This window comes from Struthio camelus, chromosome 1, assembly GCF_040807025.1.
Source record: "Struthio camelus isolate bStrCam1 chromosome 1, bStrCam1.hap1, whole genome shotgun sequence".
Classification (NCBI taxonomy): domain Eukaryota; kingdom Metazoa; phylum Chordata; class Aves; order Struthioniformes; family Struthionidae; genus Struthio; species Struthio camelus.
The window spans coordinates 35,933,012-36,005,100 of NC_090942.1; the positions used below are offsets into that span (position 1 = coordinate 35,933,012).

General features: G+C 39.9%; 1 protein-coding gene across 5 annotated transcripts; it reads right to left on the minus strand.

Annotated features, from left to right (window-relative positions):
* Nucleotides 1–408: 408 nt before the first annotated feature.
* Nucleotides 409–46,301, minus strand: AMIGO2 (adhesion molecule with Ig like domain 2). 5 transcript variants are annotated; one of them, XM_068934070.1, is made up of 5 exons: nucleotides 46,158–46,301; nucleotides 30,049–30,194; nucleotides 29,541–29,652; nucleotides 20,139–20,241; nucleotides 409–5,860 (listed from the first exon to the last, which is right to left on the minus strand). In XM_068934070.1, exon 5 carries the CDS (start codon nucleotides 5,785–5,787, stop codon nucleotides 4,222–4,224), a length of 1,566 nt encoding a protein of 521 aa, XP_068790171.1. In that variant the 5' UTR covers nucleotides 5,788–5,860; nucleotides 20,139–20,241; nucleotides 29,541–29,652; nucleotides 30,049–30,194; nucleotides 46,158–46,301; the 3' UTR covers nucleotides 409–4,221. The 5 variants fall into 5 exon arrangements, with proteins under 5 accessions (XP_068790171.1, XP_009679153.1, XP_009679154.1 ...); XM_009680858.2 differs by lacking the exons at nucleotides 29,541–29,652; nucleotides 30,049–30,194; XM_009680859.2 differs by lacking the exons at nucleotides 20,139–20,241; nucleotides 29,541–29,652; nucleotides 30,049–30,194.
* Between the last annotated feature and the right edge of the window lie 25,788 nt (nucleotides 46,302–72,089).

Genomic DNA, 72,089 nt, shown 5'->3' on the forward strand with positions numbered 1-72,089 from the left:
GACTGAGGGAGGTTATTAAGAACATGCCATAGTAGAGGTACATAAGCACCCTGAAGGACGTTGATTCACTCTGGTAGACAAAAATAATCTTATGCTGTCCCAGGTCAAAGTTTGCAGTTCTAATCACAACTTTGCTCAGAAGGACAAGAGCTATAATAAACCACTGTCTTTTCACTCTGTCATTAGCCAGCCTCAGAAATCTATCTTTTCTAAGAAAAAATGCTAAGGAGATAGATGCATTATTAACCCAGAGCACTATTTGCCCAATAAGCTGGTGGGGGACAACTGGGCTAAAAGGACATGGAACAGTTATAACCAAATCCAGACTAAGGGCTGACTTCAGGAAAGCACTTTGGTACACTCTCAGCTTTCAGCTTTTTTGGTAGCAGTTTTAAGATATTTGAGGGGCAATTGGTCATCATTAGTGAGATGGTCACAATCAGATACTCAACCTTACTGAGCTCTGGAGGAGGCAACAAGCAGTGTTCCCTCTTACTTGCCACTGTAGGTGCTGAGTGGGTAATTTAGGTATAATACAGTGGTGCAGTAGTTATACTCAGGGCAAGCCATACAATTGGTTTCCAACACACCAACTCAGCAACAGTTATGCCTTGTAGACATGTGCGGTGATGGAGACACAAAGAGGTAAGGACATAACCTCCAAGAACCATCTGCTGCTGTTGTCCTTGTTTTTAACCTGCAAATCAGCTGGATGTGATGCAACAGGTTCTTGAGTAAGAGCAAAGCTGCTCACCACAGTTCAAGTTGTGGAGGACCTAGGTTCCAAAGAGCCCCACGAAACAGCTATAGCTCAGAGCCCCATCTATGACCCTTTGTGGCACAGTCTCAGGCATGGAAAAGAAGATAAGGGAGAGTAACACCCACCTGTGGTTGTCTGAATCGCATGCGAAATATCTCATTCTGGATACCTTGAAGAAGCAATGACCCCCTGCATCACCAGAGACTTCTTGCCAGTGGGTTGGTACCTCTGCCGTACTGCAAACCCAGTCTAAGAGTGTGGTTGGCTTGGAGCCAAAGTATTCAGGACCTTGCAAAAGACGAGCCTGCCAACTAAGGCTCCCTGCAAGGGCAGACCTTACTGGAGCTGCGGTGTGGTATCCCAGCCCCCAGCCTGCATCCTTTTGTGTCTGTGAGATTCTCCTGGGGGCTGCATGGCTACAGAGCAGGCTAACACTTCTGACTCCCAGCTCAGAAGACTCGGGAAGTCTTATTTTGCTGTGGGAAAAGAGGAACAATAGGCGTTGGCTTTCCATAGCTGTCCAAGAAGAGGATTGGGATTACAGATTCGTGGTACCATTGCTGTATGATAAATATTATGCAAAGACTTTAAAAATCCTTACTAAAACTGTCCCAAACTCAGAGATTGTGATACATGCAGAGAAAAAGCAGCAAACAAGCCAAAGTTCCTTTAGAAGCTTCAGTTTTGCCACCTTGTTCATAATCACAGTTGCATCACTGAGCACTTTGAAGCAGTCACTGAAATACAACCAATTAATAGTCATAGTAAATCTCTACTGTTTAGAACTGCATTCAGCTTCTCTAGTCATCTAGCTGCATTATCCTGATCCCACAAATCCTTATGCTCCTGCAGTAGGATAACAGCCCTGTGGAAGGAAGGCTATAGGCTCTACCCTTTTTTCCTTTAAGATGACCACACAGTTTTAAAATTCATCCAATGAATTCAGTATGCTGTTTCAGTGTATTGAGTTATAAACAGGCAATGGAGTGTATCTGCTCAGCTGTAGTTTTTAAGGAGATGTGGACATCTGGCTCTCAGCCACACTGACAACAGTTTGTTTTCTTTTTCAGTCCAGTTTGGATTCAACTGTCAGCACTCTTGTAAACACTGAAGTCCAGGTCAATTAAAGTTATGTATTACAACAGACCATAATATTCGCCCAGTGCTGTAGCCAATAAGCACAGCTTTCCCCAGGAATATTCAATTAATCACAGTTCCAATGAAATATACCTGCCTCTCAGTTTCCCATTCTGTCTTACCACTGTTTCAGACCTTTGTCTAAGAGCCACTAAACCCCCCCACCAAAAAATGGAGTACAACCACATATATGGCACAGTAGCAGTTCATGCAGCTTATTTAAATCTTTTAAACTAAAAACCTTCAAGAAGGAGACAATGTCTTAAAGGTCAGGCCTTTCCCTCACTGACACAAGACCCAGCTCTATCACCAGTTTTAGCAAAGACAATTGTTTTCCATCAGACTTTATAGGTAAAGGTGTTGATTTTGTTCTAATGAATGTATGCAGATAGAAAAGGCAGATAGCTTTATGGAAAGTACACTAACCTGCGTGATAGCAGCAGCTGTTTTTAAATGTGTGCAGTTAAATGTACAAATAAAGGACCCAAATGCCTGGTGATCTCGCTCTCCCAAATCTCTATTGTCCTGCGCTTACAAAAAGGATTTCTGTCTTCCATTTCCCTGAATATCTGAATCAAAATCTCCTGCAGTTTTCTAATTCCGCATACTTTGTGCACATTGCAGCGACACTGTTTCCTGATGTAATCTGTTTTCCAGATAGCTCTCTTCCAAATAATTAGCTACATCAGGATTTCTCCATAGCAAATCAATTGTTGATAGCTTTGGCTCAGCCAAATATAAGCTTTAGCATCATGACATGTCTCTCAAAAGAAATCACAAAATTGGCAAGTGACTATTACAGTAAGCCTCTCAAAAATAAATTACCCTCCCCTATATCATGTGGCCCTTTGGCTCTAGTGTTGTTTATCTTTCACCCTTTCAATACATGCTCCAAAGACAGAATGAAGAAAAACATGCTCCAATTAATCTTCAATAAGCTGTAATTCGTAATAAGACTCTTCTGAAGTTGGTACTATTCAATCCGAGGAAGGTTGGCAAAGTCCAGTCCAGGTACAGTGTAAGTAAAACTAAAAAAAAAGGAAACTGATTATAACAATAGGTTCCTTATGTTAATGCAACAATTCATGCAGGCCAGGCCAGTTCAGTCCAGGCCAATGCTTCTGGGGTCAAGAACTTTACACCATTTCAGGTGTAGGAAGCAGCAAGTGGAAAACAAGGGCTAAGACCAGAGAAAAGCTGAGCTTTCTGAATTCACTGTGTGGAGGGTATTCTACATTCTTCAGGAACCGGTCCAAATGCTATTCCTCCTCTTTACATAAAAATCTTTAGAAAATAAATTTCATGAGACTTCTGGAAATATGTGCCATTAAAAGGATCAAATGAAGTATTTCACTTACTTTGTAAAGGTATATCTGAAGAGAAACAAACCTTCCCCTAAGATTAAAGAGGAAGTCCTGGTGGTAATGGGAGGTTTATTCACTATTTCAGAGCACACAGTTCCAAGCGTGCAGTGACCAGCTGAAGTTAAGACAACCGACCTCCAGCAATTAAGTTATTGCAGCTTAATGAGCTAGTGCTGCTTAGTCAAGTCCCCATGACTGACAGCATCCATTCCCAGACCAATACAATTGCAAAGTAAACATGTTACTGTTACTTGTTTTCATTACCTCTCAACACCTGTGAACGAATTTGGTCATCTAACTTTGATTAAGTTTGCATAAGAAGAGTACCATCCCCTTTCACTTAACGTTTTCACGCAGTTACAGGAAAACAATTTATCAGTTTATGGCTATAAATCTTCATGTAGCATTGCTAGGCATTCTAGTGGCAAATCCCTCCCACCCCCATCAGTCCAGGAAAACTCATGACTTTTTTCCCCAGGGATTTTAATGCGAAGACCTTATAGGCCTGTGAAAGGAGTTGTAGCAACGCTGAGGACGTTTCTCAGTACTGAGATGAGTTTGCTTGTATGCTTACTGCAAAGAAGCTGGGTTACCAGAACAACTGAGAGTGTTTTAGGCATCAGCATTCCTTTTGTCTCTAAAGGGTCAGTTGTACGCACTGACAACACCTGTTACCACGCATGACCGAATGCTATGTATAGACCAGAGAGTAAAAGTCAAGGCTAAGGTTGCACTGAAAACATTCACATTAATGCTATGCTGTTTGCTCTTCTCAAGTAAGATAGCACTTGTTGCATGGTCCTGCACTCAGAAAGAGGAGACTGACAATTCAATTCAATGACTGACAATAGATAATTTTTAAAACATTTTTTCCTCTTTTTATTTGTTTTTCCTGATGGTTGCTACAAGCAAAGGAGGTATTCAGAAATTTAATTGCACAATACAAATACAGGCAGCAAACTAAGTTGATGGCATGAAAGGTGTATCTGAGAACACAGAGTTGACAGAGTCAGAGTCAGATTTTGTTCGGGTAGTTTTTAAGATACTCTCAGCAATTATATTGTCATTAGGAAACAGTTTTACTTTCCCATTCTGACTGTGTTTTGGTTCATTTACAGGTTCCAGGAAAACCACCCTTTTACCAGTGCTAGCCTTCTTCTCATCAGCAGGCAGCTCGGAAGGTGGTGTGGAATTCAGTATGGATGAGTGGGCACTGCTTTGGTTCAGCTTCCTTTTTCTCTTCTTTGTCTTACACTGACACGGACATGGGGTCAGATAGAGATAAAGTAGTACTAAAATAATACTGGCTACACAGGCAGCAAGGGTGGTAAAAGCTGTGTTAAATGCTTCATGAGCATGGGATCTGTTCACTGTGAAATTGCTAACATTTATTCTAACCTCTATGGTTTCATTTAGGAGTCTTTTCTTATTTATTGCAATGCAGGAATACAGCCCGGAGTCCTCTAGCTGGGCATCTGTTATCTCCAGGCTCCCATTGTGAAACACCCTAAAGTTGTCAGTCTCCCTGTCTGGCTCCAGCAGTCGATTGTCTGGACTAACCCAAACAAAGTACGTGCCTGCATCGCTGATTCTGCTGTCACAGTGTACAACCAGCCTGTCACCGACCTGCGCATCATGAATAAACCCAAAGGCTTGGAAAGAGCTGTTGATGGTGCTTTCAGAGCAATTCAAAAAGTTGTCGTGCAGTAAAGGCAGTTTATTGTTACCTCTTGGATCTGATCGTAACAAACAGGCGTACTCGTTTTTGAACTCCACCACAGAGCTGAAGTGCCTCTGATACCAAAAGATTAGCATGGAGTACAGCATACAGTCGCAATAAAATGGGTTGCCGTGAAGATAAATTCCACTAAGATGTTTGGCTGGCACTGAACTCAGGCGCTGAATAGGCATCGACTGGATGTGATTAAAGGAAACGTCCAGCAATACAAGTTCTTTCAGTTTATGTTTTCCAACGTACAAGTCCAGCGGAAAGTGTGAGAGTAAGTTATAGCTCAGGTACAGTTTCTGCAATTTGTACAATCCTCCAAAGGCTGAAGACTCTATCTGCGTTATCTGATTGTTGTAAAGCAAGAGCACTTCCAGTGCTCTCAGCTCTTGAAATAAAGGGCTGCCCAGTGTCTTCAGGTTGTTGGATGACAAGTCTAGGTACTTTAAATTTGGGGTTGTGGAAAAACTTCCAGTGATAATGCTGCTAATACTATTATGATTGAGTATTAAAGTGTTCAGTTTCTCAAACAGTACTGGGACCCATTCAGGTTCTAAAAATCCAATTCTGTTATAACTCAGATCCAGTCTTTTCATACATTTGTAAAGATTTGCTGGCACCCTGGAGAGGTTCTTGTTGGTGCAGCTTACGATATCGCTGGCACAAACGCAGGCTGTTGGACATATCCCTGAGGCATTGCCACAAACACTCACAGTAAAAACCAAGAGGCATGCCAGCCCTTTGCAGTTCAGTTTAAAAACTCCAAGTCGAGTAGGAATTGGTCGGCAGTTTAAAGACATTGTGGCTGTCCCTTAGCTGTGTCCCAGTGCTCCTTGCCAGAGATTATACGTGTAGTTAGCTTTGCACTAATCACTGTTAAAAGAAGAATACAGAGGTACAGCATGTTAACATTTAAGATTCATGCCCTGCCTGATTTCTTATGCGTGCCTTTTGAACAAATAAAGCAAATTAATCCTTTCTGTTTCACATCATTAAAATCTAGTTCTTCTCAGGTGACGGTTTAGCATTGTTTTTATATAAACACAAAATTCTGCATTCGTCTTTAAATATTCACATCACAGACATGATTTTTCCTCTCAAAAAACTGTAACCATTCCTCAGTCTTGAACCACGGAATGCAATTTCTAACAGCTCATAGAAAACCACCATCAGCAATGCTCATCTGTGGAGCTTGACTGCACAATGCCATCCCTTACTCATTTCTAGGCCAGCCTAGAAAGGAAACTTCTGATGCAGGAAAAAGAAATGCCTTATCTAAAAATGTTCTTTTCTTATCTAATGGGAAGCAGTTACATTTTCCCAATCAGAAAATGTCACACATTTTCAAGCACAGAATTTTCTCAGACTACTTAAGTCTTTAAATGTCATACGAGTTTTTCTTTCTTTTTTTTTTTTTAATTCAATAACTGATACTGCAAGTAGTAACAGCCTATTTGCAAAGTTATTCAAGATGTCCTTTGGAATATTTTGTATTCTGTTGTTTCTGCTTCTGCCAAAATAACTGTTTAGGACACAATTTTCTATGCATGGTGTCTACCTCAAGCAGAAGTTTTAGGAACTTTCAGTTAGAACGAGTCAGCCATTTCTCAAAACTCAGTAAAGGAAAAATATTTTGCTCATACTTAAATAATAAGAACAAAACCAACCATACACTTCCCTGAGAATATTTTAGTGTCACTATGGGTTGAAACAGAGACTTGAAATTTGGCAGGGTAGTTATTCTGTGCCAAGACATATACTTTTTGCCATCTCCGAGTAAAATGTACACATAATTAGCATAGTAATGAACATTTCTGTTCACTCTTGCTCTCCCTGGATGCCTGTTAAGAGTTTGTCAGTAAATTCCCTGGTGAATCCACATGTATTGATTATCCTCATCCTTTCACAGCTCAAGTATGATATTCAGCTTCCTCATATTAACCTCATACTCATTTCTCCAGTGTTATCCACCCATTGGTACAGTACTCAAGCAGCACAGCCCCAGCAGCTGGGTTGCTGTTCTGTCCAGCAGTTGTGGGCTGCTAATGGGGACTATGTCCAGGAATGGGGAGATGGGAGACTGCAGGGAGGCTACAGGAAGGAGGAGGAGAAGAAGGATGCAAGCTCAAATGGAGGGAAGCAAAATAAAAAGAGAAATTGTGCTGTCTGATGATGGGTGACTGATGAAGAAAGAATGAGTCTGGTACAGAAATCTTAAGAGCGAGATTTAAGGGGTAGAGGAGAATGGGGAGAAGAAGCAGCCAGAGGAGGGAAAAAAGGAATGTAGGAGATGCCTAGGGAAGGAAGGGCAAAATCAGGGAAACAGGATGCTAATAGAGCATCACCATTGTTACTAATGAAGTGACTGAGCATATGATAAAAATGGAAAAGGAGATGGGAAGGTAGTAAAGGACAAGAAGAAAGTTAAGCAGAAGAGAGGCAAGAGTTTCAGGAGACGAACCTTAGAACACAGTTCTCGGGAGATTTTGAATCTGCTACTTATCACTCTAAGATTTTCTGTTCAAGCCAGCCAGGATATGTGTCAGGCAACAAGCTGCACTCCCCTTCAGTTCCATATTCCACTTTCCTCTATCCCTCTGTCAAGCTGGCAGTCTATTATTTTCTGCTGACCACAGACTCCTACTCATAAGTGGTAGAGGATGCACCATGAATCTAAAGAGCTGAACTTGCTAATGAGCCATTTGAAGGATAAAGATAAAGGCAGCAGGAGGGGAAAATTCTTCCACGAATATCTTCATCTATATCTCTGCCTATCTACCTATCTATATATACTTTAAATGTTTGCATTCACAAAAACTGTATGAAGAGGTTTTTGCAAGACTGCCAAGTCAAGTGCTCAGACACCAAAAAGTGCCAGAATTAAGGTCTTTTGTGCCGTTTTAAATTTTATATGCAGTCTTTAGTTACACGATCATTTAACATTTTTTCTACAAAGCCCTTCCTCACACAAAGCACTGGATCAGAGGGGAAAAAAAAGGAACGATTACATCAAAAGGTAAGTAAATGGCAATACTTGAGTACTGGAACATATCCTACCTATTACAGAATTTCTGTGAGAGCTGGCAAATTATGTCAACTGGAGTCTTAGAAGATAAGGAACACATTACAGTCACCAGCTTGATACTTGGAAAATAAGGAACCTCTGTGTATTAAATTTGGGAGGGACTGATCGGAAGAAGTGCTGAGAACTGCAGACCGCTGTGACTATCCATGGGAACTCCGCTCTGGACAGATAAAATTCCAAGTGCTCTGCTTGACACTTTTTGCTACCAGGTCAAAAGTAGTTTGCTTCCCTGTATATAAAAGGAGTATAGCAACATGATCTTAACTATAGAGTCGTTGTAAAAATAAATGAATTGATCAGGATAAAAAGTTAATATCAAGATTCATAAAGTCTTCTAGGCTTTTAGATCCTACTAAAGTGTCTAATTGCCTATGGAATTCAACAGGGAGTTAGGAACCAAAAGGGATTTTGGAAGCGCGTTGCAAAAGGAGCTTCTCAGTGGTGCCCAGTGACAGGACACGGGGCAATGGGCACACACTCAAACGTAGGAAGTTCTGCCTGAACTTAAGGAAAAAATTCCTTACTATGAGGATGATTGAACACTGGAACAGGTTGCCCCAGAGAGGTTGCGGAGTCTCCTTCCCTGGAGATATTTAAAAACTGTCTGGACATGGTCCTGGGCAACCTACTCCAGGTGACCCTGCTTGAGCAGGGTGGTTGGACTAGATGATCTCCAAAGGTCCCTTCCAACCTCAACAATTCTCTGATTCTGTGAATTAAGTTTTTGTTATCCAGTTCTAAGATAGCGCTACACAGGCCATTTACATTGCCTAATCAAAAACAGTTAATTTGGGTATTTTTGCTAGCTAGTTTTTATGGAGACAATTAAGAGAGAAAAGCTACTCTAGAGGGTGAGTTCTTTGAAAGCACTATAGAAATGACTATCAGGAAATAATGTTGTTAACCCAGTATGGATTTGCACAAGGTACACACGCTGAAAGATGAGAAGCAAGTATTTAATAACTGCTCATTTAGTTAGTACAGTATTCTGTGCATTGCATGAAACGTGGTATCTGAAAACTGTCTACCATAAAACTATTTGATTAAAAATTTTATTATAAATATTGAATTATAAAGCATTATAAAGAGGAGCAAAGATAGGTTGCCTTTCCTACTAATGTTTGCATGCTCAATTTTGCAACCTCTGCAACCTAATTTTAAATATCATTGCACTTGCAAAAGATGAATGGCACTTTCAAAATCAGCTCCTGTACTGAATATAACTGCAATCCTAGAGATGCTCCAAATGGGATACACTAGGTCAGTGCCCAGTTTGGGAAGGCACTGACCAGGTTTAATACACTAAATAGCCTTGCATGTTTGTTTCTATCCATACCTACAGTTCTCTCACCAGAAACTCTGAGCCAGTCTGCAATCAAATCCCAAGGACAGATTCATAGTTGGTGTGCATCAGCATAATACCTTTGAGTTCTAAGGAGTAAAAACAGTCTAAGATCTGAAAACATGTTTTTCCATTTCCAAAGTTTGTTAAAGTTGCCAAACAAGAATTGTTTCAGAGAACTTCCCTTGCAAAGCAAGGCAAAGCCATACTAAGGACATCAATGTTACTGTGTCCACACAAGGCTATTTTGAGAGTACCCTGATAAGGAGAAACCTTCCTGGCTATGGCCAGTTTAGCTGGTGAGCGCTTGCTCACTCAAAGCAGCATCCACATTTCTGATAGGCTCTTTGCCCTTTTGGAGAGCAGGATACTCTACAGAGCTCCAGAAAAGTAAAGGATACCAAAACACTGTGGCAGTGCAATTTGCTCCATCCTTTGGGAATACGAAAACTTCTGTACAAATTATACAGGCTATTCTGCATCAAACACAAGCATGCTGAACGTAAATATTAACACGTGATCATTTGAACCTATTCAAAATGATTCAAAACACCATTCTGGGTTTGTATGTGTAGATGTTAAGTAGCCAGAAAGAATAAGGCCTGCTATCAATCTTATATTAATAAGTGGCATATTATTTCATCTTAATAAAATTACTTCACGTCAGAAAAGTATTGTTTTGTGAACTTCGATATTATATATTTTCTCAAAAGAAATATTGCTGTTAAATACTATCAGCTAACATGTGTCAACAGACTCTGGCTATAGTACTTTATTATTTCCGAATGAGCTAGGTAAACAGCTTTCTTGATTTATAGTATAGTGAAAGGCACGATTTGGGGTTTGGTACTTGAATTTTTGAAAAATTGGTATATATGTGATGTTAAAGTGTGATACTTTTTAAGTTCACTGCCAAAAACACAGTACTTCCCAAGATGAATCATCTGTGCAGTAACAGGGCACATGTTCCTTATCTGTTTGAGGAGAAATGCAGGGCATATCCTGCCTATTCCAGGGATTATCCTCTGTTGACAAGAACGGCTCAATTGGCTACAACAGAGCAAGTTGTAGAGCAGTTGAGGATTTGGCTCTTCGTTTTGATCTTTTTAATGTTTTTGGAAGTAATAAGCACCTAGAGCTGCATGGAAAAGGAGGATGCTGGGCAGCTGTGAGCATCCTCACCATCAGTTGTCACTGTAAGAAAGATCAGCTTACGTCCTTCATTAATCATTCCCACTTTCTCCAGGTTATCTCCCCCACTAATGCTACAGTGGTAATCTTGACAACAACTTCTCCTCTAAGTATCTCCAGGCTTATGGCTATTTCTTCCAGGAAAACCTGTATACCCAGCTACTTCTCAGTTCATTTGAGACTTTCCTGAAAAATCCTTATGCACTGTGTCTCCCAATTTAGGCAGTGAATGAGATGGGAGATCTGAAGTCACCTGAGTGCTTTTGCAAACATTACCACTAACTAGTCTTTTCAATATTAAGCAAATTTGATTGAACAGGGCTTTGCAGCAGGAATAACACCTTCCTGTACACTGGTGATACAAATAGTCCCATGCAATTGGAAGCCTGGTTGGCACTTTCTGCGCAGTGAAAATCCAAACACTTGAGCACAAAACCCCTGTACTACAGGAATAGTTAAGGCTATAGAATCAAGAGCTCAGCCAGTAAAAAACACGAGAAATATCGCAGTTCACCCTCCAAAAGGTCCACATCACTTCAACATCTGCTAGCTGTTTCCCTTGCTAGTACCACTTCCTCCCTCCCCGCTCACTCTCCTCACCCTCCATCCCCCCAGTCTCACCAGCCCGCTTGTCACTAGCTCATCGCTCGCCCACCTTTTCACATTCCCATCACCTCCCAGCCCCCGCACAGTTCCTCTCCCCCTTCTTCCAGCCTGGTATTAGATGAATCAAGGCTGTATTAGTTAACTATAATAATACATGAAACTAAATAGAATGGCTAAAGTGTTAACATTGATTCCTTGCAGCCCTTTTTGGATTGTATGTAACAAATCTTTTTATCTTGAACAAGGAAAAAATAATGACTGTTAAAATGGGGTTTTATTAATTTAAAACAACAATATTACACAATTATTATTACTTTTAATCTTAACTTTACGGATCCTGCTTATGTACTTGGATAGAGCCATTAATTACAAATAATCCAGCGGCATCTTAAACAATCAATCTTTGAAAATGTTACTGTTACAAGGAAGATCTGAAACCTGCATTCCTACTGCATGTGGGGGATGCTGTCAGAGGAAATATCCCCTTGGTGGACACCTCAGTCCAATTTCCAAGCTCTGCTCTGCTTTTAACACTCAGAGGGAAAGGCGCTCTCTGAATCCAATCTCCATCCGACAGCTGTGCTCAGCATCTCTGACTGAGCAGATGTGGATTGTCTGGGCATCACAATCCCTGAGATTTAGTGTCATGAAGGAGCAGAGGGCAGACTGCTGTTGAATCACATCTGGGTGATGCCCTGATATACTGGTCTAAATCCTTGAACTGGGCTAAGCTGTGCTTGATGCAGGACCCAACAGTGATGAAAAGGCTTTACATCACTTTTGCAGCAAGCTGATCCTGAGGTCACTCTGGCAAATAAAGTGGTCTCTTTGGACAGCATCTAGCTGTCACGGCCTCAAAATACTGTAGTGGAAAGCCAACTGTAATAGAGTAGCTCAAAGTAGATTCCAGTCTCATTTTCACTGCTAAAAAAACAGTGTTATCTCCTTTGGAATGATCAACCTGCTTTATTGCTCTCCTCTGCTAACAAGGTGAACATTAGCACTTAGTGCCAGTTTGCCTCAGGTTAAAACTAGAGCATTATTGTAGTACTATTGTATTTTTGCAGAAAGACAGCTAACATAAGGTGGTTACTCTGAGACAACTTTTTTTTAAGCTGTGAAGATAAAAGTGTACTTTGACTGAAAATCTGATCCATCAAGATAAAGTAAAATCATTGACCTCAGCAGCACTGGATTAGGGATGAATTTGTCCAAGTAACTTCATCCAGATAAAACTATCTTTTCCCACTCATCCCTCACTAAAGAGAATCTCTCTGAAGACAGATTTTTTATTTTTCTGTACTGATGATAACTTACTTGGCTTGAAGAAACTGAGACACAGATGAGCAACTGTGTGACGTATCACAGAGACTGAGTTAGGCTAACCAACAGCAATCTGTCTACAGCAGTACCATCTACACGAAGTTAATAGTCTGCAGCTCTTATCCCAGAGCACAAAAGAAATACGCTCAGTGAAACAAATGGAAGAAAAGCACAGTGCATCCTTTTTGCCGTGTTACTTTTTAATCCAGCTGCATCCTAGCTTCAGCCTTGCAAATACGACTTCAGTTGCTAAGGAGATCATCAAGCGACGAACTAAAATGCAATTTCCCTATGACAAGCTGTAGCGGCTCAGTCCCCAGTATCATTAACCAGTCTCCAAGCTATGCCAGCTCTTACGGAAGTTTAGTTGCTCAGTGCAGGATCCTCACCGTCTCCGGCTCATCCCGGCGGGCTAAACCCAGGGGAGCCCCTTCGTCTATGCTGCGGGGGCTCCCACGAGCCCCCCGCGGGCCGCCGCGCCGCGGGGCCGCCCGACGGCGCCGCTCCCGACGGCCCCGCACCGCCGCCGCCGCCGCCCCGGGCGGCTCAGCCCGCCGCCGCCTCCAGCGCCGCGGCCGCTCGCGGTGCCCGGTGCCGCCGGGGGCTGCCCCCGCCCTCGCACATCCGCCCCTCGCCTTCCCCCTTCCCCTCCGCCGCGGGCTGCGAGCGCACCGCGGCCGCGCAGCGCTTCTCGCCAGGTGAGGGCCGGGCTGGGCGAGAGCCGGCGGCCGCGCTCGGTACCGACACGGCACCCAGGCGGATCCAGTCCTCGGTCCGCCCAAGCGGAGCTTCGGCCCCGGCGGCGCAGGGCGCCTCGCACCCCGCGCTGCCGCCCCGCCCGGCCCGGCCCCGCCGGGCAGCGTTACCTGGAGCGCCCGGCCGCCGCTTCATGGCCGGGGGGCGCGGGCGGCGCGGTGCCGGCCCCGCCGCCGCCGCCAGCCCCGGCCCCGCATGCTCCGCGCCGCGCCGCGCCGCTCGCAAGCTCGGGGCCGCGGCTCCCCGCCGGCGGGCAAGACCGGGCCCGGCTGGGCCGGTCGTCCCCGGCAGCGGGATGGCGCAGAGCGGCCGGATCCGCGCCCGGCGGTGCAGGAGACGCCGGAGGATGATGAGGACGAGGAGGGCGGGCAAGCGGCTCCCAGCTGTAGCGACAGGGCGCGGGCTGGGGCTTTTATTCCCTGCTCCCTCCTCCCCCTCGCCCCCGCCGTGCAGGACCGAAAGCCGCTTCCCCCCCTGCAAGCGGTCCGCGGGACTTCCGCGGGCGCGGGACGGCGCCGTCGGAGCCCCGGAGGAGGAGCGCCCGGCCGCCCCGCTCCGCCCCCGCTGCTCGCTGCTCGCTGCTCGCTGCTCGCTCCCCGCCTCCCCGGCCCGCGCCCGCGGGCTGCGCCCGGCGCCCGGCTGCAGCCCAGCCGCCGCCCGCGCCGCCCTCACCCGCGTCGGGCCGGGCCGTGCCGTGCCGTGCCCGGCTGCGGCTCTCCAGGCAACTTTCCGCCAAGTGGTGGCCGAGCGCCCCCGCGGAGAGCCGCGCCGCCGCGGGGGTTGGCTTCGGCCCCTTCCGCGCCGATCATCCCCCGAGCCCGAGCCTGCTCTTCAGCTTCCCGCTGCCGGGCTGGGGACTGCCACCGCGGTTGCACTGCAGACGGGGGAGGCAGGGTTCGCTAAAGAGCGCGGCGGAATATATGGCCCCCGTTAAACGCACCGAAACTCTCCACGAGCGGAGAGCGAGAGCCGCAGGGTGTTAGTAACGCAGAGATAAATCTGAAAGGCATTGTGCTGGCTTTGGAAAACAATTCCCCGGTTAATTAAATGATGAAAATCAAGAGAGGCTTCACAGTAAACCGGGCTTTGATGAGAACAAAGGAGGCTATCAAATGATACAAGGGGCTATCTAAAATTAAGTGCCATATACCCAGCTTGTCTTGAGCAGCGGATCTGTGGGAAAGCTGCTTCGAGTGGGAAAGCACGACCAGGTAATGAAGAGGCAAAGCTGTAGTTAGAGACTCAGCACATTCTTCCCACTGTTCCGAGGTGGTTTTAGCAGTCCCCGGTGGTAGTTATCACTAAATTTCCACCATCATTTAAAGTACCCTACATTTAGAGACTGAAACTGAACAGGGACTAGTTTAGCAAACAACAGAGATTTTGGATTTATAGTCATCCATGCATACAGTTTATAGAATAACTTTCAGCAAACAGGCTTGTGCAAGCTGTTGTAAATCATGTTTTTCTTCCAAGGACACATAGCAAACTGATTTTTAATATGACATTTTGTGGCTACATGCAGTGCTCAAGGGATCTTCCTTGTCCTCGAACTCACCCTGCATCAAACTGAAATTCTTCAATTTGGTACAAGGAATTCATTAGAAATGTGATTCAAAATAATTGAAGACCACTGAGCTATGGGTGATATTGCCATTGATTTCAATGACTTTTGGATCACTACCTTATCATAAAAATCCAGTTTGCTCTTTGTTGTTCACATGCTGTGTTTAATTTCTGTATTTCTGTGCATTTGGATGATGCACCAGTGAAATCATTTTAGTCTCCAGGTTACCGATTCAGCACTGATTGGTTTCAGACACTCCAGTGGAATATTCATTTGTTTAAAGATACTTGTTGGCTTCATTTGGACTTTTTCTAAACCGTTAAACATTTCTAGTTGCCTAGATGTATTAAAATACTGGGTGAAATTTAAGTTGATCATATTGCCAACACAATCACAGGAAGATGATATTAACTTTTTAGTTTCCTTCTCCTACTGTCAAAACTGAAAATTTTGACCCTGAATGCTTCCTGAAGTCCTTCTTGTGTAATGAAAATTCTGTCTGCAGTAGCACATGGAGTAGCTGTGTATTTGTGAGTGTTTTTCACATTTTCTTTAAAATAATCTGATTTAAAAATAATAACAATGTTAACCGCAATTTGTTCAGACCTTGATAAATGTGGAGTACTCCTTGGTGCAAAGTAAGTAAGAAGCAAAGATAGTAAGGCTTGAAGCCAATTAATTATTTAGATTCCAATCATAGTATCTCAACATGGAGATAATTACTTTGGGGAGGGAAGGATCCAAAACATAGTGAAATGTGTAATAATTAAGGCAATTAGAATTTTGTTTTCCAATTTTATTTTGCTCATTAATGCTGACTGGGATTTGCTTTTTATGTGGAGATCTCAGGGCCCAGATGCTCAAGGAATCGATGGGAGTTGCAATGGTCCTTACATGATCTGCTCAGCTTACAGATAGAGTCCATCTGTCAATAAGCAGACTTTGTGGAGAAATCATAAGGGATTCGTCAAGCAGTCTGAAGGCAGTTTAGAACTACAGGATTCTTGTAAGTCTGGAAGCAGCCGGTTGTAACCCCAGCAATTCTGCATTCCTGTTTAATATTGACAAGCTAACCCATGGCATGATGCAATCTAATACGTTGTGCTATTTCACACACAAAGATGCTTTAGACACTTGTTACATACTAAGTAACATTATAAGGTTCATTCCAATCAAAAATCTGATTTGGATGAGAAAAATTGGTAATTGCTCTTCTTGTACCAAATAGTACCAATGTGAAAACAGTACCTATCCAGAGTCTTTGTTGATCGTACACGGGCACAAACTGTGTGAGGCTGACAGTGCATTAATTAGGACGTGAAACCTTTCTCTTGCTAAGCTATACAAATGTAAGGTTTCTGGCATCACCAGTAGAGGTGTTTATTACAGAGAATTGCTGATCGCTGTCTCCTTCTTCCAAAAACATCAGGATACTGCCTGTGTTTTCCTGCCCCTCTACCAAGCTATCTATTAGAGCGAAAGCTTTTCAGTGATGGAACTGTTCTTGTTTTCATGTCCTATACAGTGCCAGACAGACTGACTGAGCTTGAGAAGAACTTTTAATATTTCCCCTGTGCTTGAAATAAAAAAAAACCCACAAATCCATAAATGCCTGTAATATCTTCGACCAAAAATCGAATAAATGCTGTTTTTAGTAAAACAGCAAGTTTGTTACACTTATATAAATGATCATTACAGGGCTTGATTTTTCAAAAGCTGTATCTAGATTCACCTTGGTTCCAGGGAGTTTACAGCCCCATTCATGAGCAAGCACCTTTACTCTTGGGCTAGGGACTAATTAGGATGAGTCAAGGGGATACTGAAAGGGGAGGAATGTCCTCTCCTTCTCCTGTTAAACTTGACTTTAAAAAAAACTAGAAAAAGGCACAAGCAAGAACATGGTTTTCTACCATAGCGCTCACATGGGAAGAAGGAGTTCCCGTCTCCAGTTTAAGGTCTAGTTATGCACATTACAGCCATTAGATAACATGCAATAGAAAAGGTTGGAAAGCCTTATTCCTTCTGTGCTCCCTCTCTCTCAGTCCTGAATTAGATTGTTTCAGCGTAGGTCCAGTCTGGCAGTTTGGGTATATCAGGGAACTGGGAGATGTGGGCTGTGTGCGTGAATTCTGAGCAGGTAGAAGAAGGAAGGGAGACAAGCTGCGCAAGGACTTCAAGCACCAATTTGTGAGTATGTAAGGGGAATAATTTATTTTTATTCCCCACTCAAGTTTTAGAAGAAAGTGGTAGGTGATGCTGTGTTTTGAACACAGTCTAAACCAAACAACTTTGACTACACATGGTGGATCAAGCCCCTTAGGGGAGTGATGTGAAGAACACCGGGTCCATGGATCTTAGCAGGGCCTTGACATGAGATACATGCACAGATGCTTGGTCCTATCCAGACTGCGATGCTTTTGGGCATGCCCTGAAGCAGAACATGAGGTATCTGAGGAAATGGAAGGTCAAATACTGCAGTGTCTCAGGGGATGGAGAGAACAGAAGGCAGGTCTGGCGGAGGTGGCAGTGGGAGGCTTGGCTTTCGGGGCTGGCTATGTATATCAGATCATGATCAGGACAGTCGCATGAGAGATATAATTACTCTTTCAACTCCATTTTCTGCCCAGTTTGCAGCTGGGACCTAAACACAGCTGTCTCATCCCACCTGGGTGCTCTATTCACCAGGTTTCTAAGTCTCCAAAGGCTCAATCTATTTTTTCTTTTTCCTGCTGAAAAGTTCTTTTTTACACCCATGATTGAATAGATGCTATTCATTAGACTAAACAGAAAGAAAATAAGACACTGATTCTTTAGCTCAATAACTGGGACTCCTACCTGGAGTATTCAGTCCCTACCAGAGCAAGTGGTTCCTCATCCCCCACCCATAGACCTTCAGAATTCCCTTTTCTTCCTCTCTGTCACTCAGACCTATTCTATTGCTCCTTATTATCGGATTTATAATGCTGCAGATCTAGAGGGGATATTCAAAGAGCCGTGGAGCATCGTCTGCCCAGCAGTGCCAACTTTCCTCATTCTGTCCTCAGAATTGCCACCAGCTGGTGAGTACTGTTGAACAGGGAGTCAGAGAGGCTGATACTGGCCTCAATGAGAGCTGGAGGTTCTCATTAGGGGAGAGTACACTTCACGGTAAAAGCACTGCAGTACTTACATTCATTGATGTTGACCTGACTTTTTGTCTTTTCCCCATTTAGATGCTTCTTCAGAACTGAAATGTCAGTTCGTTGATTGGGCAGATTTGTTGCTGTCACTTTCGGTCCTCTCTGGTGTCTTTGCCTTATCAAAGATTTTATAAGACTGAAGATGGGAAAAAAGTAGCAGACACATATGTCTATGTCTGCTAACTGAACTGGTTTACTTTAGGAGTGTCCTAGTTTTGTGCTGATGCCATCAAGTTTGTATATAACATACAGACCGTACAATTTATATCCTGGTTGATTTCTAAAACACTGAAACAGCTTGAATCTAGGTATTCCTAGTACACAGAGGTGCTTCATATGTGTTATGAAAAGTGAATGAGCATTCTAAGATGCATTCTTACTTTGGTCATCAAAACCTGGACATTTAGAAAACAACAGATATAAGTGTCAGCGGCTCGTGTGTTCCTGTGGATTTTTAGAGTCCTCAAGTCTTAGCATTTCCACATCTCAAATACACGCAGAGACACTGTTAAGTAGTCCTCAAGTCTCTGGAGCACATTTATATGCAAGGAAGGCCTTGTTAAGGACTAGAAGATAATTTATTTTCATTTTCTATTCCAGAAGCGGAACTTGAGAAAATGTTGCAAATTAACAAAAAGTTATTGGTTCACTGAATTTAGCCTTTGATAGTAAAAACATTTGTGAAAGTAATTTGTTATGGCCTTGAGCAGTCTCTTAAAGCGGTATGACAGCTTTTCTATGATAACAGGTAAGTAATCTAACCTTTAAAATGCTTAAAATGCTTTAAAATGTTAGTAATCTAACCTTTAAAAAGTAATCTAACCTTTAAAATCCTTTATGCAAATACATCTTATTGATGGACTTAAAGAGGTGTTTTTGAATGCAGTCAGACATAACTTGTTTCTGAAGACACCACATGTCTCTAGGATAGCCAAAATAAAAGTGGGAAAGCTTTTCTAGAACACCAGATTCATTTTGCAGTATAAAGGGCTGTAGTGATTTACTGCAGTAACTCTAAAATAACATCTAAAGGGAGAATATGCAAGTGGATTTTTTTATTAAAACTTGAATACTATGTGCCTGTGGCAATATATGAAGTATTTGTGAATAATCTCTAAATTTGCAATATGAGGCACAAGGGAAAGGAAGATGTGAAATCTCACCCTCTTGACTTTAATTGTCCATGAATGTAGCCATAGGCTTCTCTGCAATACAGCAGCGATACTTATCAGGACGCATAGTGCAAACCCATTTTGTGCATATGCAGCACTGGCAGGAAAGGCAGGCAGGTTCTCTGTAGTGTCTCACACCGTGTATGTGATTCCGTTGGCTCCTACCTCCTGCTCTCTCTCATACTTTTCATGCATTTTCTGCACATTTTCTCTTGTACTCCAAGACCCCACATGCCAGATGCGATAGATCACAAATGATCAGCCTGATCGACGTGAGCTTACAGCCTGATCTGTCAGGTGGCTATGCCTGAAGTCCGGACTTACAGAGTGGGAGAGAGCACAGGAGGCGGTGCATTGCATAGAGAGCTCCTCCTGTGCAGAAAGAAACGATAATAAAAAAAGGCTTGTCCGGAAGCTCAGTCCCCCACCTGCAGCCTTAGTCTGCATCTCTTTCTCGTCATATGACTGAAGGTACTAGATAGGAGTCTCCATTCTGTGGCCAGGTGCATGGAGGCTCAGAGCGTGTGAAGCAAGATGCTCAGAGGCACTTATGAAGGCACTAAGTCTAATACATCAGTGCTGTAAGTTTGCTCTGGTGGGTGTACTTTTATGAGTGGAAAAGACAGACAATTTTCTGCCCACAAATTCCTGCAAAAGGCTATTACAGTTCTACAACTGCTCATGATAATGTGTTATAGCTGTAAGGTGCCGGAACTACGCTTTGGGAGATGTGAACCAAAGCTATATTTCTACCTTTTGTAAAACAACAAAATTTAGCTCTTAACAATTATTATGACCCACTCTCCCAGCCGGTGTGCTTTTTTAAGCAGAAGTTTTTCTACAGGCACTTAGCAAGCAGTTGCCAAATAACATAGGAAAACTGTGTAGGAAAGAAAGAAAATTGTATATTATTTTGGTGAATGTACTTACTTTGCAAAGGCTTTTATGATCCGTATTAATCCAGGCTGAAACTGTTTTGATTTCACTTGAATTAATACCAGGGATGATCACAACCATCCATTATCATTAGTTCCTTTTGAAAAAAAAAAAAGTTGATATAAGAAAAATATTTCTTGGGAACTGGCACTGTGGCCCTGGATGTGAATGCCGCTTCGCTACTTATTTCTTTTGGCAATGTATGAGCTGGAAACAAAATGACACTTTGGCCCATTATTTATAGCGATGTAACTTGAAATCAGCAAAGGTAGAATTTAGGTAAGGGTAGAATTTAGTTTACATGTGGAATTGCATTCAGTGTTTCGCTCATTCTTTCTGCTGCAGCTGCAAAGCATGGACAGTCAAATCCAGCAATGTTTCATCATAATGGCTGTGTATCGCCTTTTCATTTGCAGCTCCTGTGGGAGTGCTGGTGTGGCCTATCACGCTGAGCATGCCTCAGGCCCGTTTCAGATTTTGCAGAGAACCTTTGTGTTCTTCCTCCTGACCCTTCGGCTTCAGAGGCTGAAATGATCACAGCACAGTTCAGCACAGTTTACTGCCAAGTTTGTGTGAGCTTCCAGCAACTGGAATTCCCAGTCCTGCTCTCTCCGACTGGCATTTGTCTTGCACTGAGGTAGAAGTCTGTACCAGAATCTATTCTGGGCTGTTTCATATTGATGGTTGGCTTAAAATTGCCCTTAAACCTTTTTATTGGTACAAAGAGCAAGGCGCTCTGTTTTTTTTTTTCAGTTGGCTATGTTTTGAGGTGTATGATCTGGCACGAGTCTTGAGACTGAATTCTGCACTAACTTGACAACTTCTATGATTCAATACAGTGGTTAATGCCTGTGGTTTTAGTCTTATTAAGCTGCCCTAATCATGAATGAATGAATACATTTTCATTAAGGAGTAAATTTTAAGAATGTTTTACACATCCTAATCAGTATATTGAGTTGAGGTTATGGTCTCTGTTATTAAGGATTGGTTTCCAATACACCAGTGGTATTTGGATGGTTGGTGGCATCTGAGGGCTTTGGTTTTGAGAAACTGAGAACTGAGAAAAAAATAACATTTTCAGAATTACTTCAGGATATTTAAAAATAGATTGTCCTTTGAACTTCAAATGTATTGGGAAAAAAACTTTGATAATTTAGAACTTCAGACAAATTTTAAAATAGGCAAAAAGAATATTTGGAAAAAATTTTGCCTGGCAAATAAAACAGAGAAGGTTCTTTTAGTCTTGTGAAGAAAAGTTTGCTGCAATTGGAAGCTTCCACAAGCCACTGCCATAGTCTACAGTAACGCTAAGTAAAGCAGAAATGTTTGGGAGCATGGAAGAGCATATATGTGACTCTCTCTACCTCCCAATTCATTTAAATTCCCATTTCAGTGTATCAGAATCCCAGAATCCCAGATTTGCTGGGGCTGGCAGGATTAGAGATTTGCTGGATTAGAGATCATCTAATCCAATCCTATGCTCAAGCATGGTGAGCTAGAAGACTTTGCCCAGGATTGTGTCCAGTCGGGTTTGAACATTTCCAAGGACAGAAACTCCACTACCTCTCTGGGCAACCTGTTCCAGGGTTCAACCACCCTCAAAATGAAGAAGTGCTTTCTTGTGTTCAGGTGGAACTGCCTATATTTCAGTTTGTGCCCATTGCCTCTTATCCTTAGCCTCTTGTCCCTTAATCATCTTAGTGGCCTTTGCTGGACTTGCTCCACAGGTCCGTATCTTGTACTGGACAGCCCATGACTGGACCCAGTACTCCAGATGAGGCCTCACCAGGGCTGAGTAAAGCGGGAGGATTACCTCCCTCGACCTGCTGTGATGCTTTTCCTAGTGCAGCCCCAAAAATCCAAATAGTTCTTTCAACACCTGCACTAATACAACTTTTTTTCTGTGTCTTTCATCATTAGAAGCTCCAGTTGAAGATTTTCACATGACTGGACCATTTATGAGGTGTCCTGTCCATGTGAGATCTCTAGTGAAGCTCTAAATCTCATATTCTCTTTATAGGTTCTTTTTCCCATAGTCAGAGCATTTGCTTGTTACTTCTCCTTTACCTATCTGATTATTTTTATGAAGCTTGTAGGTCCGCCATTATCTCTGAGTCTTCTACTCCTCTGTCAGCCTTGGTTGAAACACAGAGTCATTGAGGAGATAGCTACAGAGAGAGACAGTCTAAGCCTTATATGCTTTAAATACTATGTTCAAAGTAGAACAGCTGAGCACAGGATTACAGTACTCAAATCCTGAAGATGGAAGAGTGGAAGATCCTGTGTACTGTCTCTGCCATTTGTGCCTTTATCCATGGAGGACTGTAGTCAGCTGTGTTAATGGTGATGCACATACAGTATAGTTGATATCTGTAGGCACTTTCACTTAGGAGCCAAAATAGCCTCATTAAGAATAATTTAACTGGAAAGGACAATACAGAGTTACACTGGTAGATATCACTGAGGTTAAAAAGCTAATGGATAACGCTAGTAAATGACACTTTAGATTCTTCTGATCTGCTTAATTCAAAAAGCTGAAAAAATTCAGGACAGGATGGACGTCCCTCCATCCATTATTCGTTCAGGTTAACTCATCCCATTATTATCACTTTTCTTTGGACTCATCCTATTTTCTTCCTTTTTTTGACTATATTTTGGCTGTAAGGCTTTTGATATCCACCTCAAATTTGAGACTACCTAAGACCATGATAACGTCTGAGTTACCATTTTTCGCCCAGGACACGTATATCTCCATCGTTCATGTCAGTATGTAACTAGAGGGAAGAGATTTATAAAGCAGCAAATCTTGATGTGAGAGCAATGTCAGATACTCCTTCAGCTGATTGTTATAAGTTTATTATTATATGCATGCTAAGTTCAAGGAAATAGAAAATGTACTGTCAGTGCATTGTTTTACTGGAATTATTAAGTATTTTAAACAGGAAGCTTACATTCCAAGCAGTGGAAATAAAATGCTGTCTTAACCTGTAGAAGGAATTTTCTCATTCTTTTGCATCTGGAACTAGATCAGCTTTTATCAGATGAAACTTTTATTATTTAATCAACATCCTATGCCCTCACAGATGACCGTGTTTTTCCGGCAGACATCTGACTGCTAGAAGCCTGAAAAACAACACATGGTGAGCTAAAAGAACTGCTGTGCTTTAACCAACCGAGTCTGCTTTCTCTTGCTGTAAGCTCCTGTTCTTTTGGCTACAGAAAGCATCTGCTTTTAATGAACACAAATAAGCCAATAAAATACAGGGTTTCCTTCCATTTCTCTGTAAATTTGATTAGCAGCTTGATCTCCAAATATCTTCTTTGGGGTTTAAATATAGCTCCCTGTTGAGCTGGCATAGCTACAATAATTATGATCACATACACTGGGAGAAGCTGCAAGAAGATGACAGTCCAGGCATCTTTTCTGGTTGTTCTTGGCCTTACATAAATCCATTAATACCTTTGGATTTGCTAGTGCTGATTTTTGCATTCATGTTTATATTTAGTAGGAAATCACAGAGGCTGGTGTGAGTGGAGAAAATGACAGGAATAAGATCTAAGTAAGAATCTGAGTCTGTTTTTACTAGTAGTACTCTTTTTGCATCTGAAATGAGGAGAAGAGTTTTCCTAACTTGTAGAAGTGAATTCGGAGAGTTGATTGTTATTTTATTTTGGAATAGCTTTGTTTTTTTCATCTTTGGCCATTGCTACTTTTCTCTTCTTAACTAGTCAGCACCCGCGAGTTTTCTTTTATCCTTTTGCTGCTTATGAATTTTATGATGTGACCCATGGCTTGGATCCAGCTAAAGACCAAGGCATGTCTTCAATTAGAACATGTGAATAATTTTACTGAGGCTATCAGGTCATCTATGTTTTCCATTCCTTAGCTTGGTTAGTGCTTTCAGCAGCTGCAGGGTGATTTCATCTTCGTATTACTACAGATCTTCTGAGTGGAAAACTGGGAGGATACAGTCGATACTCCTTCTATTTTCAAACCTTGCCTATTCACCTTTGATGGTGAGTTTCCAGTAGTTCTTTACTTCCCTCACGCTCTTCTAAGCCTATCTTAACAGTGGAGAAATAGTTTCATTGTTTTTAAAATGAAATATAGTTTGATATGTTAGGTAAAAACATGACTGGAACTTCTGTGTATGGCAAGGTTCCTGCAAGTGCTAGCATCCCCCAAGCCAAGCCAGTGTTTGTGAAAAAACTACAGTCTTGTTTAGAGCTTGTGTTTAGAGGGAAGAATATCAAAATTTCCTTTTAGCCAAACTTGGTTTTCAGTTTGGCTTGGACTAACCAAATATAGTTGGTGGGTACTTGATGTTAGAAAGCAAGTATGTTCTCATGTAAATTCGTGGTCTAGATTGTCATGGGAATTTTTAAAAAGCAGAGGCTAAGGGATTAATTTTGGAAGGACTAGTAACGCCATCCTTTGTTGAGGTCACTGAGTGCTTCCTGTTGTAAGCCCATATTTTCAGTTGCTTATAACCTTGTGAAAATTTCACAGATAGAGCTGAAGTTTTCCACGCTGGCTATCTGTCTCAGCTGATTTGTGAAGAGCAAGTGTCAGACATTTCTGGAACATGTTGGAAAGTGTCTAGAAAAAAGGAAATTTCAACAACTGGTATTGCCTGCATTAACGTGTCTGGTGAGTTTTTCTTGGAAATGCTCTAGTACCTCCTTATTTTGTAGGGATTTGTGAGGAAGTAGCCAAATTATAAACCTCTGAACAATTGAACTTTGTGCAATATTGAAGAGACCACTTGCTTTTTACCAACCAAATACCCTGATGATTTTGTCTGCAAGGGGGATGGAGCAAGAGGAAAAAAATGCTTCTATAGGCTACGCTGTGCATTGTGCTGTCCTGACATCTGAACTGAGACTCTGCCCTTTCGTGTTTATTGAGAGCACTCCGTGGGCCCAAGCAGTTGCGAGAAGCAAAACGCTTCTGGGAAGGTAAAGAAGAGTGCTTGCGTGTGGGTGTGAGAGGAAAATGATGACAGAAAAATAGTAGGCAGTGCTTTAACTGATGACTGTTGTAAATAGGCACAGAGAAAGGGGATGAACTAAAATAAACACAGGTGAGCTTAATTCTGTTTTTTCCTGATTTGGGTCTTGATTTTAATAATGTGTTAACACATTATGACTGGCCTTTTATGGAACATAATCACTTTTGGGTTTTACCTCAAATATGACAAGGCGTTGTGTCTCAATTAGAGTGAATCAGAAACTCTCTGCTGAAACACAACGTTTGTCAAAAAATCAGAGAATCTTCGAATAATTCAGATTGGAGGGCACCCCTGGAGGATATCTGGTCCAAACTCCCTGCTCAAAGCAGAGCCGACTTTGAAGTTAGATCAGGTTGCTCAGGGTCTTGCCTAGTTGCAGCCTCTCTGAGCAACGCAACCAGTTCCAATGTCCCACTTCAGCTTTTCCAAGATCAGACCATCCGAGATCTCCAAGCCGGGGCAGATATGATCGACAAGTTTTTTCCAGATCTGAAAGCTTCTGAATCACTCAAAACTGCTTATTAGCCTTAGTTATAATTGTTAATTTTAGTGTAGCTATTGGCAGTGGATGGCAACTTTCTGTGAACTTTCTGATGGCAATTTTTTGTGAATCAGTCACTGGTGTAAAACAAGCATATCGGTAGCGTGCAGCATCTGACTAGAGTTACAGAGCTCTCTTTTTTGCTACAGACAGAAATATACTTTTTTCCTACTTTTTCCATCCCTTCCCCTATTTTATGTATTTCTAAGCTAAAGGGAAGGAGATCTTGCTAGAAGCTAAGCTTTCGTTCAGCTATGCGTGACTCTGCATGTTACCACCGAGTTAGAGAACCACCTCCTGCTCCTAATAGCCACCCATTCATCCCGAGGATTTAACTTGGCACAACTCAAGGTTCTCAGGGAAATTAGCTTTACAGTTTATCCTCACATCCACCCAAGCATATCACAAAACACTGCAAGATATCAGAGACTTTTAAAAAGTAACAATTACCCCGCACTGCAAGAAAAGAATAAAAAGGAAAAGATAGTTTTGTCTCTGTCTCTTTCAGTTATGCAAACTAATTAAGAATGTTTGACAATCTAGGACAATATTTTGATTAGCAGTATTTGCTTGTTTCAGAGTTGTATGACAAAGCTTCCTAGATAAAAAAGATTGCATGTATGTCTTGCACCCAAAAATAATTAAAATTTGCAAGTATGGACAATATTTATGTCAGCACCAGTTTTGATTATGGCAGCATACCATCTGGTGTGTGGGATCAGCAGCACAAAGTCATTTGTCATATATTGTACAAAATATCAGCCTTCTTTTGTATTTGTGATTTTCGCCTGTTTGCACATATATCCACTTGGAGTAGAGTCTAAACGGACCAAAAACAAATCAGGGAAAAATCTTGCTAAGCTTCTCTTTGAAAAGAGTAAGGTGATAAATGTTGATTTCCCTGTTTGGGTTTCACCAGCACCGAATCCTTCCACAGGTTTTCTAAGGAAATAAGGGTTAAGCAATCACTCTGTCCATGTATCTGTATGTTCCCTGATAATAAAGGGAACTCTAAAAACTCTACTGTCCACTGCCAGTCACATTGCTCAAACAAATGCAACTTTGGTTATCCAGTTACTAAAATTTAGTGAAAATCACACTTGGGAAATGGAGGAACCAGAAATATACATATTTCTTGCCCTTTTCCTGACCTTTCTTTCCCCGAATTTATGTATTGGTTGCTTCTGCTTTGAGGGGTGAGAAATGCGACAGCTAAAGGGCTTTTTGAACCATGTGTGTGCTATGTTACAATGCAAATTGTGTGTTTGCAGATTAAGAACGTGATCTAGTTCATTTCTTAAGAGGTGAAGATTCCAGAAAGTGAAACCTGAGTAAAGCACAACAGATAGTATCATCACCTTCCTGAGCAGGTTTTGCTTTGGTGTCTCTCTTCTGGAGTGAAGTGAGTATTTGACTAAATGTTTTGCATGAACTGTACACAGAAATGAAAACAGCAGGGTTCTTCTTTAATGTAAGGCAAACAGAATTTTTAGAAAGACTTGATTCCCTTTTCTGTATCTAGTAATCAAATATTAATTTCCTCAATTTGAAACTAATATTTACCATCATCAAAATTATCATCAATATGTGCACAGACATGCACATAACACCTGATCAAATACAGTAACATAGATGAAAGCTGTTTTGACTTAAAAGGGGCAGAACCAGAGGCAGGATCATTTCTGCAACACTCAATACTTAAACTGTTTCTTCACTACATACACTTCAAGGAAAAAAGGGACTGTGATGCCTTCTTGTAATGTCTATGCAAACAGCCAGAGTTTCACGGAGGTCCTCCTTCAATAACACAGTTATTTGTAAGATGCATTTTCCAGAAATATATTCAGGCATGATTGTATCAACAGTAAGAAAAATGGAGTGGTCACCACTCCTCATGATAGTTTGTTTCCAAAACTACTCATCCTTACCCATCGTCATTCCCCCCCTTTTTTTTTTCACCTTGAATTGGCATGGCTTCTTTTTGAGTCACTGGCTCCAATTATGTTTTTGACATATGCATTTTACTGATAGGTTCTCAGTAGCGTGGAAGACCAAGGCCTTCCAAAATATTAAGAATTCAGCATTACCCTGACAATAAATCATGTCAAAAGCCATTGTTGGGCCCTTCTGCTACATCATGCCAACACATGACTCAGTAAGCCATCTCTGGCTGGGAATTTAGCTTCAAGCTTGTGTATGATTGAGTAGGAAAAAAAAAACCCACATGTAATAAGAAAGCTATTTCTGTTTTCTGATTAATGAAAAATTGATCTGGTTTTGCTTAAGAGTAAAAAACATTATTGAAATAGAGTTCTTCTGAAAAAGAGAGCAGCATGCAATTGCGAAAAATTATTTTGATTCTGAAATTGTGTGTAGATTTTGGATATGTCTAACATGCATATAATTTGATTCAAGCTTAGTGAAAACCAGAATCAGAACATCAGATTGCTTTATTTTAGGAAGTAGTGTAATCCAGGGCTTTACTACTTATGTTATATGTGTAATTAGAAAAAGGCTTTGGTTGATGTCACTGGTTTAATCTCCAGCAAATTGGAGCGTTTGATAACCTACTGACATTGAAGCCCAGAAGATTCTATGCCATGTCTTAACTAATCCATGATTAAAGGAAAATTAATATGTCTTTTTACCGTATTATCATAACATTGCAACTGGAAAGGAAAACACAGTTTAGGAATTATTTAATCTACTTCCTTACTTGTTTAGATAGTTAACATTCTTCACAGGCAATGTGAGGATCATGTCTAATATTTGCACAGCAGCAGTTTGACGTTTGAATCCTCAGAGAAGAGTCTGCTAGTTTCACTTGCACCTCTGGTATAGTGATTAAGTATCAGTTTTCATAATACATACTTCATCCTTTGTTTGATCTTTGCCTGCTAACCAGATTTAACCTAAGCAAATTAATTCTCTGATTTTTAATCAATGATCAAGAAATATGAGTTTAGATATTTGTTTTAACCTTTTTCAAATATTTGCATTTTAATTAAGATCCTGTATCATAACATACCCCATATAACCCACTTAAACTCTGACTTTCCATTAAATAAGCCTTTACATTTGATTCTGATGCTTCACTTTTATGTACAAAAGATAAAATGTCTTTAAATTAAAAAATTTTGCAGTGCAACATATATTTATAAGTGATTTTTAAATTTTTTTAAAAATAGAAAAATGTAAGCAATGTATTTCTTCTTTTTTAGGTAACCAGTATGTAACTTGTAGGTTGTGGCAAGCTACATTTGATTGGAAATTAGGATCCACTTACATAAAAGCTAGACTTCTTTTTTATTGAGTTAGAAAGCCTTCTTCACTTCTTTAATAAAAATAATAAAAAATTAGGTGTTTAAATTGCTCTGCCATATGAAAGCAACACTGACTGTATTTAACAGTTTAACTGAAACAGATGATGAGCAGGTCTTCCAAAGGTTTAGAATTAATAGATCAGCTACTCTTCATCTTGTTTTTATTTCTAAACAGGAAGAAGAATATAGGATTTATCACTTTCTCGACTTTCATTTGGTTTCTTAACCAAATAATCTTGTTTATGGGAAAAAAGGCCATTTTGTCCCAAAAAAATGATTTAGTATTTTAATCACTTTCAATTTTAGACAATTAGCCAATATGTTCCATTATTTTTGACTTTCTTTAATATTTCTTCAAACTTCTGGTACTTCAGTGATTAAAATTTGGTGGTTGGTGTGACTGATTGGTAATAACCAGGGGCATAGCAACATTTTCTCCATCTGTGTTTAGGCATCCGATTTAATACTTTATGTTTGGAATAGTGACAAGAAAATGAGACTGAGTGCTTTGTTGATCTACCTCTTTACAAACTGCTGTTTAACTTCATAGTTGGGCAGCTTTCTCTGTTCCATTTGTGGTGGTCTTTCCACATCTCATCATTTTTCTCAGTACTCCTGAGTCCAGCCATCACCTAAGGTTTGTTTGATAATAAGTAAAATATTGGACAGTTAAAATATTGTTTTAGAAATCCATAAGGAACACTGATACAGAACAGCTAGCAAATACCTTTAAAGTAAGTAACACATGCAATTAATACTCTTTCCAGTACACCTATTTATAACAAGTAGCTAGATTCATGACAATTATTAAGTTTCAGTTAGTGCTATATTTTATGATAAGAGCTGAGAAGAAAGCAATGAACATGCATTAGAACAAAGGACAAGTAAGCAGCTGATTCAATTCATTCACCTATGCCAACATTATTTCCTATTCATTGCTTTCAAAAGAATAATTCTTATAATGTTATTTCATGCTTATTACATGCTTTTTAAAGATTTGAATTTGCCATATTTTTTTTTTGTTTTACCTAGTTATACTGCAATTGCTTGAGAATTCTCCACAGAGGATCTTTCTGATATATGTTCATCTGTACTATGGAGATCCCATCTGAAGAATGCTAAGTGACTCCAATGAATGAAAATCAGAAATGAAACTTAATGTGAGCCTGTTAAACTGAAAAAAAAAAAATTTAAAGCAAGATCTTGCATACACAACAGAAAAGGAAAATAATGCTGGTTGGAAAAATGAGAAATATTAGCGCCCTCTCCACTACTATGTTAATCAACTACATAGAACTATATCATTTTTATGAAGCTAGAGTTGACATAAAAGATTAAAGACATTTTTCCACTGATTCGGTACAAAGTTCCAAAAGCATCCTCCATGCAGGAAATTGGGGATGGCTCACTGATGCTATGCATTGCTATTCATTAGTTAATGAATTTTATTCCTTCTTATATCTTAATAAAATTGGTCATAATTTCACATTCATTTTTAAACATTTATAAAATAGAAATTATATTTAACCTAAAAATATTTAAATAAAAGTATATGCATCTTACTAGACTTACTAGCAAAACTAATATTTTTTTTCTGTTTGGAGTCTAAAAAAATAACAGCCAAGTGATTTGGGCCAAGCAGCATAGTGTTTATTTTAAATCAATGGAATTAAAATTCTGCAAGATGCAAGGGAGTTTTTGAAAATTCGTCTCTTGTTGGTATGTGCTTTGTGAAGGGCCATTATTATATCAACTATTAATGGGGTATCGATCACTATTTATATTCATTTCACTAGTATGCCTATTCCTGCTTAAATCCTAGTATGCAGAAGACATATGGAGATGATTTTTTTTTCTCCAAAGGTCAGTAGAGGATTGTTTGTATCTTAAATATACTTGATATTGTTGTCTTGGGCACTGATGGGATGCACCCACGAGTGCTGAGGGAGCTAGCGGGCGTCATTGCTAGGCCACTCTTGATCATCTTTGAAAGGTCATGGAGAACAGAAGAGGTTCCTGAGGACTGGAAGAAAGCCAATGTCACTCCAGTCTTCAAAAAGGGCAAGAAGGAGGAGCCGGGAAACTACAGGCCTGTTAGCCTCACCTCCATCCCTGCAAAGGTGATGGAACAGCTCCTCCTGGAGGTCCTCACTAAGCGTCTGGAGGACAAGAAGGTGATCAGGAGTAGTCAGCATGGATTCACCAAAGGGAAATCATGCTTGACCAATCTGATAGCCTTCTCTGATGGGATGACTGGCTGGGTAGATGAGGGGAGAGCAGTGGATGTTGTCTTTCTGGACTTCAGCAAGGCTTTTGACACTGTCTCCCATCACATCCTTGTAGGTAAGCTCAGGAAGTGTGGGTTGGATGAGTGGACAGTGAGGTGGATTGAGAACTGGCTGGATGGCTGAGCTCAGAGAATTGTGGTGAATGGCACAGAGTCCTGGCGCAGGACCAGGTTGGAGGCCTGTAGCTAGTGGTGTCCCCCAGGGGTCACTACTGGGTCGAGTCTTTCAATATATTCATCAATGACCTGGAGGAAGGGACAGAGTGCACCCTCAGCAAGTTTGCTGATGATACTAAACTGGGGGGAGAGGCTAACACACCAGAAGGCTGTGCTGCCATTCAGAGGGACCTGGACAGGCTGGAGAGCTGGGCGGAGAGGAACCTCCTGAAGTTCCACAAAGGCAAGTGCAGGGTCTTGCACCTAGGGAGAAATAACCCCAGGCAGCAGGACAGGCTGGGGGTTGACCTGCTGGAAAGCAGCTGTGCAGAGAAGGACCTGGGAGTCCTGGTGGACAACAAGTTAAGCATGAGGCAGCAATGTGCCCTTGTGGCCAAGAAGACCAATGGGATCCTGGGCTGCATTATGACGAGCATTACCAGCAGGTGGAGGGAGGTGATCCTGCCCCTCTCCTCAGCCCTGGGGAGGCCTCCTCTGGAGTCCTGTGTCCAGTTCTGGACTCCCCAGTACAAGAGAGACATGGCACTGCTGGAGAGAGTCCAGCAAAGGGCTACTGTGATGATGAAGGAACTGGAGCATCTCTGCTATGAGGAGAGGCTGCGAGAGCTGGGCCTGTTCAGCCTGGAGAAGAGAAGATTGAGGGGGAGTCTGATCAATGTGTTTAAGTTTCTGAAGGGATGGTGCCAAGAGGACGGGGCCAGACTTTTCAGTGGTGCCCAGTGATAGGATGAGAGGCAATGGGCAGAAACTGAACCACAGGAAGTTCCATCTGAACCTGAGAAAAAACTTCTTCACTGTGAGGGTGACAGAGCACTGGAACAGGTTGCCCAGAGAGGTAGTGGAGTCTCATCCTTGGAGAAAGCTTGACTGGACACCGTGCTGGGCAATGTGTGCTAATTGACCCTGCTTGAACACGGCGGTTGGACCAGGTGATCTGCACGGGTCCCTTCCAAGCTCAGCAATTCTGTGGTTTTGCGATTCTATGCAGAAAATAATATGGTGCGTGCATGGTGACATCAATATGCAAAAAGGTGACAGGGTGAACAAACTCTTCTAGAAAAAGCCCTGGTTCCTATGTCACTAATATATGAGGTTAAAACAACCTGAGGAAAGAGTCCTCCTTATGATGTCTCTCCCCTGTTTTCAGAACAGCTGACAGTTGGAAGAGAATGAGAAGTCTCTCATGGAATGGTTTCATGTCACCAACTTTACTGCTAGCTGCAGAGATAGTTGTGTCCCTTCTGCCGCCCCCATCCGGCTACACATCCTTGCGGCTTCCCTTCTATTGCTTGCCCAACTGTTAGCAATCCAGTTCAGCTTCCCAAACCGTTGGCAAACTAACTTAGGGGAAAAAAAGTCAGCTCTTTCATTGAGCTGAATTGAATTACTGGGGAGCCAGATAACCCCTCTGCCAGTGCAGGGGAGCAGGCAGAGTTACCTAGGTACAAGTCTGTGTTGAGTGTTGGGGAGAGAAATGAGAGGGGAGAGAGAGAATAAATGTAGGCTGTGGAATTAGCTCAAATATCATAAAACTTCATTCTCTGAGTCTGAAGTGCAGCCTGCAGGAAAGGATGCTTGCTCTGAGCATGGACAAGTGCCCTTTAAGCACTTGTGGCTTGTGGATTGACGATGATGAAGCAAGATAGTTACAGTGGAAAATCTGTGCTCATACAGTGGAGAATATAGCCAGGGGCTATTCTTTTAAAATGCTTTGTTTTTCGCTTCTAGTTTATACACCAACCATAAACCAGAAGTAAACTGGTAGAACTGGAAGCAATAAAGGTAATGCTTTAGAAGAAGAAGGAGAAGAAGAAGAAGGAAAAGAAAAAAATCACAATTTTCAGGGTGTTGCAACCAGAAGTCTCTTTATAAATGTAGATTTTTAGGAAGGTGCATTCTCATCAAACTATCTACAGCTCTAAAGCTCAGAGACAGACAGTGTTCTTAACAAAGGCTGGACTTTGACTGAGTCAGGAAAAACATTTCATGACAGCCTTCTTTTTGAGCAAATACATGTCTTAACGCATGGCAAAAATACAGACAAGGTAAAGATATAATTGTCAAGGAACTTGGAAGGAGGAGATTGCACAAAGGAGTACTTCAAAGGCAGTACAAGAAAATCCACCTGTATATCTACACAGCTTGAATTCTTGCCACACATCTGCAGCATCTCTATAAATAATTTTCTGATTAGAGAACTTGGCATTCTTTTATGCTATTTATTATTCAGTATGCAGTTCATGAACCACTGAGGAGAATGAGTCTATCGCTGCATCAGAGACACTTGGCTGAACTTAAGGTAGAAAAACAGCATGGTTCAACATGTTTGCCATGGATGAATACCAGCGTTACATTCACAATTCCTCTGAACTTGTTATTAAAATGCTCTTTAATAACTGGGCTAAAATAGATCACATATCAAAACAGTAAGCAGTTCTGGGTTGGCTAAAATTATGTATTGATGTCAGTGTGAATTGGAGTGGTTCTGTCTGAAGAGAATGAAGCATTTTAAAAAATTCTCTCTTTTTGAAGGGATGTTTACATTTGTTTACAAATGTTTACATTTGACTTTTCAAATAAAACATTTTGATCAACAAAAAAGCATTTTGGATTGTCCATTAAAACAGAAAAGAATGCTTGAATATCTGTCACATTCTTGCAAATTGAGCATTTTTCTGTTTGGAACTGAGCTCTGTAGTATGCAAGAGTTTGGAATGTTAATGTCCTTTCTCTAAGTTTCTCAAAGCTTCTCTTGGTCTTTTCTCCTGAAACACCCTTCATGTGGCAGAGGTGTGAATATCCAGCGAAAGAAGCTTCTGCAGAGCTATCTGCAGGGACTCCTGCAAGCAGAAGCTGAAAGTGGCCCCTCCATCACAGTTGCCCACAGCACAAGCTGAGCAAGGCTTTGCTGCGTACAGCGAATGGTCCAGTATTTCTTTTCCTCCTGTCTCTGTGCCCTTTGTACACACTGTGGGAGGCTAAGTCTGATCTGGAGATAAATGGATGGGGCTAGAGCCCACGCTGTGCACTTTGGAAAGAGAACCAAAAGTGGAAAGAGGAGGCAGAAAAGGCATGGCAAGTGTGATATATGAGAAGAAATCTGGGAACCCTTGCCCTACACTTATTAAAAGTAGGATTGTAAGGCCACTTTTGAGGGAGAAGTACAGAGCTGAGCATAAAATTAAAGTACCAGAGAACCCTACTAGAGCAATACTAGAGAACTAGAGATCAAGCTTTTATCCTTTTGTAGACTGAAAAATCTTTCTCTCAGGTGGGAAAACCTGCTAAATATCCTACCAAAAATATTCTAAAATATTGATTATAGTAAAATAGTCTTTCTTGTGTTGAGAGTATCTTTGTATGAGGAGAAACAAATTTCTCCTTTTTGGGGAAAAAGAAAGACAATGGGTCTCCTGAAAGAGTTCAATGCCCTAAGCTTTAGGAAAATAGGAGGAGAAAGCTAACAGAATTCTATCAAATTTTCAATATGAAAATGGTATTAAGGGTGGAAAGACAGGCAAATTAAAAGTTTCAAAAGATCTTTTCAAATAAATGAGATATATAGCTAAAACACAAATCCTCTCAGTTAAGAAAAACAGCTTTCTTAGTTTCATAATCTTTCCTGGGAAAATTAGTCAAGACGTGTCACCTGATATCTTTCTGTTTTTATTACTTAATAAGCCACAGTTAAGAGTAGTAATGGTGAATTTTAATCTTTTTGAACCAAAATCTTTTTAAAACAAAATCATATATCCCTTTATCTCATTTATCTCTTTAGAGTTTAGAATATTATTAGTAATGTATGTAATAAATATGTAGGTTATATTTTCTAATGGTAAAGGCAATATATAAGAAATACTGCACTCCGTTCTCTTAACACCAGTGAAAGACTATATTGAACTTGAAGTAGAAATAGCATACCTTTCAACACTGTTCATCTTGCAACACTTCAGACTACCTGCATTACATATACAGAGTTTCAGCTTCTAATATAGGTATAGTGATTTTTTTGGATCAAAAGGACTTTTACTCTCCCTTGAAATTTTTGGCAGCTTGTTTCCCTATATCCTGAAAGTCTCGACAATACCCTACATTTCCATTTGCCTAGAAAACATCACAGGAGGTGAATCAGAGGGAACAATAGGTTGTAATTTCATCTCATGGAAGATTTTCCAGAAATATATGTCTTGTTAGAAAGCTTCAAAACTGTCAGAAGGGAGGTCTCCCTTCATAGGAGAGCAGTAGCCTTCAACTTGATTAGAAGAGCCTCTCACAGTCATCTTAATTGTTCATTAGCATTCTTGATCTCCAAAACAGTGGCAAAGACATAGTCCTATGCTGAAGTGTTACAGTCTGAAAACCACAGTGTGCTGTACTTCCCTGTTGTGGCTCAGTCCTGGGTTGTGCCTTCTTTTTTAAGTCATCAGCATTTCTGGAAATGGCCCAAAATGCTTCCTGATAACATTTACGGTCTGTGATTTACTTAGAGTTTGGAAAGCTAGGAAATAGCTAAGCTGGTGAACTTTGGGATACTTATACTGGGAAAGGCTAAACGTAGCTTTGGATGCTTCATATGTTTTTAAAAGTATCTGACATGCAGTAAATTTAATATATATTACAATAATGTGTTTTACCTTGCCATTGGATAAACTGAGAACATGCACATACTCGTTTATGGACAGTGATCAGCTGATGAACTCATTAAGTGCCTTACTGTGATCATGTATCCATACCCTTAATTAATCAACTTTACAACAGTTTACCTCCATCTAAGAGAGCTGCAGAACCAGCTTTAAGTACCATGCAGTGTCCAAGCTATTGGACACAGTAGTGAAATACTATCTTCCACACAGATAATATTCTGCAAAGACTATTCCCAACAACGGATCCTGTTTACAAATGTAACCAGATAAACTAAAGCATGTTTCTCTCAATTAAAAGCCAAACAAATCCTTCTGGCAATGAGAGACAAGAGACCAGAATGGTAGAAAATGCAGCAGTTGTCAATTAGTTAAAAAAAAAAGTCTGACTTAGGGATTAAGCCAGACATGCTGTTAATGGACTGTCATACACCAGTTGTGCTGAATAATGCTAATGGGAGAGAAAGGGGAAGCTAGTCTCTGATATATCTGCTAGTGGTCTGATCGTAACTGGTTGGCTAAAGATCTGTCTGGCTCTGGAAGAAGCTACCTATTGTAGACCCAACATTTCATAACACAGGGAAAAAGACAAGTGGACTGCAATGTTGTGACCACATTCATTCAACTCGGGAGCGGCTGTGCCAGCCTAAAAAAGGTAGATGTCTATAAGCTCCCAAAACAGTGAAGAAGAACAGAAATCAGTTGAGATATCAAGTTTAGAGCATTTCTCTTTCTACAATATGAACCTGATGCAGAAGTTATTAGAAGATTGGATAACAGTGTGTCCCAGATCTGGTTGCCCGCTAAAGAAACTATAACTCCTTCAGGGTAATTAAAGTCCCTGGTAGACATGAGTTTGACAGTACTGCTAATTACCCAGCCTTATTCACTGAAAGGGAGCTAGTTGCCTGTAAAATAGAAAAAAAAATGTAATATAAAGGAAATGACAAAGGCTCAGAGCTCAAGAGAAAAATACTATGTCTGGGATTGGAAGCACAAGCCTATCTATATCGTTTCTTCTTGTCTTTACATAGACGTGAAATTCATTCAACAGTGAATTGTGGGGGGCAAAAGGTTGATGTGACTCATGAACTGTTGATTTGACTTTTTCTATCTGATTACCGCCTTTTTCTATCTGATTACCGCCTTTTTCTTTAGTGATCCCAGTGATCCAATATTGTGTGCTTAGCTCTGCTACTCCTCATCATGACAAACTGTGAATCAGGCTCCTAGAGTCAGTTTGGCCTTTCTTAATAAAATATAACTTTTTATAAATCTGCCTGCGTGTTTTGTCTTTTATCAATAATGAAATACTCTCCTCGAGTAATAACTTTTTCTGATTCTCTTCTTTCAGTTACCATAAGCCAAGAGCAGGAAGAACAAATAATGAGATAAGGGATTCACATGTTAGACTTGAATTTCTCCAAGCAATCTGTAAGCGACTGATTATGCCCACACACCCATCTGCATTTTTAAACATTCTTATGTCATGTTCTCTAGAAACAGTATTGTTTATTTCCTAAAGGATGAGCAATTAGGAATGGGTATAATTAATACATGTGATTTTTTTCCTGTGTCTTATCACAGTTCCAACAAGCCATCCACATTTATGCTTCAGTAGGTTTCATGAAACGCTTGCAAATGACAGGCAGATGGCCTCTTTGGGTTGTGGTATTAAATAGCAAAGATTAATACTACTACACTTCATGCAGTATGTTCAGTCACGTCTCATCTGCCAGAGGCAGGTTATTTTCAGTGTCTCTGTCTATAAAATACTTAGGGTCTGCTACATAAATGAACAAGTAAACAAACAAACAAGCTTGAATAATATTCTTAAAAAATCTCTACTTATAGACAAATAATCTTTCTAATTAGGTAACATGAATCTAGCCATCCTTACTGAATAATAACATAATCCTAATTTTGTTAAGAAGCTTAAAATATCTTTGTATGATTTTACTAGCTGGTTCCCATTGGGGAAGACAATGTTTTTTTGTGAGAGCTTACCAATCTAGGGAAATTAGTGTATGATAAATACACTAACAGGACTAACAGGACTAACAGGATAAGAATTATTTCCAATCAGCTCCTCATATGGAAGCATTTTTATAAGAAGTAGCTCTTTCACCTAACGGTTTGACTTACCATCACATGAAGAAAGCAAACTTATGCTGTCTTCAAGCAGCAAACACGATGGAATTGAGTATTTCTAGATTTGAAATTTGGGTCACACTCGGCTAAGAAGATCAGCGCTAAGGTGTAAATGTAGACCTAACTACTACTCTACCTTGACTTCCCAAAGTGGAGGAGTTTCATATGATTCCTGTTCAGAAATTGGAGTTTCTACAGAGCAAGACCGTCTGTGGAAAACATTGAGTGCATCTTTTGAAATGTCTGTATATACCAGCATATACTAATCTCTATTAATCATTGATTAAATAATTAACTGGAAGCATCATCTTTTCTCCCACTTCTGTATAGCCCTATGCATACTCTTAGCACTTAATGTACAATAAATGACAATAATTTCATCTCTTCTGCACCACTGAGGAAAATCTTACTTGCAAGTAGTGAATTATTTTAATAAACTCATTGACACAATTTTTATCCACTTAATTTCATTTTTGTTTTTTTAAATAACAGCAAAGAAATAATTTTTATGTCTTGTCACTTTGATGGTAGTGCATCTCTGTCATTCAGTAAACATCTGCCATGCTAAATAGTCCCTTTAGACATAATAAAAGTATCTGAAAAGCTACCTCATGCTATATTCTGCAGCTCATTGATTTTCTCTTTCTTATGTACTCTTGCTCATTCTGATCAGTGGGCTCACTGTCTCTGATACTCTAAATAGCATCATCTTTCAGCCTCTCTAAAGCTAGTCTTAAGCCTTCCTGGAGCAATATTTGATCCTAAAGACTTCATAAATAAAAAAAGTTGAACTGGCCATATAAAGCTGTCATCTGTGAAAACTTATGTTGGAAAGTGCCAGTCGTTTACATTGAGACATATTATTTACTTTGGTATTTTGTCATAGATTATTTTTCCCAAGGAATTCATTAATTGACTTTGATGGAATAACACACAGATTTTTGGCAGCACATTCTCGCATTAGTCTTCAACATATCACAACTGGGATTAATCTCAAAGAAGTAAATTAAAAATAAAAAAAAGAGAGAATTGTAGTGTTATTAAACACAGAGTTTTTTTAGAATACTGAGTCATTTCATTGAGCTTACCTAATGGCCAAACTCCCATCCTGCTGCTCTTCCTTGCATTAGGTGCTATGATGTTATTGAACCTGGCTGAGCTGAAATCAATGGGACAACATGTACAAGGAGGTGATGCTTAGATGCGAACCACAGTCTAAGTGGATGACTAAGGAGGAGATGGCCCAATGTCTAGCAAAATGCTTACTCAACTTTGACAGATGTAAACTACTTTACTTTTTTAATGAAATGGATGTACAGATTGCAGAACCTCTGTTATCGATGTCATGCCCCAAGACTGCGTGGTGGATTTGTTTGGAAATAACAATGATTTCTTCGGTAGAGAGAGGATGAATCTCCTTCTGAAGGTGATGTTAACTCTAAAGGAGCCTAAGAAATGAACTTGGACTAGACTTCAGCTTTTAGGCAGCTGAAATTAGATGAGAACATCCTATTTTTTAGTCATTCCAAGAAATAAAAGAATAAAAAATAAATGAGTAAAAAACAAAAGTCATGATGCGTTTTTTTTTGAACAATAGTACCTTATTTAACCTGAAATAAAATAAATCCAAAGACAGCAAACATGTTATAGTTATTTTATTTCATTAATAAATTACACTTTTAAGAAGATATCTTTATAATAAAATTGAACTTATCTTGCACACTAGCTTTCAAACTTTGTTAGCTCTCTTGCAAGAAAGGGATCTTCAGTTCAGCAGACAAGCTTCTGTCACAAGTATGTGTTCTTGATGTCTTATAATTTTATTCAGTGTAGACATTGCATTCCCTATAGTAGTGACACCACTTTCAGACTATTTGGATATATTTATAGGTCTTGTAGTTGTAAGTTTCTGTCTTTTTTAAGGAGAAAACCTAGGAAGGTCTTTTAAGTCTGAACTGTTTATTGTTTTACTAATGCCTAAAAAATTAATTTTTCTTCAATTAAAATAAACAAGACACTAACATAGTTAAGGACACAGCTGGAAAAGCAAATCTGAAAGAAAGAAGGTAAATCATGCTAATTTTTTAGTGGTTGAAAGCAAATGTTTCAATGCTGATGATTTTAGTCTTTCTTCTTTTTTCTTTTTTAATTAGCAAATAGTTCTCCCTAAAGGTAGAAGGTTTCATCACACTTAATTGAATTGCCTGACTAATTTGATTTCATGCCAAATTAAGCAACATGTGTTGCTAAAAATAATCATGATAAGGTTATAGCAATTATACTATGTTTTGGCGGTCTGAAAAATCATATATATAATGGTACGTGTGATATTTTTCAATGCTAAATAGAGTTCAGTGTCATTATTGTACATTAGGTAATTCAATATGGATCTGATTTGATGCCCACCATGATTGCTACATTTTCTTTAGTGAGATTTGGATCTCTGCACTGGTGTGAAATCCATTTAATTTTCATAACTTCATCCTCCACTGGGGCCTTATCGATACGAATGTAAAGGTCTTTGATGATAAATCTTGATGAAGGATGCTATTTCAAGCTATAAAATAAAAAAAAAAGGCCTATCCTAGTTGTACTGTACCTAAATAAGAATAAAAGCAATTGAGGTATTCTGTTGTCTTGGTTGATCAAGAAAGCGGTATAAAAAAGAGAAAATATTTTCACTCCCAAGTATTTAATGCCTGGAGTTTAAGATCAGATAGCCATTTACTACATTTTCTTATGTATATCTGCTCTATTATCATAACAATATGGGCTCTGTGTGTACATGGCACTCATAGCAATTTTTTATAGAGTTTCATCTTTCCAGTATTTTTTCTACCTGGTATTTTGGGGGTTATCTGAGGGTGCAGATGAGCTAAAGATTTACATTGAAGGAACAATATTTTAAAGGGAGCATGCTTATCAAAGATGCATGTCATATATCTGAAAATACAGTAATAGTAAAAAAAGCTCTCATAAAGCATCACATTTCTCAGTGTTGCTCCAGCCTCTTCACCTGTAAAGCTGCAGAAGCTTGATTGCGTGATTATGAATCATTGCAGTAATTAAAAGAACTCTTGGGCAAACTGGTTTTCTTAAAAAAACATAAAAAGAAGAAAAAAATCTCCGAATTTTAAGGGTGTTGTCTCTAGCAAAATCAGTTGTTCTCAAAGTGCAGTGTGAAGCATATTTGGGGAGAAGTGAGTATCACAGCATCCAGGATACTGAAAGTTCCTGCCCACACTTACTGTCTAAAGACTCTTTTTTTCTATTCTGCATAAGGTGTCACATAATTCGCAGACTGTTCAAATCCATAACCAGAAGGTGCATAACATATTCTATCCTTGATTGATTTTGTAGGGATAAATACATCAATCTATGTTCAATTTTATTTTGTATATACTTTTATAAACAAGGAAATTAGATTATGAATTCTCGTAATATAAAAGCTGATTTGTAAATAAGAAAGGAAATTAAAAATAAGAAATGGAAGACAGTTTAAAGATAATCATGTCTAGTAATATTTAAATCAGTATTCATGCTAAAAAAATCCATTGTACTTTTTCAGTTCAGAGTGTTCTGATTTGGGAAACAATAGCATTGTTGTTTTTTTGATGGCCTGGGTATTACTTCTAAGATGGCATGAAGTGCTTCTATGTGTTGGTAGAATGTGAACAACACGTGAATTATAATGATTTGACAAGTGTTCTTAAGTGCTGAAACTTTAATTAAAAATTGCCTATGTGAGTTTTGTGCAGAATGTAAAATATGTGGTAGCGAAATGTGCTTTGAAATGCACATTTTACTTGCTTGCAAGCAAAGCAGGCTTATTGCAAAAACACCTCTCTTCCCGCAGCTCCCAAATTGTGCTCTGTGGGCCACCAGTCGTCTGCAGAACATTTTGTGGGATGCTCTCTAGAGAGCTCATGGGATCATGTGGCATTCATTCACTTTGTTTCTATTCCTTTAATTGCAGGAAAAGAACTTAAAATCTGTCAGTACTTGCCCAGTGCAGTCTAGCATCACTATAACAAACCTCAAGGAGTCATGGAGAATTGTTCATCATAGTAGAAATAGAGAAGGAACATCCGATTTCAGCTATGCAGTAATAAGTTGCACTTTTATGGCAATTACTTCACACTATTCCATGTTTAAATGATGCTTTAAAAAGAAAACTATGAAGAAATTAAAAAGGAAGAAATGTACATTTGCCGGCTAGAACCAGCATGCTGTTAGAAAGGCAAGAAAAATAGGACTTGCATCCAGATCAGCCTCCCATAAACGTACACTCAGATAGGGCTGACCACTAAGGAAAGCATTTCTTCTTGCTGTGGACATTATTAAAAATAGGGTGGAGGGTGTGATTTGCTTTTAAAGGAATTATTTGATGCTTACTTTGTGTGTAAACAAATACGGTCACTGTTAAAGGGATGGAACTTAGTTTCTGTTAAGGGAACTGATGATGTGGCTATCATGATCAGGAGAAAAAAGGGTCCTTAGACAATGTTTCTGTTTTGATGTCACCTGCGTTATAAAGCTTGTGATTCCCTACTTTGCTCCCCACTGCACCATCATACAGCGTACACTAACAAGGTAAAATCACGGCTCCCACTTAAAGTCAGCAGAGACATTTATGCCAGAAATCTGTTTAGTTGCTCTCAGTCTCAGTAGGCTTCTATAATTGGCCAACAAGCATAGCTCTTTTTTTCATAGTGTCTAGTGATTGTTGCTCCACTTTAATGTAATTTTAGTAAAATTTAATTTCAAGCCATCTCAGCTGAATTACTAAATAATAACATTAAAAGCAAAACAAACCTGAAAGAGCAGATACGCAGTCATATCTTGCCCTGATTGCAATTCAGGAAAGCTAAAACCATACAATAAAAGAGCTTGCAATTATTAGAAACAAAAATATATTTTCGAAGAAATCAGATATATATGCTAAATCCTGGATATTAGTATTGTGCACGTGCAGAAAGGCGTATGCTACCATTTGCCCCATTCACTTTAACAGCATGTAATAGTAGGCATTAAAAAACTCACAAAAAATTAATATTTTGGGATGCCTTTCTAATATCAAAATTAATTATCAAAGTATATTTTAGCTAAATAACCATGACATACTCCTATTATCCGACATATTCTAGTTGAGCAGGGTAACTTTTAGTCTTTCGTAGTATTATAACTACGTATATTTACAAATTCCATTTGATAGATCCTGATTTTACTGTTTTTTCAGCACTGTAAGGAACTTAATAAAAGCTTGTGGGACAAAGAAAATAAAGGCAGATTTTTTTTTACTTAGAGCTCTGATGTAGCCCCGGTGTCATTGGCCATCCCTCTTTCTTTGGACCCCAAAAGGGCGGGGGGACTGGCTTAACACTGAGATTTATTGTGAAGATGTGTACGCGCCTGCTTTTGGAGACTGACATTTCTGGAGAGCACAGGGCAAGGGAAGCAACGCTGGGCAGACGACCTCTGGGTGCCACTGAGGATGCAGGAGGTCTCCCTGGGGGACCTGGAAGGGAGTGCAGCACCTGGAGTAGCCCTAGAGGTCATGGTGGGTGACACAAGTCAAGGCAGGTTTGCAGCAGCGCTAACTCAGGCTAGGGCCAGTCTGGTGTTTGCTCAGGAGAAAGAGCTAGTCAGATAAAAGTTTGTTGGGTAGAAATGATTCAGCCAGGTACTGTCAACTCTGGGAGCATTCTCCTTGGATGCTAAACCCTAAATAAAAGCCCTTAGTCAAACTTCAACTTTCTGTCTCTTGACATTGTTTAAATCCTAAACTTTAAATCTATGATGCCTTGTCTAGACCCTAAAACCCACCAGCCTGGGTGTTGATTAACGTGGTGAGGCAAGTCCTATGCAAAATTCTATTTTATTGGGATTTAAATATTAGCAAGTAGCAGAAAATTAGCAGTAACGATGCTGTCCTGCTTATGCAAAGGACAAGGAGAATTAACACATATTGCTAATGAGGTCTGACTGAAAATGTTTGTGATTTCTATTTCTCACCCTAACTGCCCTGCTTCCCCTTTGCCCTGCCTGGTTCCATAACTGCTGACCTTTCAATTTGGAGCGTTTTGCTTATGTAGCAACTAGTTCGTGAGCAAGGGCTCAGTGCTGACAGTACATAATGTATCTACCACATCCTTGGAACAAAACTATTCTAAGCGATTAGCTTTAGCCAGACATCCTCACAGCTTGCTTTGAAAGCCGACAAAAGGAACTGCTTGGGACAGAGTCCTGTGTGCCCTGACACGGCTGGTCACACTTCTGAGGTATGCAGTCTTTGAGGACAGCTTCTCTGACCGCTCCTGAGTACTGTAGTTCTTGTTCTGCTCGTGGTGAATTAGCCGTTCTCCGCACCAAAATAAAAGTTCTCTCTATCCTTCTTGTTTGCAGATATGAACAGATATTAAGAAAGACTGCAGTGAATGAAGAAGCTCTGGATTTCACAAAGTGCCGTATAATAAATATAAAGCTGATAAATCTAAAGGTAATCATCTGTGGCAGTAAAGAAAATATACCTCGTAGAAGTAAACTGAGCTTGTCTGCAGCAACTGGCAGATACATACAATAATTCATGACTTTCCAGTATTCACAACTGGTTTGGTAGCTCTGCTGGTATTTGGGATTTTTGCTGTTTCAAAGAAGAACTTGAACGTGTAAGAAATGTAAGAACTTGAATAGTGCAGGTATAGTCACGTAACTTTTAAAAATCAATTGGTGATAGACAACGAGACATTCAAATGTTGCCTTAACTGCTATTCAGTGAGTAATTGCACATGTACTAGAACACTTCTTTCTTGGGACAAATATTCTGTAATGGTTGTGAGACAGCGCTTGGTTGTTTACAAGTACAAATTGCAACATAATGACTTGAAATGTTTACCTCTTTAAAAACTGTTTTTGCATCATTGCATCATATGCCAATGTTAATTTTTCCTCAATACACAGTTATTTCCTGACTGATGATACTCATACCGTCCGAAGACTTCTATTGTAGTTTTAAACTGCAGTTGTTATCCAGCAATTGAAATTATGTAACAAAAATCTTATTTTTTCCTGAGAATTTTTTTCCTTGTACATTAGTTTGCATACTAACTTTATTTCTCTATGGCTTTGCAAACAAGTACTGATTTGTAGAGACAGAAATTTGTCAGATGCATATGCTATTCTAGCAAAAAAATCTGTTATGTAACTTGTCCTAGGTCATTCTGCTTAATCATGGCATTTTATTTCTGCATCAGCGTGCTATGCAATTGTCAGAGAAATTCTATAAACTTTGCTGAGGTAAAAATTTATATCCAGCCATGCTTCTCCAGTAAATTTCTTATGTAAACCTAAAATAAGCCAAAGAATGAGGCGTGATAATTTCTGGCAGCTATTTAATATGCAAAAAGTAATGTTCCTGTTCAGTGTATCCCACTTAAAAGGTTTAAAAGGACTGATTTTTAGCATTGGTGTGGTAAAGACTGATACAGTGAATGTAAAATAATCTTACATCTTACTGAGATTTTAATTATCTAACGTTTCTTTAAACGCTGCTTTTTGAGACGCAATTACATAAGTTTTTATAGCAGTAATAACTTTTTCTATGTCTGAAACAACACTGATCATGCTTCTTCTCAAATCAGTTATAAAAATGTCAATGATTTAAGGAGAAGAATCATATCTCAGGTCTATGTACCACTTCTCACGTGTAGTCAACCGGCATTTAAAGTGAGCTCTATCTGATCAAATATAACACCCGCTTAAGAGCAGGACGAGTCACTCCCCAGGCTCCATTGCCTGGAACTGTATTAACATAATAGCTGAGAACTAGCTCTGATGAAGACATGAGCTGTAGGTAGCTACAACAGAGTGAGATTAGTCTTACCTTTCGTCCTTCATCCCCACTTCAGGGGTCTTCTGTTCTAGCAGGCTGAAAATTAAAATCTCTTCTTGCAATGGTCATCATTCAGCATGCAGCCAGCCACCAAAGACTGCACATTTTACCACAGTCATTGCAGCATAAACAGCTCATATTTCAGAGGGTGAAAATCCTGCCTCAAAAATATAATTTTGTAGGAATGTGCAGTTCACGTTTTTTGTTTTGTTTCTTCAAATTAGCTGGTCATCCTGAATTTCAAAACATCCAACTATGTTTGTCTGGGAAGGGTCTGTTACTGGTTGTAAAGAGACACTTTGAAGATGTTTGTTTAAACTAAATATTTATGTGAGTTTATAACAGATAGGAAGATATTTAAACAATATAATCACTCTCAAAATGACTTATACAATAAACTTACAAGGAAGAAATAATTAATGTCACTCTAAAGTTAGGACCATGAGCTGGTTAGTCTCTGATCATGTGTGGGAACTAAAACAGTGCAAAATAAAAAAAAAGAAACTTGTTAGAAATCTTGTCTCATGAATATTTCTCTCCTTTTTTTTTCTTTCCAAACATAAATTTAGGGGAAGGATTGTTGGAGCTGCTCCATCTGCTGAGAGACCAAAGTCTCTTCATAGGGTAGGTACCTGGAGCTATGGTAGCATTGTCTCAACCCTGCCACGTAAAGGCCAGATTCTCGTTGAGAGAGACACACATTGTAAACAATTAGGTCTTTTACCCTGTGGTTATGGAAGATTTTCGCAAGGCGAAAACCTACTCTTGTAGTGCTTTGGCTGAGCCCATCAAATCTTACCCCGGGGTAGCTTCTGCTGTGTGTTTATAAGAAGGATAATGATTTACAGTAACTTAAAGCACAATTTCTTACTAGAATCCACGCAGAATCCAAGTGCCTGGGTAACGTGGCTGAGAGAGTGGCTGCGTCAGCTGAGCTGTGGTAAGCGAATCTGCACGTGCTCCAAAAAGGCTGCAAATGCGATACGATAGTGTAAACCACTGTGGAGGTGACTCGAATTAGTATGTTTTACTTCAGAAGATGAGCATGCTAGGAGAAAGTGAATGGATCGGTGAGGCAGCTTGCTCAGCCACTGGGATCAGGGACTACTGACAGTCATGTAAGTTCAGCCTAAAGTAGGAAAGTCAGCTGAGGTCTTCTGTTTTTTTGAAGTCAGTCAGTCATCTGTGAGCTTATCAAATGGCCTCCGAAATCACTCCATCCTTCTTTGGAAAACAATCATAAAAAAGACTACATAAAGCAGGAATAACTAGGAATACCACAACATCAGTAGTGACTCAGCTGACCTGGTACTGAGAGGCAATGAAGTCAAAACATACTGGATAAAGCAAGGAAATAATTGGGACTTAAATGCTATTCAGGCCTTTGCAAGAATTCAGGATACACTCCTCTTCAACAAAAAAAGAACAAAAAAGAACTAAATTCCAGCTTGAAAGGTTTGTATTATAAACAGACAAAAATCGTGGAATTTTAAAAGTTGCCTTGCCACTGCGTAAACACAGCAGGCCTTGGATAGGAATGGACTTACTTGTTAGCTGGGGGACTAAGTTGTAATCCATAAGTAACAGAGAGACCAGGCAGTAGGTGTGTACCATTATGCAACCTGAAAGGTATAACAGGTAGGAGTAAAATATCAGTGTTCTCCTACGAGAATGTACCCCGTAGCCTAGGATTTCAGAATTAGCACAACTAGATCTCAACAACACACATGACCCCGCTTCTGTATAATGCAATGACTAACCTGATATTGACTACCATGAGAATGGAAAAGATGATGATGGTACCCTACACTGTGATAAATTTACTGATCATTATATTTTACTGTTTATTTTCATCTCCTTGGACAATTTCTTGGGAAAGTCATATGTCAGAAGAAAGGGAGTTCATTTAGAAATCAAGCAGAGCTGATGCTGCAGGGAGAAGCCTGGGCAGAGTGAGAAGACTTTACGCAGGGAAAGGGTCTCTGCAGCAAGATACAGCACATTGTGCCAGCAGCTCTATAAGCGAACAGCAGATCTGTGTCACTGTTGTTGGTTATCATAAACATGGCAGTCACCAAGACCACGTGCAGTGAAAATGACCTCTGCCTTTTAGACTTGCAAAATGACACTTAATACTCATCAGGAGGTTTACGGCCTCTTTGAGTGAAAGACCGTCTGACTGGATAAGAGTAGCGCTGAGCTCAGGCTGACATAAGATCTGATAAGAGTCAGGATATGGTCCCTTGGGCTTGGTGCCACATGAACATGGTGAGAACACTTAAAGGGGAAAGTCAGGGCCAGGCTATTGGACTCTGAGGTACATAATTATGTGGCTGAAAAACTGTGCGTGTTTAGCGAAGTGTGAGAAAAAGTGATGAAAAATCTCACAGTTTTGTGATATCTAAAACGGATTTCTTTATCCTTCCTAAACACTTTTCATCCACTTAAAGTAGAGTTTTGTAAAGTAGAGTTTTGCCAAAAAAAGACAATATATTTCAAGTTTTTAAAGAATTTGTGAAAGTCTGCACCTTTCATGAATTTAGAGGGGGAAAAACATTGAGGAAGGTTTGAATCCCTTTGTTGTTGTTGTCTTAATAGGTTTTTTTTTTTTGCCCTTGTATTAAATAGTCTTTAGAAGTGCATTAAGAATTGCTATGTGGGCTTTTTGTTGGTATTGTCTAAAAGCCCTGTATCCACTTACGGTATCTCTTCCATTCCACCAGTCCTAGTAAATCTCTTCCTTCTAGTTATGCATCTGAATATTGTCTGGGACAACATCGGTTGCTAGAGCCCACAGGGCCTGTGTGTGCAAATACTACTTTTGCCTGACTCAAAAGTCTCATCATGATGTGTTTTCCAAATGACAGGATAATAAGGAAACACCCTCATGAAATTCTACCTGACAAAAAGGAACTAATACACTGCACTCTATCAAATAGAAACGCAAGGGAAGAAAGAGTCTCAAAATATACTAGAGTTAAATAGAATTGAAATTGTTTTCTTTGAATTGAGTTTAATAAAAAAAAATCCCTTACCCTTACAAAGGTGGACTTAAGAAACACAAGTCAGTTAAAACCTCTTCTGAAAATAATTGATATTTGTCACTTGTATTTGCTTACAGAGTTTCCTAAGAAACATCAGACCCCAAAACCAACAGAGCCAATTGTGTGATCCTTATGATCAAGCAACATGACTCTCTAGTGATACAAGGTATGTCTGCGTGCGCGATGAGATCTTTTTATAAGTTAGTTCTTACTGAAAAGCTTTATGCTTCAGTGAAAGTACTATTGAATCCAAAGTAATCCATCTTCTTAAGAGGCAAAGCATGCCAGTGAGGGCTTGTCACCCTATGGATACAATCAGACAGCTTTTGATCTTCTTGGAATACAGTCGTATCTACTTGCTTTATGTTATGTGAGTGCGCCTGTGCTGAATCACAGAATCACAGAATGGTTTAGGTTGGAAGGGACCTCTGGAGATCATCTAGTCCAACCCCCCTGCTCAAGCAGGGACCTCTAGAGCATATTTTCCAGGATCACATCCAGACAGGTTTTGAATGTCTCCAGGGACGGAAACTCCACTACCTCTTGGGGCAACCTGTTCCAATGCTCAGTCACCCTCACAGTGAAGAAGTTTTTTCTCAGGTTCAGATGGAATTTCCTGTGGTTCAGTTTCTGCCCATTGCCTCTTGTCCTGTCGCTGGGCACCACGGAGAAGAGACTGGCCTCATCCTCTTGACACTCCCCCTTCAGATACTTGTACACGTTGATCAGATCCCCTCTCAGTCTTCTCTACTCCAGGCTGAACAGGCCCAGCTCTCGCAGCCTTTCTTCAGAGGAGAGATGCTCCAGTGCCCTCATCATCTTGGTAGCCCTCCACTGGGCTCTCTCCAGTAGTGCCATGTCTCTCTTGTACTGGGGAGCCCAGAACTGGACACAGTACTCCAGCTGAGGCCTCCCCAGGGCTGAGGAGAGGGGCAGGATCACCTCCCTCCACCTGCTGGCAACACTCTGCCTAATGCACCCCAGGATACCGTTGGCCTTCCTCCAAGACTCTTAGCTAAAACAAGGATAATAACCTTTCTTTTCTGAAGCTGTTGCTATCACTTCAGATGCTCAAATTGAACTCTTTGTGCACAAGAGTTGGACTGAATTATCAAAGAGACTGCCAGGAACGGGCTTGCATTTGGATCATTGTCATTGTTTCGATGGAGAAGACAGTGAAACACTGAAAGAAGCCTTTATAAACCCTGTAAGAGACAGCATCACTTATGTTGCCATTGAGGTTTCTGTTTTTGCCAGTTATAGAATTGCTGCACCTAGTTTCTAAGTTGAAGAAATGTAAGAGGCACTGTAAACACTGGTTAGTTGAAAAGCAAAAGCAAACAGGGACTAAAGCATGCACAGTCATTGGCCTTTATGTATTCTAGAGAGCCAAAGGGCCAGTTCAAATTCATTTCAGGTGTGTTCCATGCGGGAGAAGCAGAATTACTTTTTCAAAATGGTGAAAGCCCATAGTATCAGCTTGGTGCATAGTGTATATCTGTACGAAGCTTTTTTCTGCAGTACCAAAGTTTACTCCCTCACTAAGTTACAGAAGGTAGCACAGAAGCAGACTGGTAGCTGAGATAGATAGCAAGTTGGAGTTATTTTGGATATCTGCACTGTACCACTTTGGTGATATTTATATTAGTAAACCAGAGGATAAGGCATACTCTTTGGTCACAAGGACAAGCGTCATGGCACAGCTCATGGTAAGGTAAACTTTCTTTTGCCTTGCCCTTTCTGCCTGCTGGGAGCAGCCCCTGCCTCAAGCATAGCCCCTGAGCCGTGGCCAGGGCTACATGCAGGACTGCTGCTGTTGGACAGCACGTGAACAGATGTATGACTAGTGCTGGAGCTCTGGACGGTTTGCTAGTAGAGACATAGTGACTGACTTTCCTCTTTTATGCTTTAAGCCGGGGTCATTGCATCGAGGTAAAATTGCTATAGCAAACAGCTTGCTGTTTAAGTAAAGGTTTTCACTGCTGCTGATGCAGTGGTGGCTGGGTATAGGCAAATCCTGGAAAACTTCCCATTGGAGATATTACCTGATTGACTTCACTGGAACTGCTCATGTCCTTCAAGCCAAGCATGTGGTTAAGTGTTCTGCTGGAATGAGGCCTCCTTAACACTGATCTGAAATACTAACTTCAAAGCAGCAGGACACTCATTTTCTCATCTCTGCTTTAACCTTTCTTTTCTGCTGTTGCATATAGTGGATGCTCAGTGCCATTTCTCTTTCCTACCTTATTACTGCAGTTGTCATCTCCCTCTTTTATCTCTCAACATAGTCTCATCTTTTTTTACCCACTTTTAAGTTTCAGCTCTTCCTATTTGTTCAAGTCCACACTGCATCATATATTTTTTTCAGACTGGCCTTTGGGAGACTCACTGTAGCCATCTCCTTGGATTGATCTTACTATTTTGCATCTTTGCATGATGTGTTTTGTGATAATTGGTGTACATTGTTTAGGCTGTTTTTTGTGTTAAATATGAAAAGTTAAACAGGATTTTAAATAGAAGAAATCCTGTCTTAAATCAGTCCTTCCCGTTTGTGATAGCTGGAAAGGGAGAATATTTGGAACAATTTTAGGTTTTACAATTTTCTTATTGTTAGTAACTGTTATGTACCTGAACTTAGAGAAGGTAGAATGAGGAAACGTCATGTATACTTTGATATATGGTTAAGCTGATCCCAAGAGCTACACTTTGGCAGATTTTTGTGATAATTGAGGCTGTTCTATTCTTTTCCACGTGTCTTAATGGAATCTGAGCAGGCAAGCACTTAAAGAGAACCATTTCTGTTGCAAACAGCTCTAAACAGGGTGTCTGTAGGATTTCCTCAGATTTATATATGATAAGAAATGGATGTAAATGGACAAGGTCTCTACCCCCGCACAAGTATGTCACAAGCTTGAGACTGCACGCTCAAAGTTGTTCTGCAAATGGTAAAAAACAACAGGCAGCGGTCAGGAAAATACCACACAAAATATAGTCTAATATTTTATATTTATATTCTAATTTATAGTCTAATATTTTACTAAGGTAAAGCTGAAGGAAACTTAATGGGCAGCAGTAGAAAACATGTCTAGTCTTTTAATGCTAAATCTGTTAAACACAAATGTTATTGAATGACACTGTAGACATCTAGGTGATTTAATGTCTGTTTTAGATGGCAACTGGACAGTTTAAGCTAATTAAAACTCACAAAAGACTTGCTTTTGCTGTTAACTGGCAAAACTACCATCAAATTTAATGGGAGAAAGACAAACCTTATTCAGCTTATAAAATGCCAAGAATGATTTCTGACATGCGGGAGATATTGTGCTTTGCAATAAAAGAGTAAGAAGAAGTGTGGCTAATCTTTCACTGTTTAATGAATCGATTTATTTCTTAAAATTATTATAAAGTGCATGGGCATCATTTTATTACTTTACAGTTTAAATTACATATCTACATCTTTAGGGCAGGGACTGACTTTTAATGCTATATTTATAAAGCCTGGTCCTTGACTGGGATTTCTAGGCACTGCCACACTACAAATTATAAACATCTACAAGAAGAAAATGCTTCTTAAGAATCTGTTTGTATCTTATTCAAGAAAGACTAGCACTTCCAAAGATTTTGGCAAATACACTGGAACTCCAGTCACCTCTTGTATACATGCTCAGTTTCCAGTAATCTGCTAATTACTCTTAAATTAACACAGCAATCTGCAGGCTGCAGGAAAATATGTAGTAAGCTTTCAGTCACACAAACTTTTGAACCCAGATCTTCAGTAAACATAATAAGACGGTCACTTAATAAGGACTCTAATCAGAATTCTAATGTGCTTGATTCTGCCCTAAAATGCAGAAGGAGTTTACAGATAAGGAAGTTAAACTGCATATGATGTTTTGGGAAGGGAGGAAGAAAGTGTGGCTGACTCCTCCAACTTCAAACGTCTGGGATAGGTGTGAGAGAATACCTGTGACCAAAGAGCTTTATAACCCTTTACATGCTTCCTTTAGAAAGCTGAAGCTTTATTTTTTAAGAGACTTTTTGAGTTTAAGTCTATCAGGAACTGCCATCTATTTCCAGAAATTAACTCCAAGAAAACTGCTGACAAGATCTCACGTCATCCTCTGTGTAGAAGGAATCAAATAAACATTTTCAAGGGGGAAAAATGGAGAAAACTTGTAAAAAATCAGTCTGATTCACTTGGCACTCATTCTCTTAACATTTTAGCTTGTTAACCTTTTCTCTTTGTGGTGTTGGGTATTTTAAAGGAAAACACAAGCAAGCATTTTAAATATTAGGATTTCAAAAATTTCTGCATAGTATCTTATATGTTTGGATCTTGATTCTGTTTCAACCAGTAGGCACTATTTCAATCAAAACATTTGTGAGCAAAGTGAACTTTTGGCGTAGTTTCAACTATTTGATGATTTAGCTAGCCGGAACTTAAATATTCTATTTTTACAGCTGTTCCCAAATGAATTTATGGATCTGGTAAGCCACTCTTTGGTGTATTACCACTGTTTGAGAAGGTATTTTTTGAATTCACGGTCAGAGTTTCAGCTGATCATGAACAATGCAGCATTTTCAGCTATGTGTTATTGCTATGTATAATTTTACAGGACAAACAATCTCAAATATAAGCTAGGGCTGTATTATCATGGCAGTAATCATTTGACCAACACTGCTCTTTTTGAGAGACTTCTGTTTTGTTTCCTAACCTATTAGTACCTAAACGATTCTTGCTTTTTCTTTTCTTGAAGTACAGTTTAAAAATTATAACGTTGGATTTTTTTTTTCTCTGTTCAGCCACAAATTAAAAGTATTTTTCACCAGTTTTGGCATTGTTCAATATAGAATTAAATCTGACATTATAAACACTAAATGCACTTGTCTTAGGAAAAGTAGACCTTTTAGCTTTCATTCTTCAAAGTGTCCACTTGTCACAAACAGAAAGAAGAGGGGAGGGCAGCCATGTATTGTACAGTAACAAACAAAAAGCAACACAAAAGATTTTTCTTTTAAAACCCGACATGTACTGCAGAATAGCTTTTGCCATGGGAACATTTGATTAATCTCAGCAGCTTCCACTTTTCCCAGTTGGGTACTATCCTGTCACTTCTCCTGGCAATTTCAAATACAAAGCTGTTTTACATACAATAATGGGTGAGTGAGTTGGTGTTCCTGCTCATTTTGCCAAGCTGCAGAAACATATTCTCAAGTACATTGCACATTACTGGTGTGTATGCTTACCCCAGGGAAAACGTGCCCCAAAATAATTTACGATCATCCCTGTTCAAGCAAAACGCGAGGAACATGCTGTCCTCTCCGGAGCAGTGTGACGCAGTTTCACTGATATAAAATTAGACTAGGCTGAGACTGGTTCCTCTGAACGGATGTATGATGGACGCCTGGCTGTGAATCCTGCCCTGGGTCTGGGATCTCCTTTGGGTGCCCTGAGCACTGGCGGTAAGGACCCAGTTCTGTCACGCACCCCTATATGGACCGGCAGGGCCAGATCCTGCACTCGCTGAAGGCTGTGGGATGGTCATGACTTCTGTGCACACTGAACTGGGCCCACAGTTCCCTTGACTGAATTGGGACAGAATCTCATTTATTCGCTTTGTTTTTTTTTCTATCAGGAGGGAGGGAAAGAGAGAGAGAGAGAGAGAGAGAGAGGAAAAAAAGGGTGAGAGAGAAGTGGAGGAGGGGGGAGAGAGAGAGGCAAAGAGAGACAGAGAAAATCTTCCTCTGATGCTTTCACCCTACAGCAGGGGAAGATGGTGATCCCTGCCGTCAGACTCTTTACAGCCCAGCTCTCTGAATTTTTATATACAGCGATGCCCTGCGTGGGAGCTAAACTGTAAAGGGAGAATTGTATGGAGAAGAGCGTGCAAGTATGCATATACAAAAACATCATATGTGCTTGTGTAAGCCTATATGAAAATTATGTACACTGAGACATAAAACATATAAGACAGACTTATATAAGAGAACAGTCAGATATTTCCAAGAGCTTTCCACTGCTGAAGCTCCTGCAAATCAGTAGAATGCTGCAGAGTAGCAAAATAATTAAGGTGTTAGTTTTAGGGTTAATCTTCCCCACTCTGCCTACTTGACTCATTACCAAACTGACTTCCAAAGGCACAATTGTCCTTGAAAATTGTGCATTGATTGTCGCTGCATTGTACAACACAGTGTGTAAAATATAGCGTGTAAAAATCACCATGTTATGATAAAATACAGTAGAAAATGTGCTGTGGGCAAAACAGTCTTGATGTGGGTAATTCACTGAATTTAATTTATTGCCAATTAAGATAAACTTTAAACAATGATTCAGGTGTTGAGAAACAAAGAGGATAACAAATTAAACAAAAAACACTTACAAAAAACAGTTTTCCTCTGCTTTCCCCAGGCGCAACTTCAGTCCAATACCTCTCCTCCACCTTTCCTAGTCTCAGCTCCCCATGTTTACACCACATGTTACGCTCAGGCCCTCCCAGGTCCTCGCTGAAGCGACGGGCGCAGGAGGTTGGGGTCAGCGCGTCGTGGCTTCTGTCTTCTCCTCCTTGCTATTTACTATTGCCTTCTGTCATCTCAGTCGTTTCCTCTGCTCTGGTGGGGGTCACCCACGGGCAGCAGTCCCTTTGGGGGGGTGTCCCTGCTGCGGTGTGGGTCATGACAGTTTGTGGCAAAATATTGTTTTCTCAGAGATCAGCTTTGCATTTGTACTTCAACCCACAAAATCATCTCTGGGACTCTGCATTTATACCCTACAGGCAAATAGGATTTGTTTTGTTTTGCTTTTAAAAAAACCCAATGATAAATGTTAAAATCAAGCTGCTTTTCAGAAAACGTGCTCTCAATACAAATGAGTGGAGGCAGTACAGGAGTAAGGGTGAAAGTCCGTGGCCCAGTTCAGGGAGCATTGAACTTCATGCTGCAAGAGGTCTTCCTGATTTTATCTGAAAATGATCTAATTGTGGTGAAAGAAAGGACGTTGTTCCATTTTAAAAAGTGAAGTGTTTTGCTTGTCACTGCTGGCACAGGCCATTGCAAACGGCACTTTTGGGATCCAGCTGAGATCGACCCCATCCTCGGAGGGCACAGGTGGTGTTTCGTGCTTCTGCCAAGGAAAACAGTTTTCGGTAACAACCTGGCCTCTGTAGGAACCTGACAGGCAGGGGCTGTCTGGAAGATATTTCAAAGTCATGCATTTGCTCCCCTAGCTGATTCACTCCAGGGTTGATTTGCCTCTTGCAAAGAGCACTTGTTTTCCTTAGTTTTAAAGCTTTTCAATCTGTTTCTTCATGAAAGTGCTAGTCTACCATTCAGAGCAAAGTGAATAGCCAATAAATTTTTTTGTTTTTGCTGGAAGAATAACATTGTTGTTTATATTTTACTTGACCTGAATAAAACATTTCACTTTAATATATAATTTTGTGCTTTTAAGTGCAGCCAATTTTTTTAACAGCTTCTGAAAAGTAAGTTTTGAAAGTTAAAAAGGTAACAATAATTTTTTTTGATTGTATTGCATTTTTTGTCATTTTTTAAACCCAAGCTATTCAATTTGATGTGAACTTGAAAAACCTCTGATTGACTAAGATCTTCATTTTTGATGAGTAAAAGTGTAAAAGTAAAAATAAAAAAGCAAAATCTAAAGAATATTTCATACTTTCATAGGAAGATTTCTTATTACAGATCGCATGCTGCAGAATACATGCTTGTTCTTTACTGATTCTTATAGCATGAGAGTTGGCTAATGGAAAAAGCTTTTGGTCTAGGAGGTTTACAACTTCAGACGCTGCTCCTAATTGTTTGGTTTATTTTCTGTGTTTTATATTTGGTACATTTTCTGGATAGTCAAATTCTCTCAAGACTTTGAAATCAAGTCCAGCTTTATGGGCTCTATTCATTTATGTTTCTCTGTTTGTTCACCTGAACCCCAGCTACAAGTTAACGTGGGGGGTCTGTTTGTTTCTTTTGCCAGCTGGGAGCACAAATGTGTCTTGGGGACTATTTAGCAAGTAGAGATTATGGGACAACTCTAAATTAGTTCCTTGGGTATCACAATCTCTGTCTAAAGCGGAAATGTCCCATTCCTAGGTGGGACTATAATCTATTCAAATTTAATGTTGACTTTTAGAACTACGTAAATAACAAAGATAATATGGATTTAATACATTTTCATTCCAGTATAGAAAAATAAAGTGGTGATCCTCGACATTTTGCCCTGGCAAGATCACATGACCATTGATGGAGACTCTCAAAGGCTGTCTAACCATCTTTGCACTTTCATGTACCCCAAAGCCATGACTATCGTGACCAGAATGCTGCGTGTCACCTGGTGGACATTTATTCAGCCTTGTGGTAGAATATACAGAAAGCCTAAACATATATTGCAGATTCATCATGTCCCCATGACAGGGAAAGGACTGCTGGAAAAAAGGACAGCAGAGAGGAGGCTGTACAGTGAATTTCACTCTATTCTGCTAGATGTATTTTGAACACTTGCGATGTGAAGTCATTACAGTTCATCAGACTATTTATGATCTATTATATTATCTATATTAGATTTGATTAGAACTGCTGTGCCTGATTCAATATTTGAGCCCCACGAGTGTACTGCCTAGTACACAGAGTTTATATTTGAGATAATATTGCATTTCAGCTGATCACATCCCAGTATGTTTACAACATTAATTTTTATGCTTACAGGAATTCTACCTAGTCTGGTTAATATGCTGCACGGAGTGTAATTCTACTAAGATTGAAAATGTAATCAAATCAACTTGCAAGCTTGACATATGTTATTAGAATTTTTTATAGTTACCCACAATCACAGTGAAATATTCCTGAATGGGAATAGTCTAATGTTTAATCAATTTTTAATCTAAGATCTGTTATTTAATTTAAACTTACTTTAAGTTTTAGTTGCTGTACTTGGAAATGGTGCATAAAGGGATCACTTGCATCTAATGGCTGACTTGGAGGAGCTGCCATAATAATCCTTTTAACACTTCCACAGTTCAAGAGTATTTGTACCTAGGGGCCATGATCAGTCAGCTACTACACCGTTTGGATGCAAATGACTGATACTGGGGTATGGAGCCAGGCCACGGACTTTTGGAGCCCAGGTTATGGGGAGCGACTGCCCCCGAGTTAGGCTTAGGGTATGGCTCTTGAGAGAGGGAGCAATAGCTGAGGATGAACTTGCAACCGTTTTGAGCTGTTGGTTTGGGAACTGGCACTGCTTTTAATAGCCACCTTTAATGAATCAGCTTGGACTAACACTAATGCAGGCCTTTTATATACTTTCGCGTGCAATAAATCCTCCATAACACAGATGGCTTTGAGGTCATGGCACATCATGTGAATTCAAGGTCTGCTCTCATACAGTTTACAGCAGTTTCAAGCTAGTTCAAATCTGGAACTGCACTTTTCTAAATATGACCTTTGCTGAGCAACATTTATCAGAATTTTAAACAAAGGATCCTTGAATAAGCATATTAAAACAGCATAAAAGAAACTTGAATTGAGCTAATTAAACATAACTAACATGAAATATTGGGAATACAAAACGTAGATTCTCAAAGTGATGCCGCATTTCTTTTACATTCTTTGTGTTTATTTGCTTGTATAAGTGACAAAGGAGCCTATAGAGAGCAAGAAGTGAGGTTTTGATAAAGATTTTTAAGCATCACATATGAATCAAAGAGACTCAGGAGAAAATGCATCCAGTGATTTCTTAATTCTGTTTCTCTGTCAAAGTGAGCAGGTAAATACATTTGAAAGTAGCTGTTTGCTGAAATGAATGCATTCATAAATGTATCACTTGGTTATTGGTTTCTGAATAGTAGAACTATTTAGCAGAGTAAACATTCAGCTAATAAAGATAATATTTTCACTTGGCAAAACCCCTCCAGAATAGCATACACAATAGCTTTTCTGTAGATAGAAATTACAGTATCTATAGAAAAAATATTCAATATTCTTCCTTTATTTTGATCCAAATATAGATATAATATGGAATGGAAAAGTGTGACTGAAAAATGCGTATGAAGGGGACGGAGAGTGAATCTGTGTCAAGTCTCCTTCCTTGTTCAGACCTCTCTGAGCTCTCTGAGAGCCTGGTGTGCACTGGGGAAACACAGCATGGCCCAGAGAGGAAAACTGACAAAAGCATGTGAAGCTACACGAGGATAAATAATATAACTGTTCTGCAGAATGGAGTCATAGGATCACAGAATAGTTTAGCCTTGAGGGGACCTTGGGAGCCCTGCTCAAAACACGGCAAACTTCAAAGTTACTAAAGGCTTTGTTCAATCATTTTTGAATATCTCCAGTGGTGGAAATTTCACAGCTTTTCTGGGCACCTATTCCAATATTTTACCCCCATTATTGTGAAGGTTTTCCCTCTAATATTAATCTAAATGGATTTTCCCTTATTATGACTTTTGTCTAAATTTAGATGTCTTAATGATAATCATCTAGTTTCCCTCTGTAGTGAATAGGAAGAAAGAAGCATCTCCTGAAGCTTTTTAGGATGGGATTTAACTTCCTCAGGAGACATCTCCTCTTCCTCATTAACACAGAGGGAGCCCATACAACAGAGAGAAATAGTCATGAGAGACTTCTAGATGGTCCCAGTTGGTTGAAGAGAATCCTGTCTGGTCTGACAGACACCTCTGCCTCTACTCTAAGCGGGCTCTCGCGAAGAGTGTTATTGGAAAACCTTCTGACTGAGTCCAAAGGATTACAGCTAGTGCTCCTGCCGAATATTGCCCTTTTATCTGCTTGGGCTTGTTTCAACGCATTGCCTTGCTTTCTCTAGCTCTGTCACCTCACACTGCCTGACTCCTCCACCCTCATGTAAACTAGCGGATTCTCTTTTTGTCTATTTAACTCTGAAACCTTTACTCTTGCAGCGTGAACAGTTAAGGGGTTTCCCTAGTAAAACAAGTCCCTTATTTGGAAATTTTCCTCTTTTTTAACTAGTCAATTTTTAATGGGACAATTATTTCATTGTACAGTCCATTCACTATTCACTGATGCTATAAATGGATCTTTTTCTGGGGAAGCAGCATGTGTGTTAATATTCTCTTGGAATACTTTTGAAGCTATTTTTGGCTTTTTGTTATTGCTTAATTATATATTACAATCTGTGCATGCATATTGCAAATGGAAATTTTTTTTGTTTACTATTTGTTGATTCCTTATACTTTATTGTGTATTCATTTTTGTTGCATCTAAATATGAAGTTATCCAGTATTGGCATATGACTAGACTGATTCGTGTCACGGGTCTGGAAGAACTAAGCTGAGTTTATTATTCCATCTTCTAGTAGTAGAACACTTTTCATTTTAGCCCAAATAGTCTTTCTTTTAATATCATTTTACTTGCTTATTTTTCACACTTCAGAAGAGTTTTACTTTGACCACTTTTATAATTAGAAGAAAAGGGTTATTTTTTTCACACTACAACAAGCTATTGGCAGAAAAGTAGAAAACAGCAGCAATCAGAAAGACAAAGAGGGAAGAGGCAGTGGAACAGCTGTTGAGAAAGAACTGGAAGGAGGGGAATGATTTCAGCCAAGGGTGCTCGAATGAAGCTTACTCAGCTCCAGTAGCTGATGCTGGCTGCAGGATCTCCTGCCTCTGCATTGTGCCATGTTTTTCAGGAGAATCCTTCTTCTCATCCCATCCCCCATGGCTCCTTCAGCACATATCCACATATCCACAATCAGGAGCCTTAATGCATTTTCCCAGGAATTCTAGTGCATCCCACTGACCAATTTTCCACTCTCACGCTTAAAGGCAGTTCCTCAAACTGGCTGATCTTGCAAGTGCACAGCAACCTCAGTGAAGGGACAGTTATCAGTGGTGGTGCTGCCTTATTGGTTGGGGAGCTCCCTTCAGCTGTAGCTTCAGAATAAAGTAACTGTCTTTGTGGGGACCTTAATTTAGCTGTAGGAGATGGTTATTGTTTGTTCTCTTTTCCAAGTAGAGAAGATTGTCTTGGATTGTTAAACCTGGTCTCATATTTAAGGAGTTTCGGAGCTCCTGCTGTTCATGCTTATTATAATTTAAAGTAATAATCATCAGCAGCATGGTAATAACAATAACATCTTTATCCAAATACCTCAAAAAACCAAGGCAGTTAAGTCTGGGACTGTTAAGACAGTTAAGTTTGGTACTGAATCATAAAGTTCAGGCTGGTTCATGTCCTAGGCAATAATCCAAGTTCAACTCTATCTTTTGTTTTACATATATTGTGGAGATGAGAAGCAAAACAAGCTTATTTCAGAAACAAACAAGGGCCAAATGATAATATATAGCAAATATTTTTGGGTTTTTTTCTTTGGTGATCTGAGCTTACTTATGCAGTGACAGAGGCAGTCTAGATGCAGGATCACCAAAAGCTTTGACATTATGTACATTTGAAGGACAAGATATTTGTCTTTGGCTTTCATTTCTAAGTTAATGTGCTGGTATCTAAGCTTTGGTTTAAAAAGTCATTTTGTTTCATTTTGTTTTATGGTTATGTGGACTGGAATGATATTTTTTTATTATCCTCTTAAGTACCAAGAAGCTTAATTAAACGGAAACAAAGAAAATGGAAACAAAGCAAATCTGGAATTTGTAGGCCAGATGCACTTGTGCTGGAAAGAGAAGGATAAATTGCAGCTCTTGCAGCACAGAGCTCCGAGGAAGGCTACACGGTGTCTCCACAAACGGCTCTCATTAAAGCTTCCCCTTCTGCAGGCAGCTTTTGTTTACAGACTGTGTTTTGTATGCGTCCTGTCAAATTAAGTCAGCGAACACATCCACTGCCTAAAGCCGCCACGGTCCTGGCACGGGGTCGAGCAGGCAAGTAAAGCATGTGGGGGAAGGGAGTAGCGCTGAAACCCTATGAATGTTTCATCTCTTCCAGCCGCGAGTCCTCATCACAAGTGTGAGAGCCAGGCGAGGAGGCGTCCATCCCCCTTTATCCTTGAAATTACAGTGAAGGCAAGACAGAAAAAGGCAGAAGTAAAGGCCTTTGGTATTTCTAAATTTTCCTCGCAGAGAACCAGATTGTTAACTCCTTGCTCAGACTGGTTTGTTGAAACATAAAACCAGTAGGAACTGCTATAGGGAGTGACTGCTCTTCTATGTGAGTTAGAAGTGATGATCCACCTTGGAAACATGTAATTGTATTGCAGATAGAGATGCACCTCAGGCTTTGATGTCATCAAAATTTCCAAAGAAAACAGTCAGGTTTCACCAGCACTAAAGTGCAAAACTTCCAAAGGGAAAGCCAGGCCCTCTGGGGTGTTGTGTGGCCTTTCCATATGTGCCAGCCAGGCTCATGAACCCATGAACCATGAACCATGAACCATGAGAGAGTAAGGAAACAAACAAAAAGGTCCAAATAAATCTAGTCCTTCCTTGGGAGGTATACAGAAGCCTCTCTATTGGATCTGTGTCCAGTTTGGAGCAGTAGATGAAATGCATTGTGATAAATTTTATTGCTAGTGTCTCTTTTTTATCATAAGGATTATGGAGAATATTATCAAGGCTTCTGATTTAACTGATTTTTCCCTTCCGAAACATTCAGCTTTGCCTGAAGTCTCACCTCATTCCCCCCGACTGTTCAGCTGTTACAGAGAGGCGATTGAACACAGATTATGGGATAGATAATGTATTTCTCTCAGGAAAAAGACAGTCATAACCATGGTTAAAACATGAGGCATTTAGCATTCCAGTTCTTAATTCAATTGTGTTTTTCAGAATGAGACTAATTTAAAGAATATCTTGACTTGAATATTAAAGCAATATCCAAAACTTTTCTTCAAGTGAAAAAAAAAAAGAGACCTAAAGAAAACTTATAATACTTTATTTTTCTCAGGGAATATTTTTGAAGAACCTAAAGCCGATATGCCCCTCTAGCACTCAAGAGATGCCTATGGTAAGTGCCTCTGTGTCTTAGGCTTTTGAAAATTTTACTTTAAAGCTATATAAGCAGAAACTATTCAGCTATTCCCTGCCTGCTCTGCTGGTAGAGGCAATGTTTAAGCACTGCAGCCCAGTACCAAAACACCACAGAGGAGTGCAGTTACTTAAAACCTTTTGGCCAAACTCATTTCCTTGTCCTGAAAGGCTTGGAATGGAAACAGTTAAATTTGGTCATTATACGGTCGGTAGTTCTGGGGACCAGGCAAGATTATCATAATGATTTTTTTGGACCTAAAGTCTGTTAATCCTGTCTGAAGTCCTCCGGTACTTGACATTTTCTTAGGAAGCTCTTCCCTTATGAAGCTGTGTGTGCTGTCAGCAGAAAAAGAGTCGTAATGGTGCTCTTTAAATAGAATAACTTGCTTTCTTTGGCACATTGCTGGTTGCTCATGCCTTCTTAGTTTTCATCTGTCATTTTACCACTCTAAACCTTGAGGCATTTTTGTATATAAAAGACCAATATGTGTTTGATGCTATAATTACTTTACTGGCCATGAAGCAAAACTAATAGGGGCTGGTAGAAAGTGATTAGGACAGAATCTGAATAGCTCAATAATCTTTCTGACTCTGAGAAAAATCTGTTTTAGTCCAATTCGAACAAGAATTAGAAGTTAGTAGGTTAGTAGTAAGGTTAGTAGGCTGCTCTCCGGCAGGCTTCTAACAGACAGAGCCTTAAAATGAAAGGAGAAAAAAGGATTACCTGCAGTTAGAGAGAGAAATTATTGATGCAAATAGCTATGGCTATATTAACTTCAATGGAGTAAACCTTTTAAACATTGCTTATTCAGTTACAAAAGTAATATACAAAAATATACAAAATAGTAGAGGTATCTGGCCCACGACTTGTATCTTTCGTCCTGGATTACTTTTTATTTTATAATGGTCTTCAAATCACTCTCTTCAGGGCTGAAGCTTTTGGAAAATGAGTAATCATTTAAAGAGGAAATTTACTGGGGCTCTGTGCAAAAGCATTACGTTGATAGGGCTGGCTGTGCATTCTGCTCTGATGATACTCCTCCTCCTTCCACTCTTCCTCCTTGTTTGTTGCAAGTAATAACTTTTGCAGAGGAAGAGAAAAATCTCATGTCATCGGAGGATGCCCCCCTGCTAGAATTTTTGTCAATGATGTGTTGTGAGCAGCTCTAACAAGCCAGCTTTCTGTGAGAAATCATCTCAAACTTTAACTTTCATGACATCACACCATATCATGGGGGAAATTACCAACATGAATTTATTATTTCAGGCAGGAAATAAGTTGCAGAATGAACCTCTTAAGGAAAGAAAAAAAACAAGCCTACCTTTAAGAAAATACCTGTCTTCTGTTACTAGGAGATAAGGAATCTCTCCAAGTATCCAGTCAATAGCTGCCACTTCCCAGAATTTCCCAACTTTTTCCTCAGGGCATAAAGAAGAATTTCTTGTTGAAATGAAAATACAGAGAAACAGGAATGAACTCTTATCCTGTCTGCAATCATTAGCTTGGTAGTACAATTTGCCCTAGCACAGCCAAGAATAATGTTTATATGCACAACACGGGAGAAAACGTGAAAAACACAGGAGGCCCCCACTGTGGCAGTGACACCAGCAGTGCTGCCACCTAAATATATATATATAAAGATATCTATTTATTTTATATATGTTTATATATGCATTTAAAAAAAAATATATAAATGTATATAATAACTCCTGAATACCGGGGACTACAGAGTGATGCAGCACCCAGGCTTGGCTTGGGCAGGGCTGCAGCAGCCGCTGCAGCAGGAGGGACCATGACTCAGTGTCCTGGAAGGTGACTCCACTCCTCTTACCGGCCCAGGAGACCCGGAGAGCTTCTGCCACAAGCAGACCCTTGCGCTGACTTTCCCAGGGGAAACAGACGGTGCCAGGATGAGCACCAAAGCAGCTACAACTGCAGCTGCGGGCGGTGGCAAAACCCTTTTGGTCCTCCATCCTGTGGCCTCTTCTGCCCAGGAGCTCTTAGCTCCTGACCTCTGCTGTGTCCCTGGCCTGCTCAAACCATGCCAGAGTATGCCATCCCAGAGCAGCTATCTCCTTCCTATCTTAAATCCCTTCTCACCTGAGGGTATTGTGCCCCTCTTAGCTCCTGCCTTTCCTCTCTGGCTTCTTTTGCTACCCTGGGGGCTTGACCTACGCTATACCTTGATCTAGGAGCTCCTAGCAGCAGGGGGAAGTGGATATGTCTAAGAAGAAAGCAGTGAGTGGCTGCATTGGTACTGATGTGCTGGTTAGGGTAACCATTTCCTTGGCAGCTTCTGGGGCTGCCGAAGGGACTGTGGCTTGCTCTGTTGTGCTCGTCACAAGAGGCCGTGGGTGAGGTTTACACTGGCAAGAGGCTGGGCTGAATCTCACCATGTGCTTCCAAGTTTGTCACCTGTTTCCACATGGTGCAACTACAAGTATGGCACGGAAGTACGGCAAACAGGCAGGTGAGGAGGAAGGGAGAGAGGAAGAAAGGAAGGAAGGAAAGACGGAAGGAAGAAGAGAAGGGGGGAGAAAAGGAGGGTGTAGGAGGGTGCTCCCTGGAACTACTTATGTGATGTCAGGCACAAAATCACAAAGACTTTTTTCTTGCATTTGAGGACAGTCGGTCTTTAATTCAGGGCTATTTTGATCAGACAAGGTTCACTGGTCACACTGATATGGACTATCTGTGTAAAGCTCATTTTAGTGTGAAAGCTTTTCTTTTGGTTTCTGTGTACAGTTTCTCTTCCTTTCCCGTGTTTCAAGATATTCTATTGTTTTTCTTCCTTTGTAATGTTTTCATTTGCAAAGCCAACACAATTTCATTGTTAGTTTCAGTTATTTAACATCCTTGTCCAGTTTACCAGTGATGCAACATAAATTATTGTTTCTTGGAAGTTTTTTTTTAATTGTTAATAATTTAAACACTTGTATCTGCAGCAATGCAACTTTAGTCAAAGTGTTTGAGTGGGAACTTGTCACCTACCATAGGACCACATAACATGGAGAAACTGTAGAAGCTAATGATTGTTAATTTATCATCTAAAAACTCTAAACTCTAGACAAACAGTTTATGATAAGCAATTGCTGGTTGGCAGTTGAGATTTTCAAATAATGTGGTCATATGTAGGTTGGAAGATTAAGAGGTCATATGTAGGTTAAGAGTTGGAAGATTGGAAGTTTCCTGTTTGGACTGTTCTGCCATAAAGTAAGTTCCAGTTTCTATTCCATTTTAACAGAAAGGCATGGCATGGGTGAGCCAGCGGCTTGATTTGAGTAGCAGATCTTTTTATATCTTGAACAGCACACTTTCCTATTTCTTTATTAAAACTGTATCCATCTCTATTCTCCTGATTGACACTTTGATCTAGATGATTAAGTCATTGCTTAAACTCAATCATCACTGAGTAGGTGAATGCAAATTCTCTAAGGCACTGGACCCAAGAGTTGTTTTGAGCACAGTGGTTAAAAATAGTATATATTGTTTAAGGTAAACTTACCTTTTTAAGAGTAACTTCTCTACAACATCCTTGCAGTTACACTGTAAATCTATGTCATTTCTCTCGATGTTTTAATTTTAATTTTTCCTTTTACGTCTTATGGGAAGTAGCGTGGCATTTTCTTTTTTCTATTTGTATGTTGAGGACTAAAAGCTAAGGAAGAGAGTGACAATTAAGTACAGTCTAAATGAGTTAACTTTTCTCAAATTGATGGCCAAAGTTATAATTAGCCTGTCCTGAACACAAATCCATTTACTTCTTTACTTCCCCAAATTAAATAAGATAATAGAAGTTTCAGAGTATTTATGACTATAGAGATGAAGTCAGCTGGAAATGAAACTCTTACTTGTCTCCTATAAATTTGCATTAAGTTGATGGGGAAGATGCAAGAATCTTGTTAAACTAATTATCAACACTCCTTCTGTGCAATTAAACAGTATATAAGTTGTTAGTGACCTTTTAGGCAATTTGAAGCTGTTGCTTCATAAACCTCTCTGAGGAGTAGACATTTCAATGATATGATTGTTTCATACAGCTGAGGATCTATAAGAGAAATCATTCTGAAACTTAATTGCTAATTGATTCATGAAATAAAATATTTCAGACTCATGAGACTGTCAAGATTGGGATTATAAGCTGGCACTATTAAAGGGTATTGCACTCTATGATTCACAGTGTCTTCTGCTATCTTCTGTTCTAAATGATGAACCCAGAAGTCAGCGATTGAGAAATCACTTCTTAGCATGCTATTAAAAGCTAAGAAACACGGACATCTAAGCAAATCTTTCAGCTACTTATGATAATACTTATGAGTTTGAAAGGATGTCTAAAACATACCCTTATATGTCGAAAACATCCTCTCTGTGACTTTGTCATTCTTGGCTCTCTGTGAGAAAACAATCTCTTATTCCTCCACACAATTTAATTTTTTTCTGTATTAAGAATGTTTCTGAGAGATAGGAGGGCTAATAGCTCTAACAAATGAAACCCTTTGTAGGCAGGGCTAGAGGTATCTATGCTGAGGATGGGGAGACTATCTAACGTCTCCCACATCATGTTATATTGAGCACCATTAAGCGGTACAAAAGAGGGGCTGCAGCCCTTCAACTTCTGTCCCTATGCAAATCCTCTTTGAGGGGTGACAGATATAACGCAGATATTCAACAGATATTAAACCCTCTTCAACTTAACTATGTCTAGGAGACACTGCAGTTAGAAAGGTGGTTGCCCCAGGGTGAGGCTCATCTCTTACACAGTGAGCGGGCTGAGCCCTGCAATGTCCCCCAAGGTAGGAAACCTGACCGTGTTGCAACTCAGAGTGTTGCAAATGGAGTGTTTGCCCCTGGAAGCAAGTCAGTTGTTTCCTCTATAACATCAAACTGTCAAACACTTTTACCTTGATGTTTTGATGTTTACCTTGTGTCCAGTCAATCCTATATTCCATTTCCAAATTGCAAGCAAACCCCCCAATTCAAAATAAGCAATCACAGGAAAAATGAGTTATCCTTTCGAAAAGGAGGCTGTATTGCAAAATGGTAAGAACATAGACCTAGTTCAAACAGAGGTGGTTTATTTGCCATGTGTCAGAACTCCATCTGTGCCATTTAATACAAGACGTGTTTACGCTGTGAGGGCACCTAGTTTCTTGACACTGCTGTTCTCCAGGCTCTTCTTTGGCATATCATTAACAGTGCTGCAGCCTAAGCAATGCCAAGCCACATGCTTCCTATCTGCTGAGCAAGTTTGATTAACATTCAGAAAAAAAGCATCGTTCTGCCTTTTTTTGTCGCTCTCTGCTGATAGTTTCTAACATTCCCAGGGTTGTCTAGTGGGTTAGCTCCACTCAAAATGTAAGAGCAGTCATTGCAATTTTTCAATAAGTAGAAATAAGAGGAATGGCCCCCTCCTAAATATGGACTCTGGGCACATCTGCAAGAAGGAGATCCAGCTGTGACACTCTGTGCTGAGTGGATTCAAACCTGTTTTCCTGGGAAAGTGCTGCACTCACTAGACTATAGGTGAGCAAGGTAAGTTCGAGCTTCTTTGCATGAAATGCTTAGTCAAGAAACTCTAGGGACTGTAGTGTTACATTGCTAACGAGGCAGTTAGACTAAGAACTCTTCCCTCATAACCAGCCAAGTTACAGGGCTTACGCTAATGGATTTTAGCCTGCAGAGGCATACCCCCTTAACAAGACCCAAAAGTCTTTGAGTATTCCAGGCAAGGTAAAAAAGACCCAGAGTGGAGAGTATACTTTCCCACTCCTAGAATAGCCTATACAGTGGGGAATTCTCCTGAAAGAGGCTAGCTTGGACCTTCCCTAGGAACAGAATGATGTCAAGTTCTCCCAAATTGTGGATAAGTACCAAGCTACTTCTTCCCTCTGGATGGAGCATGAGCACAGTCAGGTTTCCTACCTTGGGGGACATTGCAGGGCTCAGCCCACTCACTATGTAAGGGATGAGCCTCACCCTGGGGCAACCACCTTTCTGACCGTAGTGTCTCCCAGACATAGATTTCAGCTCAAGCTAAGTCAAAGAGGGTTTAATATCTGTTGGATATCTGTGTTATATCTGTCACATTGTCACAGGCTGAAAGTGCCTACCTTCAAAACAGGATTTTGGGTTATGAATTCCCAAAGAGATGTCTAAGCTCTCCTGTCCCTTCTTTTCCATGAAGATTTCCCTGTTGAAGAGGTTGTCAGTTCCCTCTACAGTACTCTGCTTCTGTGTATCCACTCTGAGATGTCTCACTGGGGCTTTGGATGGCTGGAAGATCATCACCCTTCAACTAGGAGCTGGAACTGAGAGTTCACTGCTGCAAAAGCTGCTCTCTGAACTTTGATCTTGGGACATGCTGAGCAGTTTTGGAGAAGTACTAAGCAAGGACATGGGCGAGGTTGTTTGCCTTTGGCTTGAGTGTGTTCAGGATGAAGATTTGTTTCCCTTTTGAAAAGCAGTTAGTCGCTATTCTTGAATGTTAGATGGGGAGTGTACATTAAAACATCCCCGCCGAGCACTCAAACCATTATTGTCATCATGCTTGGCAATTTTCATCCTCAAGGTGCTTTATAAACATTAAGGCCTAGCTCTTGGCTGAAGCATTTAAAAAGAGAACTGGTGTGAGGGGTTGTGTCCACCCAGGGCTCCTGCTGGTGAGCAGCTTGAGCTCCTTCAGCTCATATGATGGGCAAATTGAAAGCCTCCTCTCCAGTTACTAGAGTGAAGAGATGCTGTAGTAACAACAGCGCCTAGAAGCAGATTATAGCCTGCCTAGGATGCAACATGTTATCCTAACGCATTAGATTTTGGATTTGGGCCAAGCAGAACATATCTTGCAACAAATAGCCCCATTCTTTCCCTTGTGGTGCGAGCAGTGGTTTTCAGTCATGGACCCTTCATTATTCAAGCCCACTTGGTGGGTGCAGCATCTCATTTTCATAGCTGAACGTCACCTAGACTTCTGTGTGTGTTTTAAAAAATATTTGTATTCATTCTGAACTGGAATGAAATAATATCAAATTTTCTGCAAAATTAGTAATTCTAAATATCAAGTGCTACAGTATAAGGTATATACAGTATAAGTGCTGCAGCTGTTTTGGTCAGATCATAAAAACTATGTTTTGGATACGGTTTAAGTCCTGAAGTCTCAGAACAGGGCTTATAGGATAGACATACATATGTCTCTCTGTATGCCTAGTTATATATCACATTCCTTACACATTATCCTTCTTAAGATTTACTAACTTGTACTTTATAGAAACATTTGAATCCAGGCAACTGGCCTGCTGGTATGATGCATGAATATACTATTCTCAAGAAAATATATTCACCAGCTTACTGTGTTTATAAAAATTATCATGAAATAGTAATGTTTCCTCCAGAATGATAAATCCCTTTGAGTCACAATGTTTTTCCTGCGGAGAGCCTCATGCTGTTCCTCAGTGCTTTGTTGACCCAGCTCTCTCACATTGTAATGGGTAAGCTAATATTCTTTGTATATTTATCTTAACATCAATACTTTTAATATTTCATTCTTCATTATTCTGCTTTGACAAATGCATAAGTGGCACAAAAGAACTTTGGTTGTGTTGATGTGCCTTGTTCACATTTGTGGCATGATGCAATCATTCAGGTTTCTTATCAGTGCAAATGCATAGTGAGTTATGATAAAACACCAACAGAAATTCTCTGTGTCAAGAGGTAAGCCGAAGGGATCAAAAATGATCTCCTTGACCTGATGTATAAAACAATATAAATGCCAATGCTAATGAGTGGAGAAGCTCCTTAGTACTTTCCAAAGTCTCATCCTAGGAGAAAGTGAGAGATAAAGGTATTTGATAAAACATCATGTTTGGAAAATAGATTTTAGAAAAAGTGCAAAATTGACAAATTTTTTCCTTTGACATTTTCCAGATTAAACAAAATTCAAGTTTTTTGATCAGAAGAAACTTTAATTTATAAAATCTAAACTAATTAATCCTAAAAAAGTTTACATGACAGCAAACTGACAGACCCTAAGCACGTTTTTGGAGTGGAAAATTCTGTCATAGACTTTTGAAATATTTCCAAATTTTATTCCAATTTGGTGTGGGGGTAAGGTTTGAAATCTCAAAAAGTTTTCTGGGATAGGTAAGTCTTTTTCTCCACAGCTCAGCTGAGCTTCCACAACACATCAGTATCTGCATGTGTCTTGCAGTTCTACAGAAAGGAAAAGAATACAATCTTAAGGATTTTTTTTGAACCCTTAAAAAAATCTTGAATCCTTTTAGATATCTTTTTAAAAATTAAGTTGATGAAAAAAAGATATGTAATGTTATATACTTTTATAAAAAATCTAATGTTTAAAAATGTATTTGAACTTATTGAAATAATGACTATTTTCTTAGGGAAATTGAATTTATGTAAAATCCTGCTACAGCAAATTGCCATTTGGTAGGTGAAAGACAGAGGAGAATACGGTCCATTTCCTCGCTATGATATTAATTCCTTAGAGCTATATTGTTTTCTATTACTTTGCTAATGGTCCTCTAAGTAGTCAGCAATTTTTTATGTCCTTAAATATGTAAACATCTCAAAATCTTGCCCCTTTTTTCTCTTAAATTCCAAAATATTATTTTTGTTTATTCTTTGAAATCATGAGAATGTCAGATTGAGTTTTGTTGGAAGTGTCAGATCTTGATTGGTTATGTACTTCCTCTCCTCGATGATTTGATGACTTCATTAGAGAAAATAAACAAGCTGCAAAGCTTTAGATACTTTGATTAAAATCTTCTTGTTTTTAATTATTCTCCTGTCAGTCTCTGCTTTCTTCCGATGATATAAATAATAAATTTCCTTATAGAAAACTATTTCAACTTCATATATAAAGCCAGGCATTTATAAAGCCTTTGAGATGTTTTTAATG

Coding starts and splice junctions, on each gene's coding strand:
- AMIGO2 (XM_009680859.2), bottom strand. CDS start 5,787: ATGTCTTTAAACTGCCGACCAATTCCTACTCGACTTGGAGTTTTTAAA.